Below are 72,089 nucleotides of genomic sequence, written 5' to 3' on the forward strand. Positions count from 1 at the left end.
ATATAGAAATCAGACGTTGTAGTACATTGAATCCTGCCACACTGTTACCAATAAACGGAACAGACCCACTAGCACATGATTGTATTGAAGTTATCACTATCACGACGAAACCCAGACAAGATTTAACAGACGTCCCATTGTCAGACCCAGACCTGACGTTGTATGTAGATGGTTCATGTATGAGAACAGGTACAGGAGAGCTAGTGGCCGCTTACGCAGTCACAACAGACACTGAAGTCATTGAAACAAATTGCATAAATACCTTGTCAGCTCAAGCCGCAGAGCTCATCGCTCTGACACAAGCCTGTATTCAAGCCACAAATAAAAAAGTCAATATATACACTGATTCACGTTATGCATTCGGAGTTGTACATGACTTCGGCGTGCTGTGGCGAGAGAGAGGTTATTGAACTTCTCACGGTGCCCACATTCAACACGGACCCCTCATTCATGCCTTATTAGATGCAATACATCTACCCACTGCAATATCAATTATGAAATGTAAAGCTCATACGAAAGTTACTGATATCATTTCTCAAGGCAATGATCTAGCTGACAGAACAGCTAAACAGACTGCTCAAACTCAAACATCCGACATGACAAAGACAATAGTCCCGACACCAACATATTGCCTGACGGTTAAGGATCCCGCTCTTGACGTAATTGACATACAGACACATGCTACACCAGACGAAATAAAGAAATGGACTGAATTAGGAGGGATCCAAGCGGATCAAGGATGGATGACGAAGGAAAAATCTGTGTGGTTCCTTCCTGATTCAATGGTCCAAGTTATAATTAATACTGTACATAGTCCAGCACATCTAGGAGAAAAAGCTATGCTAGACAGCATTCAACACATTTGGTTTAACAAACATTTACGAGCAGCAGCTAAACAAAAAGTTTGTACCTGTATGATCTGTTGTCAGTTTAACCCAGGTAAAAGCATTCCCGTAGAACAGGGTGGATTTCAGCCTCCTGATCACCCTTTTGAAGTCCTCCAGATGGATTATATCCAGATGGAACGATGTCGAGGATTCAAATATGTTCTCGTAGTTGTCTGTGCTCTTTCCCGTTGGACAGAGGCATACCCGGTTTCAGATTACACTGCCCCGACTACTGCCAAACAGTTGGTTCGAGAATTCTTCCCACGGTACGGTTTACCACGTGTTGTCTACTCAGATAACGGCCAGCCGTTCTCATCCGAACTAATGAAACACGTTTCACTTTTGTTAGGCTATCAGTGGAAATTTCACTGTGTCCGACACCCCGAGGCAGCAGGTCTCGTGGAACGACATAATCAAACTCTGAAAATTAGATTGGCAAAAATTTGTAGAGAGAAAGGTGTCGACTGGGTAGTAGCCTTACCAGTTGCACTCTTTTACATGAGAATGGTAGCGCACTCTCGAACAGGGCTATCCCCTTATGAAGTGATCTTCGGTAGACCACCAAATATGTGGGGGACGCCTATACCACGCAAAATAACTGATATTGACTGTAATATGCTGACAGATTACTTGGCTTCCTTGATGTCTGCACTACAATCTTGTCGTTCACAGGTAGCTGCAGCCTTTCCCGACAACACCGAGGTGAAACCCCATGACGTAATTCCAGGGGACTTGGTATTAGTGAGGAACTTTGACCGGAAGTCTCAGCTGGATCCTAGGTGGAAATCGCCTCAACTCGTATTGTTAACGACGAGGACAGCCGTGAAGATCGAAGGTCGAAAAGGCTGGATACATTCAAGTCATATCAAGAAATTTCATGGACTACCGTCCGACGTAAATGACACACCTCGCGTGTCTTCACCGATTGACTCAAAGCTTCCTTTGGTTGAACTGAATAACAATGAACAATATAAACTAAAACTTCGGTCTAACAAGTCAGGCAATTTGATTGTTTAAGTCCTCTCCAAGGTGAATCGGTCGAATTTGTCTCTGACATGTATCCCTTAGACCTGTATAGAGAAAGAAACAGAAGGATGAAGTTGAAACAACATGCGTACTGTAAATCACTGCGTAGTCATTGCACAGTGACGTTATTAATTTTGTTTTTCTTAAGTCTTTTAATAATCGCTGCAAGTATATTGTTGCACATATATTATCCTATTTCTAAACATGTTTACAATGTTACTGCTGAACATTCTTTTAGTGAATTACCCCCGCATGAGTTGTCCTATAGATTTGCGCTGCGCAATAACACTTTTATTAGTATGTTACATCATTCCCATCAGGTTAGCAATGCTACAAATTGTTGGATATGTGGCCGACTCCCTCCCTATCAGAACTATAAAGGAATTCTACCTCTCTTTCCATACCCATTCACACACAATGGCTCCTGTGGAGCATGGTTTAGTTTAATTAATTCCCTAGATTCAAATTCTGCAGTTTACCAGAATAACTGGGTATGGGGAAATCTGAACTTAGTTTTACTCAAAGTCTGTCACCCTAACAAGGAGGGACTTCCCAAAAGAACAGGAACTGATCTAGAAAATGAAGTATATGGATTAGGTAATTTTACGCTTAATCTCATGATCCTGAATGTCGAATCCGAAGCTACACCAATTTTGCCCGCCATGTCAGTATTTCCAGTTAAAGGTGAATTATGTGTAAGAAAGAATGGTTCCATACATATGGGCCATAGTAGATGCACCACTGTAATAGAATTTAGTGATCAAGGCAAGTCTACATTTAGAGCTTCCCGCCATTCCTACTTCATATGTGGTCAGACGGCATACATACGTTTGCCTCTAGATTGGGATGGTACCTGCTACATCGGATTCCTTTTGCCACCTGTTTTCCTAGCTCCTCCTGATTATCACAGAAATACTCATTTAGTACACAATAGAGAAAGGAGAGATCTCCCAATAGTCGACTACACTGAGACAGCATGGGAAAAATACACAGATTTCAATAAAGGTCTCTTTCCCTATATAGGCACAGTTACTAATAGTAAGCTGATACGTAGATTAACTAGAACCCTTGAAGCAGTAGTGAACGAAACTATTTCCGCCTTAGGCAATTCAACAGAAGAGCAGTCTGCTATGCGGATTGTTGTGCTTCAAAATCGTCTTGTCCTTGACGTCATCCTGGCCGATAGGGGCGGAGCTTGTAGGGTCATCGGATCGAGCTGTTGCATTTTCATACCAGAAAATTCGCCATCTGTATATAAAGCCATAACTCGCCTTCATAAGATTGTAAGCCAGATACACCAGAATCCAGGCACCTGGACTTGGTCCGGTTGGTTTTGGAGTGTATTATCTACCTTTGGATGGAGGGTCCTATCCTTCCTAGGTATTGGCTTTCTCATATTATTCAGTTGCTGTCTATGTCTACAATGTGGACCAGCGATCTGTGGTTTGTGTGCCACATCGTGTATTCCACCACCAAAATTTCATTCATCCCAGAAGAAAAAAGAAGAACAAATGATGCTATATGAACAGATCAACGGATTGATGAAGATTGATATCTCTTAACGGGCAAGTAGGGGACAAGGAGGGAATGTGGAAATATGGATTTTTCTGATCAGTTATGTCCCCTATCTTGGACCCCAACGGTTTCATGTATAAATCACAAGTACATGTATGTTCCCTCCAGTTCCAGTTATGAAGACGCAAACACATGTGCGTCCACCGTTAACATGTCCTCTTTCAGACCCGCCATGAATGGGCCGGATATTCCATTCCTAAGTATGAAAGGCCACCGGCTTTATATGGTTCACTTATGCCATTTTACAGTCCAGGCGAGTAGGCCCTGATTCTGCCATCAAGCCTTTTCCTGCCTTCTGCCTCTGAAAGCTCCAGTCTGAGCTCGCATCTGTATCCATGAACTTTGTCCTATTCCCTGCGCGGCTAACGGTGCCTGACTCCAGCCTGTTGCCTGCCAAAAACTGTATTTCACCTTCGAAATTATCTGCTCCGCTCCCTATCCAATGCATTCCTGTCTAGTAGTTTAAGTAAACATTCTTCCAGCTACCAAGCAAAGGGCCCGGCTTCTCTGTCTTTATGCAAGTAATTCATAGCCCTGTTACTATGGAAGATTTCTGCCCTCGCATCTAGTGTAGACACTTAGACGCTTGTACACGCACTCACAGTCAGTATAGAATAGATTTTGTTCGAAAGACCTTTCTTTTTGGATAACACAGTTCTTTAAACATAGGATGTTAGATATGATTTGGGATTAGGTTGACTTGACCCCCCAGACTTCTGTCGCCACATGTAGAGCTAAATGTCAAGTCCCCTTCACCCCCTAGTTGCACGTCAATCACACGTCATGCTGCTGCGCGCGCATTTCTGCCAAGTATTTCTGCTGACATTGCGAAATTCTTTCATGGAACCACCCTATTATGACATCATACCTGATGACGTTCTTTAGTTACGCCCAGTTACACCCACTCTAGCTACGCATGTATGTTTTATCTTTGCTATCAATTGTTACGCCTCCTCCATCTGTTTCACTGTAATACCTATTGTATAAAAATGATTACTTGTCAATAAAGTAGGTCCTTCACTTCCTGAACCTTCGTGGTGATGGAATATGAAGTCCTCAATTCGAATTGATTTTGGAATAAAGCCCGTTCCGAACCTCTAATACCACGGATTCTGCCTCTTATTTTACTGAGCTATTATTATAGATTTTCCGCATCAAATTAAGTTCCGGTAATTAAATTATTTACCACACATTGACTATGTAATGATTGAGGCTAAAAATTGGGACAAGCTGCAGGACTTTAGAATAGAGAAAAGACAGGACAGTGACCATAATGCACTGATCTTAACCTTGAAGCCAGGGTCTTTTGGCCTGAAAAACAGCGAGACCAAACTAACTTTGGCAATGCCCCCCCTCGTATTAACCAATAATAGAAGGAGGGTGAAATGGCCGCACCTGGCAAAGTCACCCCTGCAGCTTGCAAAAATTTATCAAATGGTGATACCATTTATAGCCCAGATGGCTGAAGGAAATGGGCATGCACAAATACTGGACACACACAAACAGCTAGTCACAGTACTGGCTGATGTTTTCCACCCTGTAACTCGTGCCAAGAGGCGTGTACCGAAAAACTACCCCTGGTATAATACCGTCTGTAGGAACTTAAAAAAGGACCTCCTAACAGCAATCAAGCAAAAAAACAAACAGAACACTAGAGTTCTTAGGAAGGCATATAAGGATGAACTATATAGGAGCAAGATGGAATGGGAAGAGGAGATATGGGAAAAACTGAGGGAAGCCCTAATGCTAAAGGACGCTAAACTTTTTTGGGCAATAGTGAATAGTACCACGAGAGACAGTGAGGAATCCTTTTTGCCAAACATTGCTCCCTCAGTGTGGGAAGTACACTTTGCCACACTGTATAGTTCTTCCCCGGGGGCAACTCTGGTGTATCCGGATGATGACAGGGTATCCCAACTAGATTGCTCTTTTTGTACCACACTGGACCTGGATCCCCTGTGTGAGTGCAAAATGTGGAGGCCCACAGATTGCGCGGACCACATAGACCACACAGGTATTGGGGCTCGGCTGGCTGCCGAAAGCGTTGACAGGATCTCAATCAAGGAAGTAGAGTACGCTATCGCCAGGCAGCCCCCTATTAAAGCACCTGGTTTGGATAAAGTGCCGGGCGATCTCTTTCGCTCCCAACCCAAAATCTGGGCACCCTACCTAGCTGTGCTGTTTAATGCAGTTTTACTGGGAACTAATATCCCAGACACCTGGGCCGGGGCCGAAACTGTTCCTATTTTTAAAAAAGGTTCCCCCTTAGTTCCTTCTAACTACAGGCCGATAAGCCTTCTGGATACCACACAGAAACTTATGGGGCGGATTATTCTGGACAGAATACTAGGGTGGGCAGAAGAGAACAAAATAATAACTACCCTGCAGGCTGGGGTTAGAGCTGGAATTTCGACCCTAGACCAGCTCTTTAGACTACAGGTTCTGTTCTGGAAGACTGTAAGTTTGGAGGGTGGTAGCTTATACCTGGTATTCGTAGATTTACGGGCTGCTTTTGATCTTGTGCCGAGGGAAAATCTATGGAGGGTACTGGAAGATCTAAAGCTCCCACCATACTTACTTGAAGTCTTGAAGCGTTTCCATAAAGGGAACTACGCCCAGGTACGCTGTGGGAAGAACGGCGATCTATCGGACCCCTTCCCCGTTACCAGAGGGGTACGCCAGGGTTGCGCCCTAGCTCCCACGCTTTTTAGCCTCTATTTAAATGGCTTGGTGGGCGATCTGGATGCTGTCAGAAATAGCGATGTCCCCCGGTTTTCATCTGGGCGGGTGCCTGCTCTGATGTTCGCGGATGACACCTTGCTGTTGTCGCGAACATCAACAGGCATCCAGAGGGTTCTGGACGGTTTTGTAACATTCTGCGCCTCGAGGGGACTTGAGATCAATCTAGAGAAGACGAAGTATATGATCTTCGGTCCACCAAAACGCACCCGTCCCTGCCCACTCTTGAATGGCACCCCGCTAGAAAGGGTTAGAACTTTTGTTTATCTGGGTGTTACCCTGACTGAAGATTTCAGCTGGGGCCCCCAGGTAGTCAAATCTGCCCTGAGGCTCACACAGATAGCGGGAGGCATTAACAAGTTCCATAGGAAAACACAATTCAAGCCAGTCTCCCCAGCTCTTGAAATGTACAGGGTTCAAGCTAGACCTGCCGCTTTATACGGCGCAGAACTTTGGGGTCATACCCGCGTATTGACCCTTTCTAAGGTTGAACATACATTCACTAGAAACCTGTTAGAGCACACCGCTTACACCCTTGAGATTAGACTTGGATCTAGAGCCCATCTCTGAACTTTTATCGAGTTGACCCCTTCTGTATTGGAGAAGGCTATGGACAGTGCCCGAGCTCGGTGATTACAGAGCTGAATTTTCAGCAATTTGGGACCAACTAAAGACTAAAAATATACCTTGGCTATCTCATATCAAAGCTGTAGCATATCAGATAGGCCTGCCACGATTATGGGAGACTCCTGGGGAAAGTTGCATAGCGGTCCAGAAATTGGAACTGCTAGCCCTACTTAGACAGCACAACTTAGCTCTGTTATACCGTTCACAGTCCATGGGCAGGTTGACTACAGACTTTCTACAAGTGAAATTGGCACCCAGCAGGGAGGAGTTCTTAGATTTGATCCAGCCCCCTAGTGCAAAAAAGCTATATATCCAGTTAAGGTATGGTTGCCTCCCAATTGGGGAACTGACCTGCAAATGGGCAGGGAGAGGTGAGGGGGTTTGCCCTGGTTGCAACGAATCTAAAGAAGACCTAGCCCATATCTTATTTTTTTGTCCCGCCTATAAGGAAATACGTAGATCTTGGATTGTGCCACTGTGTAGAAATTTGGGACTAAAACAATGTGCGCAAGCATGCAGGATATTACGTTATGATACTTCACCACCTATTGTGTTCACTGTTTCCCGTTTCTTATATGGTATGTGGCGTAGGAGGTCTGCCCTGATTAACTGATTGAAAATTTGATTGTTCTTAATATTGATGTACAAAAACTGTGTATCATCTCATCTTTGATAACTTTTGTTTAATAACTTTTTATCTTGTATGCATAATTATCTATGTTTTATCCTGTATGTATATATTTTATCTGTGCTTTTATGGTCATTTGACCGAAATAAAGCTATCAAAGGAAAGATTGTTGTAAATAGCATTTTCATTTAATTTATTTTAAATGTGGATAGTGTGTGAGAGTCGCCTACAGACATTTTTCTGACAAATATTGTGTTTATGTTTCATGCAACATCCATTAAGAAAGTTTCTTTAAGATCGAAACAGGACCTCAAATATGAGAGCTGGGAGGGGTGTCACATGATTATTAGCAGTAATTTTAGTGACCTGCTGCAGCTGTGTTACAGCACTGAAAACACACGTCACTGTCCCTGAATATTAGATGTAAACACATCTAGAGTTTGTACCAGGGTGTCTGTGCACTGTCAGTGACCTGGCCAAAGAGGGCAGGAACCAGCTGAAACCGGTTCACAAATTCAAAGCTGTTCTGAACAGGGCCCCCAAAATCCGTTTGGCCCTGGGCCCCCAGAATCCTTAAGACGCCCCTGTCCTGAAGCACCCACCGCTTTAAGGTCTGACCCCGTACCCTGCAGCACTCTCACTCCCCAGCAGGGGTTTTGAGACAGCTCTCCTGTAGTCTCTGGCAAGATGCTGTGAGACAGCAGAGTCCGGAAGGTTGTATTCCACCGCCCTTTCTGCACAGTCCGCCATGTTCACCAGGGCCCAGGGGGTGTCTGTAAAGCTGGGCAAGGGACGTGCTCTCTTATGTTTAGTGAGTACCCCCAGAGTTACTCCACCCTACCCCCTCCCAGATTCACACTGCGCGTCCGCCCCCTCTAACTCTCTCCCCCGCACCCCGCCCTTTGCTGCACTTCTAAACGGACTCATTTCCGCGGTGGCGCTGGTACTACTGTTAGCGCTGCATGAAAAGAGGAACTGTGGCTAACGAGGCGCTGTGTGCACGTGGGTAGTGCGGCAGGATATGTTTGTCTGCAGGCAGGGGCCAGCGGCCTGTACCCGGGACCCAGACCCTGGAGAGACACTCTGGACCCAGAAGGAGAGACACCCAGACCCAGGAGAGACACTCTGACTCAGGAGGAGAGACACCGAGACCCAGGAGAGACACTCTGACCGGAGAGACACTCTGACCCAGGAGGAGAGACACCCAGACCCAGTAGAGACAGTCTGACCCAGGAGGAGAGACACTCAGACCCAGGAGAGACACACTGACCCAGGAGGAGAGTCACCCGGGACCCAGGAGGAGAGACACCCAGACCCAAGAGAGACACTCTGACCCAGGAGGAGAGACACCCAGACCCAGTAGAGACAGTCTGACCCAGGAGGAGAGACACCCAGACCCAAGAGAGACACCCAGACCCAGGAGAGGCACCCTGGACCCAGGAGGAGAGACACCCAGACCCAGGAGAGGAACCGGAGTCCGGGCACAGAGTCAGGTGAGCGCTTCAAACAGCCATGAACATTACCGGAAGCCTCTGCTTTGCTCTTCAGAAATTTGAATATTATTCATAAACGGTTTTACTGTTTGATGTTCTATTAAATGCTATCTCTGGTAAGTCGCTTCCTATTGGGCTCCGGCCAGATGACGTGCATTATCTGTTTACTTCTCACATTACAATCACTTTGTTTAATTTCAAGTGCGCAGAAAAAACGTAGCGCTGCGGTGGGTGATTGTCAATGTCTAAGAAAAGGCCAAGTGTGAAAGGGGGTACAGGCAGCTGTGCTCAACTCTGAACCCCCAAACCAACTACTGCCCTGTTTCATATTCGAGGGACACCTTTGGGAATGTGACGTCACTCGTGACGTGTCCGGTTATTAGCACCTGGGAGAAAGCCGCACTTGTGAACTGCTCTCCAGGGCACAGGGTGCACAGCTGTTTATTAACACTCCGGATGCAGGGTTATTTTTTATTTAATATTTGGCTTCTCTGCTCCCATTGACGCTGTGAATAGTGATTTTGCTCTTTTAGTTTCACTCCTATTTTGACCGAGGAAGCTATTTTTTTCTGCTTATGCGCTCTTTTTACGTTTACATTTATATACAGTTTCAAAACAGGACGTGGTCTGCGGGGTTTGTGCTCTTCAAAAAGGATGGTAATGAAAAATAAAGTCCAAAGTACATCTGCTATTAGTCAGGGCTGGACAGGCCTTTCATCCCACTGGGCATTTCCCGGCAGTCCTGTTCATTTACGGCATCTGGGGTTAGATGGATGCATTTTACTGCAGATATCTGCATCGCTGCACTGAAATGCATTAGTCACGCATTAAAGCGCCGCGGTGGCCGTGAGGCGCTCAAGGCGGCCTGGCTGCATTTCACCCTAGTACCGCCAGGGGCACCCCTCTGTCCCCCCTCCCCCAGAATGCATACCCCAATAACACACACACAGACTGCTGAGTTGGGTAAAGTTTGCTGCAGGTTTATTACATATTACAATATGTAATGGGTGGGTTATCTTGCGGGCGATCCAAGGGCAGGCAACCAACTGGACCGCCTGCCCGCCTGATGAGCCGGGCAGCGCTGGAGCGAACCCCGCCTTTGCTGCCATCCAGGTGATTCTTTTCCAGGATCACGTGCCGTTGGTAACTTCTACTCACGCCCCCCCTCTCGGGACGGAGCGTCGCATAGCAAACCCCCCGGTTGTTCAGGCCCACAACCGCCCGCAGGACTAGTGGGGCGCCGACACGGCTTCCGGGACCCTCCCCTGAGGCTCCTCGGTTTTGGATCAGGCACCCCCCTATGGTGCCGCGCAGAGGTACCCTTGGTACCGGCCTGCTTCCAGATCGCCCTGTAACTCCGCCACAGCCCTGGAGGTGGCTCACCGTCGCCGCCAGGGCCCCCCACCACACCTTGCTCTACCTGCAACCTCTCATCTCTAACGCCTCGCTTAAGTCTAGGAGAAATAGATCCATGCCCACCTGGGACAGGTGCACCCCATCTATATCGAAATATTCCTTCACGCTCACCTTGATCATCTCATGTCGTATAAAACCTAAGCCTCTTTGCTCCGTGAACTTCCGCATTGCCCCATTAATACGTCTCCTAGAATGATCTACTGCCTCCGCTGATTTGGCCCCCAGACAAGTTCTGCGTAGGATAATCTCTGACCAGATGACTTCGCACTGCCCCAAGCGCTTGCATATCTCCCCCAGGTCTCTTTTCATGGCTAGCAGCAACAGCCTCCTTCCTAGGGTGATGAGGTAATTCCCCCCAAGGTGAATCACCAAAGTGTGGGGGAGGGTGGAGCCCTGCGAGACCAGCCTCTGCTCCAACTTGTTCCGGAGCTCAAACCATCTTATGCCGGGGAAACCCATCCACTCCACATGTGTCTGTGGAAAGTGCCGCATCCAATTTCGGTGCAATGCCCATCGGGCCGCCCTGGAGATAAATGGATGCCCGATCACCCAGACCAGTCGCCCTAGTAAACAAGAGACATGGTTCACACTCATGGTTATTTAATCAACAGTAGATTATCCACATAATAACAAAAACCACTACAAATCACGGCACACCAAAAAAGGGGGGAGGGGTTGTCCAATCCTTCAGTCCGACTCCCACCGCCCCACTTTTTTCACCTTGGCGGGCGCTAAACCAGCCAAGTGGGCCGCCGTGGCTGCTCCAATCCTAAAAGAGTGGCTGGAGTATCTCTTCTCTGGCTGGTCCAGACCCGCCCTGGACAAGCTGGCCCTGATCATTCGCTCTATCTGGTATCTGGTCACCGGGGCCTGGTCCCTGTGTACAAGCAAGTAACCCGGGGCGGGGGGGCGGCACCCGAGGAGCACCTTCACCCAGTGGACTGGGCACAACCTGGGGTCGCCAAGGGGCCAGAGAACCACGTCAATCCCCCGCCCCGCCTGATCGGTCTTTGACCTCCGGAGGCGGATGGTCAAGGAGTCGGTGACGGACATAGAGCATCCCCCGAGCTGTCGTACTTGGACCTGGCCACCAGCTCGCTGATGCGGAATGCGAAGAAAAATGCTAGGCAAAAGGCAGCAGAGAATAGCGTGGCCTCGTATGGTGAATAGGTGACCGCCTCAAGCACGCCCAGCATGCCCCTCAGTATGTCAAAGTCAATGGGGGCTCGGTTGTCCGGCACCCTGGGCTCGTCCCTTGCCCAACCCTTCATGGCGGCCCGTATGGCAAAAGAATTGGTGGGGTCAGCTCCCCCGCATATCCTGGTGTCGTGACTCACCGCCGCTAAATGGCTACCCACCCAAGAGTGGCTTTTCCCCTGCCCCCTTGCCCATACCACAAATGCTCTGACTTTGATCTCCATTGTTGCCCCTGAAGTGCCCAGCGCCAGGGACACCGCCCTAAAGGTTGCCAAGTGTGTACCATAACGTTTCCTGGTACCTGGGGCCAGTGCGCTCTCTCCCATCGCTTTCAGCTGCTGTCCCACTGCAGGATCCTCCAAAGGTGCTCCGGGAATGGGGTCATCTAAGCTCTCGCCCGCGGCCAGGCCTCCCTGACGCGGAGCCACTGAAAACGAGAAAGAGCATCAGCTGCCACATTTTTTACACCTTCAATGTGCCTGGCCCTGAACTCAACATTGGCGCGCAGGCAGACCCTAACCAATTCCCTCAACAGGCATAGTACCAACCGGCACCTGGCTGTCTGACCGTTGATGGCCTGGACGACCGCCATGTTGTCAGACCAGAATAGGACCTTTCTGTCCGACAACGTCTCGGGCCATAGGTGCAAAGCAACTACAATAGGGAAGAGCTCAAGTACCGTGATGTTTTTTGTGATCTTGCGCCTGCGCCAAACGTTGGGCCATTCCTGCGCACACCAGTCCTCGCCAAGGATCGCCCCAAAGCCCTCCCTGCCAGAGGCATCCGTAAATAAGCACAGCTCCTGACTGCCCACCCACGGTTGCCGCCATATCACTGCTCCATTGAACCGGGAAAGGAAGTCGTCCCACACGGCAAGGTCCTGCTTTAAACCTGAACCTAGCTTGACCCAGTGGTGCTTCTTTTTCACCCCCGCTGTGGCCCTTGCTAGTCTTCGAGCGAAACCCCTCCCTATGGGGATGACCCTGACTGCAAAGTTCAGTTTTCCTAACAAGCATTGGATTTCACCCAGGGTAGCCTTGTCCCTACAGAGCAAACTGTGAATATCCTGACGCAGGGCCTGTACCTTATCCGCAGGGAGTCTGGACTCACCCTTGACTGTGTCCAACTCGATTCCCAAGAATACCAAGACCTGCGCCGGACCCTCCGTCTTGCCCGGAGCTAAAGGCACACCCAAGTGTCTTGACAAATCCTGGAAACACTGCAGTGCTCTTGCGCACTCCTGCGTGTCAGCTCCCCCGATGAACAGGAAATCGTCCAGGTAGTGGGTCACTCCCTCTACCCCGTACCTGTTCGTTAGGGCCCACTGGAGGAAGGAGCTGAACGCCTCAAAGTACGAGCATGACACTGAGCAACCCATGGGCATACATCTGTCATAGAAAACTTTGTCCTCCCACTTGAAGCCCAAGAGGTGTTGGCTATCTGGGTGTACCGGCAGCAGTCTGAATGCCGACTCTATGTCTGACTTGGCCAACCACGCTCCCTTACCTGCCCTCCTGATCATGTCAACCGCTAGGTCTAGGGAGCAGTAGGACACCGAACACCTCCCCTCATCTAGCCAAAAGTTCACTGAGTCCCCTTCCGGGTACGACAAGTGCTGTATCAGCCGAAACGCCCCAGGTTCTTTCTTTGGCACCACCCCCAGGGGGGAGATTACAAAATGCTGCTTATGCGCTCTTTTTACGTTTACATTTATATACAGTTTCAAAACAGGACGTGGTCTGCGGGGTTTGTGCTCTTCAAAAAGGATGGTAATGAAAAATAAAGTACAAAGTACATCTGCTATTAGTCAGGGCTGGACAGGCCTTTCATCCCACTGGGCATTTCCCGGCAGTCCTGTTCATTTACGGCATCTGGGGTTAGATGGATGCATTTTACTGCAGATATCTGCATCGCTGCACTGAAATGCATTAGTCCAGCATTAAAGTGCCGCGGTGGCCGTGAGGCGCTCAAGGCGGTCTGCCTGCATTTCACCCAAGTACCCAGGGCGGTGCTTGACTTGTAGCGCTGAGCTGCTCTCAGGTGCACTTGCAGCGCTAGACTGCTGCGGAGCCTCTCTTTCAAACTCTGTCACCCTTGACCCTGCCTGGCTGGGAGGACAGTAGGTGAGTGACCTTTCATTTCAGGGGTTTGACGCATTTAAATGTCTTGTTAGAGCTTCTCGTTGCTCAAAAGGGGGGTCGTTTCTGATATTACTCTGTTTCCATTCACTTCATAGCTTGGTTTTACTTGGGAGAAAGTGTCACTCTAAGTGTCACTCATCGATTGTTGAATGTCACTCATAAGTGCACAGAAATCATGGCAGTGTCACACATGTGCAATCTAAAAGCTTGCCAGCTCTGTGTGACCTTCTTGGTTTGAGTCGTGAATATGACGTGGCTTCTGTATTGCTGACCCTGTTTTCTGTGACACAATGTCCGCTGCACGTGCATCTGTTGGACTGTCTCGTGAGAAGTGTTGGCATCAATGCCTTTGGGCAAACTGAAGGCAGCTTCCAGAGATGATACCCAATTAGGTTCTGGTATAATTGTATTGTTTATATGGTGAGGTCCCCTGTCAATCATGCTGACTGAGTGCCAAAGGGTCTTTGGGCTACGGTCTCAGCTTGCGTGGAATAGTTTTACCCCAAAGTTGTTCCTGTCTTGTCTTTTATTCCTCAGAGAGGATTTTTTATATATGGCCCTTTGGGTCCGATAGTTACCCGTCTCCCTCTTAATTTCTCATCACCTCTATGAAATCATGGGAATGTCACACAGGCAATGTGTGAACCTGCCAGGTATGAAGCACAATGGATTTGAAGTCGAAAAGTGCACATTGAAATGATTGTATTCTGCCCGCGCGGGGCTTCGGAGCTCTGATGCATCTGGAACAGCGTCATTTGACTCGTCCCCCACACGTCACAGAAGTACATTGTCTACGTGTACTTGACACTATATACTCTGTGTGCCTTAACTTTATTAATGTGAAATGTAGTCTTTAGAACCTACTAAACCCCCCTCACCATTAAATTGTATTCCCTGTAGTGTTGTATCTTGGTTTAAGTGCAATGCGTCTTCCAGTTTGTCTGTCCTGCTGCTCAGCCAGTGTGGGTGGACAGTGGGATGCCTGGTGTGTGTGATGAGATGATAGTGTCGGGGATGCTGGTGTGTGTGATGAGATGGTAGAGTGTCGGAGATGCTGGTGTGTGTGATGAGATGATAGAGTGTCGGTGTGTGTGATGAGATGATAGAGTGTCGGGGATGCTGGTGTGTAATGAGATGGTAGAGTGTCGGGGATGCTGGTGTGTGTGATGAGATGATAGAGTGTCGGGGAGGCTGGTGTGTGTGATGAGATGATAGAGTGTCGGAGATGCTGGTGTGTGTGATGAGATGATAGAGTGTCGGGGATGCTGGTGTGTGTGATGAGGTGATAGAGTGTCGGGGAGGCTGGTGTGTGTGATGAGATGATAGAGTGTCGGGGATGCTGGTGTGTAATGAGATGGTAGAGTGTCGGGGAGGCTGGTGTGTGTGATGAGATGATAGAGTGTCGGGGATGCTGGTGTGTAATGAGATGGTAGAGTGTCGGGGAGGCTGGTGTGTGTGATGAGATGGTAGAGTGTCGGGGATGCTGGTGTGTGTGATGAGATGGTAGAGTGTCGGGGATGCTGGTGTGTGTGATGAGGTGATAGAATGTTGGGGATGCTGGTGTGTGTGATGAGATGATAGAGTGTCGGGGATGCCTGGTGGGTGAGTGTCAGTTGAGAGAAGGGGCTGAGCAGCAAGGGAGCTGCTCCTGGTGGGGCTTCTATGATTCTGTACTTAGGACCTGAACTTCATCAATAAACCTACTTAATTACTATACCTCGGCTACACCATCCACTCATTTCAAGTAGAGAAGAGAGATTCATATGTGTGCGCTCCAATGTTCACATTTACATTAAAAATCGTCATTCTCGCTTATATTTACAGTTATGTATTTCAAAGCTATATTGCATTTACTGAAAGTGCAACACACATTCAATCCTAAATTCATTATTAACGTTTTCATTTATTTGTAGTTGTGCATGCACATATAGACACATGTTAAAGATTCACATTGAAATGCACTATTTAAGTTAGCATAACAAGGCCTGCATTTCTTCTCACATGAAACTATACTGTTCTTTTTTTCTTGTGTGTTCTTTTTCTTGCAGGTGCATTCACAAGGCTTCATTGGTTAAAGAAAAGAGTATCAATCAATCAATCATGGGATTTTATAGCGCGCTACTCACCCGTGAGAGTCTCAAGGCGCTGCAGCTCCGGTCATTTCAAGAGCCAGATCTGAGGGTCTTCCTGTAGATGTGCAGGGTGGGGGCGCGTCTGATGTCGATTGGGAGTTCATTTCCGGGTTTGGCTGCGATGTTCTTCTGCCCGTTCTTGCACTGCAGATGCGCGGGGGTTCGGCGAGGGCAGGGTCGGTGGATTAGAGGTTTCTCTTGGGTACGTGGAAGGAGATTCTATCGTTGAGATATTGGGGTCCGGTGTTGTGGAGGCATTTGTAGGCGTGGGTACTCTATCTTGACACTTACTCTCCTCTCGACGGGGAGAAAGTGGAGGTTTCGCAGGTGTTGGGGGGTGTGTTCGTGTCGAGGGATGTTGAGGACGGGTCTGGCTGTGGTGTTCTGTATTGTCTGGGGCTTGCGGAGTAGAGACTTCTTGATCCCGGCGCAGAGGGCTTTTCTGTAGTCCAGTCTGCTAGTTATGAGTGCGTGGGTGACAGTCTTCCTTGGTTCGGGGGGGGGGATCCATTTGAAGTTCTTCCAGAGGATGTGGAGGGTGTTGAAGCAGCTGGAGGAGACGGCGTTGACCTGACGGGTCATGGAGAGGGAGGATTTGACTACCATGCCGAGGCTCCAGGCCTGAATACAGTATCAATGTATTAGTGATAGAGAGCCTGAGAAGAAAGACCTTGGCAAGAACATGGAGAGACAGAACAATATCAGAAGAATTGTATTCATTTTGTATCCGGCGTCGCACGGTACCCGAGGTCGATACCGCTGCCCAGACTCATGAGATGGGAGAATTTAGTAATGTTGCAGCTGCCGACGGTGAGAATGGAAAGCACAAAGGAGTCGTTGATGACGTGGATATGTGATGATACTCTGAAGGATTCTTGGGCATTAACTGGTGTTCACACCGTTTGACTTTAGGACAGTGCCCTTTGGACTTTGAGAGGTACAGACCTCTCTGCGTCCTTTTATTCTTGACTGAATGTGGCTTTAGGCTAACACTTATCACCTTATCATTGGAAGACTCTATCCAAGCTGCCACTATACTGACCCCTTCCTGCATTTGCTGCATTTCCCAAATCCTTTGACACCCTTAAGTGCTAAACATCCTCATTTTAAATTGGAGTTCTGATTAGATTACTTTTGACCTTCTTCGTGATCTTTTACAGAACATCAAATATTTTTTTTTTTTGATAAGCAAATTTTTATTTTGTGAAAGAACACACTTAAATACACATACAACAATCCAATTGAACTGGCATCAAAGTGACATATCACGGAATCAGTGACAATCAATAGCGAAACCCCCCGCCCCCTCCCCGGACCCCACGCTCCCCCCACCTGCACCGTCTCCCCTAAATTAGACCCCCTAGCCATTTCCCCCATATTCTGCTAAACTTTTTGGGGTAACCCCGAGCCGTATACACCATTCGCTCCTGCGTTGCGCACCAGTCCACCCCCCTTCTCCATGCAGCGCATTTAGGTGGGTCGGTCTGCCTCCAGGCAGCTGCGATATCCCTTTTAGCCACTACCAGAGTAGTAGTTAGGAAACATGTCTCAATGCGGGATCCGTCCAGTCCATCCGTTATCCCCAGCAAAGCCAATTTGGGGTCATGGGGGACCTCCCACCCCAGGGTCTCAGTTAACTCAAGCTCAATCTCGCCCCAGTAGTTCCCCAGGCGCGGGCAAGTCCATACCATGTGGAAGAAGTCCGCCGGGTCTGCCCCACAACGTGCACAAGAAGCATCTGTAGAAAGGCCCGCACGGTAGAGGCGTTCCGGGGTCAGGTAGGCGTTATGCAGGTAATAAAGCTGGATGAGCCGCAGCCTGGCTGATGAGGTAATCGTCCTGGGTGCCATAAGGGCGTCCCTCCAATCAGCTTCGTCCAATGGTCCCACCCAAGCCTCCCATTGCTGCCTCATTCTGTCCCAGTCCACCGGGGTGTTATTGACCAGGGTCCGATAAATACAGGAGAGTCCCCCCTTCCCAAGACACCCCAACATCACCTGAGCTTCGGGCGGGTTATGGTAAGGGATCCTTGAATCCAGAGGGACATGAGACTGGATTGCGTGGCGCAGCTGGAGATATTTATAGAATTGCGAGGGGTGCAGCGAGAACCGGTTCTGAAGCTCCTGGAAGGAACACATGTGGCTTCCCCGCCACACGTCGCCCAAATGAGAGATCCCGAGGAGATCCCACGCTCGGAACCCTTCTAACCCCGCTACCTCTCGCATACAGAACATCAAATATTGCTACTCATTTCCTGTATTGGTGTCACTGAACCACTCATATGCCTTATGATAGTGAGACTAAATTTCATTAGATAATTGGGTTTTCCCATGATAATTCTGTATCTTTATTGTATGTTCCTAAGAATCATATACATTAATTTGGCTTTTCATTTGTAATAAACCTTCCTAACCCTATTTACTGAATTCTGGTCATCATTGTGTAGCCAAATGGGGTACATGAATAATTAAACTCCCTGATTAATGTTAACCCCCTTTTACCTCCCGGCCAACTAGAACAATTCATAGGATAAGAAATGGTTAGAGTGGCTCAGCGGTCTTTCACATCTCTTCCTGTCCCCCTGGTCATAAAACTGTGTCTGCCCATTGTGCATGTGCAGTGAGGGGTGCAACAAGCACCCCAGCAGCAGCCTCTGAGGTGCAGGAGAACGAGGCCGAGGCCCGAGGGAGGCGGTGCTGCTGGATATCGAAGGTGAGCTCTGAGCAGGCAGCAGAGAGACAGATGCCGCGCTGTGTTTGCTTTCCTGCAGGGCTCATCATCTTTCAATGTAAGGGTGACCTGTCCCATTCCAAGATGGCGGCAGAGAAGTTTTCAACTGCAGCATCTGCTTCCTGGAGGTCTGTGTGGCGACCATCCTTAAACAGGATAATTTGCGCAGTAACTCATTCAGTCCGCTCTCTGTCTTGCTCACTTCTTTTCTCGGTTGAGGAGTGGCATTTCCAGGTATTCAGTGATGTAATGTAAGAGTATTTATAGAGTGCGGACTAATCTCCCGTGAGGGTCTCTAGGTGCTGAGTAGGTGCGGAAAGTTCAGGTGCATCAGTTGAAAAGCCAGGTCTTCACTTTCTTTCCAAATGTTGTGAGCATGGTGGCTGTCCTACTGTCCTGGGGAGGGCGTTCCAGGTCTTTGCTGCTAGATAGGAGAATCATCGGCCTCCTGACCTACTTCTGCGAATGCGTGGGATGTGTGTGAGTCACAGCGAGGTAGATCTGAGGTTCCGGGGTAGCTGGTGGAAGTGCAGATGGTGGTTGAGGTAGGCGGGTGCTTCCTGATGCAGCACCTCGTAGGCAAGAGTAGGTACCATGAACTGGCAGCGCTTCTGGACGGGGAGCCAGTGGGGTTCTCAGAGGTGAGGTGTGATGTGGGTGCTGCAAGGTAGGTTGAGAGTACAGTTTTGTGTGATGTTTCAATGTGTTATGTGTGACACGTTGATTGACACACTGTTTTGCACCACCTAATAATTATGTTTTGCTCTTACAAATTCCCCACCCCTCCCCCGCTGCTCACACTTAATAATGCTGGACAGAATCACAAAGCCACATTTTTCAAAAAAAGATATGGTTCTTTTAAGTTCTGGTGGGAATGGAAACAAAAAATTACAACATGGTTTGGGCTTGCAATCTTGAGCTTATCTGAGTTATTCTGGTCACTGCTTCCTTTTAAACTTCACCTCCCTTTCTCTTTAAAAAATGCATTCCTCACTTAAGGTTTACAGGCTACACGTGTTGTCCATCCTATCTTCCTGTAAACCGATATCGGTAGGAGGAAAGACTGATGAAAACAAGCTTAATGTCTCCAGAATGTTTAACATTTATATGTGCTTATAAAGAATCACTATTGTGGTATAGGAGCATGTCTATTTCCATATGATGTTCCCGCGCCTTATCAACAATCTCTCAGTATTATAAGCGTCTATCATTAAACCTCTTTGTTTAATCCTTTGTTTTATAATCACATTGACTCCTCGAGTGAGAGCAGGCGTCTTACCTGTCTTGTATGTGTTGATTATTTCCGTGGGGTGGGGGTGGGGAGTCTTGAAGCTCAAAACCACCAGAAAACAGTATTCCTCTGGTGCCTGCTAGGAAAGCAGTTCTCTTTTGTGCATCGGCCCAGGACAGGGACACGTTTCTGGTATTGAAGCCAGGGGTCGGACAGGATCATTTTGCTTTTGAGGCCGGAAGCAGTTGGGCGGGACCATGGAGGAGGTTCCTTGCTCTTCTCACCGCCATCTTGCATCAAGAGAATCCGAGCCACCGTGGGGGGTAGGTAACAAGGAGTCTGAGCAGCACACATGGTGCCATTAAATAACAAATCAAATGCATAAAAAGGGAGGGTTGCTCGCCCAATTTTCAGAGCATCCGTGCTCTCTAATGGGACAGAGAGCCTTTCTGATTCATTGGTGTATAACCAGAAGACGTAAAGCTGTCACTTGTAAGCAGCTGTGGACGAAACTACTTTACAGGGAGAGCATTATTTGCTCAGTTTAGCGCTACCAAGTGTGCTACGAGTATGTGCGCCAGTGTCTAATGCTTGTTGGGATGCGTTTATATTACTAATATGTGTTACATTTACACGAGATGCGTGGCTCTTAGCAGGGCTGCCTGTGTCTGTCATCCTGCAGGACTCATCATCTTTCAATGTAAGGGTGACCTGTTCATCTGCTTAATATACAACTTCGAGGCACCTGTACAGCTCAGTGCACCTCTGATCAGTCTCTGCCGTTACCTCAGAACCCCCTGCCCTCCTGTATCCCATAAAGCCCCCTGCAGCCTCTTATTCACCTTCAGCCGCAATGCTCCTCTAACCCCCTGCAGCCTCAGTGCACCCCTGAGCTCCCTGCAGCCTCAGTGCACCCCTGAGCTCCCTGCAGCCTCAGTGCACCCCTGAGCTCCCTGCAGCCTTAGTGCTCCTCCGAGCTCCCTGCTGCCTCAGTGCTCCTCCGAGCTCCCTACTGCCTCAGTGCACCTCTAAGCTCCCTGCAGCCTCGGTGCTCCTCCGAGCTCCCTGCAGCCTCTGTGCACCCCTGAGCTCCCTGCTGCCTCAGTGCACCTCTGAACTCCCTGCAGCCTCAGTGCTCCTCTGAACTCCCTGCAGCCTCAGTGCTCCTCTGAACTCCCTGCAGCCTCAGTGCTCCTCTGAGCCCCCTGCAGCCTCAGTGCTCCTCTGAGCCCCCTGCAGCCTCTGTGCTCCTCTGAGCCCCCTGCAGCCTCTGTGCTCCTCTGAGCCCCCTGCAGCCTCTGTGCTCCTCCGAGCTCCCTGCAGCCTCAGTACACCCCTGAGCTCCCTGCAGCCTCTGTGCTCCTCCGAGCTCCCTGCAGCCTCTGTGCACCCCTGAGCTCCCTGCTGCCTCAGTGCTCCTCTGAGCCCCCTGCAGCCTCAGTGCTCCTCTGAGCCCCATGCAGCCTCAGTGCTCCTCTGAGCCCCCTCCAGCCTCAGTGCACCCCTGAGCTCCCTGCAGCCTCAGTACACCCCTGAGCTCCCTGCAGCCTCTGTGCTCCTCCGAGCTCCCTGCAGCCTCTGTGCACCCCTGAGCTCCCTGCTGCCTCAGTGCACCTCTGAACTCCCTGCAGCCTCAGTGCTCCTCTGAACTCCCTGCAGCCTCAGTGCTCCTCTGAGCCCCCTGCAGCCTCAGTGCTCCTCTGAGCCCCTGCAGCCTCAGTGCTCCTCTGAGCCCCCTGCAGCCTCAGTGCTCCTCTGAGCCCCTGCAGCCTCAGTGCTCCTCTGAGCCCCCTGCAGCCTCAGTGATTCTCTGAGCCCCCTGCAGCCTCTGTGCTCCTCTGAGCCCCTCCAGCCTCAGTGCTCCTCTGAGCTCCATGCAGCCTCAGTGCTCCTCTGAGCTCCATGCAGCCTCAGTGCCCCTCTGAGTCCCCTGCAGCCTCAGTGCTCCTCTGAGCTCCATGCAGCCTCAGTGCCCCTCTGAGTCCCCTGCAGCCTCAGTGCTCCTCTGAGCCCCCTGCAGTCTCTGTGCTCCTTTGAGCTCCCCGAAGCCTCAGTGCTCCTCTGAGCCCCCTGCATCCTCTGTGCTCCTCTGAGCCCCCTGCAGCCTCAGTGCTCCTCTGAGCCCCTGCAGCGTCAGTGCTCCGCTGAACCTCTGCAGCCTCTGTGCTCCTCTGAGCCCCCTGCAGCCCTGGTGTTCCTCTGAGCTCCCTGCCGCCTCAGTGCTCCTCTGAGCTCTATGTCAAGGCATTGGCACCAAGCAATACGGTGTCAAAGGTGCGTCGAGGGTCAAGATGCATCGAAGTTGTGCTGCTGTGTTGAAAGCTTATAAGTTGGAGCTGAGTCGTGCAACGTCGAAGATGCGCGCGAAGCCCAAAGAGAAAATCACGGTTCTTACAGCAACAGCGTAGTGTCGGCGTCGAGGGAGATTTTCACAGATCCAGTACTTTAAACTCACTTCCAAGGGCCTAAGACTGGATTGACATCACTTGACAGAGCAGGATGTTGCAGGCATTCTGCTCTAGATCAGAACTGTTAAGCTCGCCACTCACCTGTACTCCACTTTGTTCCTCTGCTGATGATGACTGTTCCTCAATCCCTCTGAACGCTACAAGAACGGCAAGAAAAGTCTAGCTTGCCGATCCTATAACATTCCGGGAGAAGGGGGATGGGAGATAGAGAGACAAGATAAATAAATAGTGGATGCTGTTCTCACTTCTTGGATGTCGGGAATCATATCTCTCTAGAAGGAGGGTGCATAATGCCATGGTCCTGGTCTGCAGGGCTTTATATTCATGCTTTTTCTAAAAAAGAACTGTATTCTTATTAATTATTACATCCACTCCCTCTATCCTCTTCTATATAGTACTACGTATATGAATTGTATCCTACCAGGTGCACAAACAATAAACCTTCTCCTTCTGATGGCCAACCTTCTATTTAAATGCTTAACTTAATGTTCATCAGTTGAGAGCATCTACAACTCAATGTAACAATATTAACATTGTGCCCTTAGTCTTTAGTAACAAAGATATTTTCTTTAAACATTGAATGACATCATACCTGGTATCTTGTAAACTAAGATACAAACACATATAAGCAACATACAGCTTTTGCTCATACGGTCTTTCTGTATTATTAACTCCACAAAGGTTTAGCTGTGTTTATATATAATAGTTCTATGCTTCTGGACTTTCACAGTTCGCTTTTCCTGCTTTTCCAGTCTTTTAATTAACAAAATAAAGCTTTCTAGTTCAAGTGAAAGTCATTGTTTCAAGGCGTGCTCTTGACCTTGGAACACCTTTCAAATGAAGTCTTATTCCCTTTATTTCTGTGCAATTCAAAGAAAAAAAGAGCAAATGACTACACAAATGCAGAAGAGCGATAATATCAAATGACCGCAACCTTCTAGGAATAAACATGTTACCGAATGTCTTGTCAGATTGTAACAGGAATTGTTCTTTAAATTCTTTCTTTCTTTGCAGGGATCCGGAAACCGGAAGACGCGTCGGGGGGAAGGAATCTGAAGGACACCTGAAATCAGCTGGGAACCTGAAAAGGACAACCGGAACTCGAGTCCGGACAAGGGCAGGCTGGAAACAGGTAAGCGCCAGGATCTCAAACGAGATGAAGCAATTTTCAGGTAGCGGGTGCGGTTTATATACCTTATTTCTTAAACACGTGTACACATGTGTACTTGTTGTAGGAGAGTAGCATCTGCTTCACAGGTTTACCCCCACTTTTTGCTGGTGTGTCACTGTTTTTCGACTTTAGTCTAGCTGGGGCCCTGCTATTCAGGGCCCCAGCCTAGCTGCTTCCTCTCTAAATTGATTGCATGTACTTTAGATACACAACAGATTGGATCCTGAGGTACCCTTGTGAGTCCCTAGTATATGGTACACTATGTACCCAGGGCATAGGTACCCCAGAGGCCTCCCAGTGGCTGCAGCATGTATTATGCCACCCCTGGGAAGCCACCCAAAATGACACCACCGGTCTGCTACTGCAGCCTGGGTAAGATGGTGCTTGCACCCCTGACTGTGGTATAGGTTACTTGTATCACTATATATATACACACATATAAACCTATAAGTCACTCCTATGGCAGACCTTATCAATCCTGATGGCAGAGTGCTTGGTTCTTATGTTAGATGGTGCCCCTGCATGAGCAGAGCCCCTCTGCAGCGTTCGGAGACCCTTCTCTGATGCCGTATGTAGTGCAGCCTGACCATATACTGACTGAAACTCCGACAGGGGAGGCCTGGACAATAGGTTTCCTATCACAGGGAGGTGTAATCACCTGCCAGACAGGCTTATGTGTATTGGGGCTGGGTGGGAGCACTCTCTGAGTGCTTTGAAGTCCTGCACTGGGGGCACATTTGGTGTCCCTGTGCATAGTCCAGCTCACACCGGTTCACACGCTTCCAGCCCTTGCACAGGCACAAAACTGGACAAAGGAGATGGGTGTAGCCACCCCTCTTTCCAAACCCTCCCATAGGTGGGTCCCCAGAGCTAGTCCAGCCCCTTCCTTAGGTATAAGTAAGGAACCTCTGTAACCAGAACTTTAGATATCCCTAGACGGAACTCCTGTTCACCGTGCACTTTTGAAAGTGCATTGACTTCTCAACGAATTCTGAAGTCATACTTGGGCTGACTTGTAGCCCCCACCTCAAGCACTGAATCCACCGAAGATTGTCGGCCTGGTCACTCCGAGTGACCCATGGGCTGCCATTTTGTGTTTCATCTTGAGGTCCCTTCGCGATCCTTGGTCCGTTGACTGGTGGGTCCCTGAGGGGGTAACTTTGAATTTCCTTGGGCTTTTCTGGTTGCTCCAGAAATGCCCCAACTCCCTACCAAGTGGTGAGTCCCACAGACCTTGCTGGTCTGCACCGAAGCATCTTTCTCGTTTCTGCGTGGGTTGCTGTTGCCAAGGCTTGGTGAGTACAATCCGGATCCCGACGTTGCGGCACTCGACATCCTTCGTGGGACAGCTCGAATCCAGCTCCTGGTCATCCTCGATGCTTCCTGGTCCTCGTGGCTGAAGAGTCAAGCTTCACCTTCTTCACCTGAAATCACCCGACATCGGTGGGCATCTGCTTATCGCCTTCCTGTATGGACTGGTACAGGGTGGCCACTATAACTAGTGGACAGCATATACCAGGCCAACTTCTCACATTGCTGTGCGGCGTGTGGGATTCCAGCTTGCTATTATTTTACCAGATAATCTCAATTGAGTGACTAACTGAAAACCACTAAAGGTACCCTAGGTACATATAATACAAGCTTTAGAATAACAGTAAGTTCTACTGAACTTAGAGTTGTGTGTTAAGGGCTTAGCACACCCTTTCTACAACTCATCCGGCTACGAAGATTGGGCCCATTGTCCCGACCTCCCCGGGCCTAAATAGCTTGCTATCATTTCCAGCGCTATCTCTAACAAGTGTGGAGGCCCGGTTCAAAAAAATTAAATCAGGTTCACCTATTGATCCCCTGGCCCCAAAAAATCTTTCCCAAGTCATGCCATCCATTCTACCAGTGTATCTTGAATTGATGAATCTCTCTCTAGAGTCAGCTATAGTACCTGCAACATGGAAACACGCAAAAGTTATCCCTCTGCTGAAAAAACCGTCGCTGGACCCAGTCCACCCGGGTAACTATCGTCCAATTTCGCAACTTCCTTTTTTAGCGAAAATGGTAGAACTACATGTCCAGACTATTCTGACGGAGTTCATTGAACTAAATGCTATCCTTGACCCGTCGCAGAACGGTTTTAGAGCTCGGCATGGCACTGAGTCTGCCTTGTTGACAGTGACGGAGGAAATCCGAGGGATACTGGATGTAGGGGACTCGGCGGCCTTAGTTCTTCTCGACCTAAGTGCCGCTTTTGACACGGTCTCCCATGAAATCCTACTAAGGCGGCTATCTGATATTGGAGTGAAGGATCTGGCTCTTGACTGGTGCCGAGCCTTTCTAACTGAAAGATCTTTTCAGATATGGATGCCACCATTTCAATCCCGGAGGTATGCCTTACAATGAGGAGTGCCTCAGGGGTCTATCCTGAGCCCCCTCTTGTTTAATATCTACATGCAACCGCTGGCCCAGGTGGCTCGGAAGAGGGGTCTGTCAATAGTGTCATACGCTGACGACACCCAACTAGTGATTGCCTACTCCAAAAAGAACACCGCAAATCTAAGTAGATTCAGGGAAGATCTTGCTGAGGTGGCAAACTGGATGGCCAGCAATTATCTCCAACTTCACGCCAGTAAATCTGAGGTGTTAGTATTTGGAAAAGATCGGGACCTATCGTCTGATCATTGCTGGCCTGACAACCTTAAGCCAGCCCCGGTGCCCAAAGAAGCGGTCAAAAACTTGGGTTTCTGGATCGATAGCGGTCTGACTTTTGACTTACAAGCCAAGGCCGTGGCTGGGTCGTGTTTTGGCCTACTGCGTGGTTTGAAGCCAGTACTGGGCTTTTTTCCCCCTAGAGATCGTCAGACCATAATCCAGGCGACTATACTATCGAGACTGGACTATGGGAATGGATTGTATCTTGGGGCGAATAAATCCTGTATCATGCGTTTACAGAGAGCTCAGAATGCCGCAGCACGTATGCTAGTGGCACTCCCGAGATCTGCATCGGTTGCACACATCCTTCCCAAGCTGCATTGGTTGCCTGTGGAAATAAAAAATTCAATTTAAAACCTGATTTGTTGCTCATAGAATTCTCTCTCTACAGGCTCCATTGGGTCTATCTAAGCTACTTCAACCGTATACACCTCAACGATCTCTTAGATCATCCAACCAGCTGCTAGCTATCGTACCCCGGACGGTGAGAGCAAAAGCTGGGGGGCGGTCTTTCCGCTGTCTTGCAGCGTTACTGTGGAATCGACTCCCTCTTTCCATCATACAGATACAGACTCATATCTCCTTCCGCAAGGCGATCAAGACCTGGCTCTTCCCTGCCGTTGTATAATCTCCTTCTTGTCCCGCCACTCTCTCGTTTCTCTGATCGCGCTGGGACGCCCCATTGCTGGGGCAGCTATGCGCGCTATAAATCTGAAAAATAGATAAATAAATAAATAAGAGAGTTTAGTAGTCCACACTAGAGTAGGTAGTGCAATACACTACACCTCACTAGTAATGTCTTCAAGGCCAGGAACCAGTGGGTCCCTGCTAGAAGTCAATGGGCTTCTAGTTTCCAAGTATGATAACCTCCCATTCATGGAACTGAGAGCATTATGCACAGCTAGAAAACTGAGGACAGGCAAAAGTCCAACCACCCAGCATCTCATAGAAGTACTCAGGCTGGATGATCTCCGAAGACCTTTAGGGTCTGAAGGGGCAGGCAGAGTGGGTGGAGCAGCACCAGAGGAAGGGCCTAGGGGTGTAACTCACCATGACTTAACCTCTGAGGCTGGCCAGGCAGATGACAATGATCTGATCCTGGAAAATCCAATTCCCCTAGAAGGTGATGGAGATGACCACAATGGACCCCTCTTTGTCCCTCCTGGAAGAGTTGGTGGAGGGCCTAGAAGGTCAAGATCTCCCCCACTGGAGTCTAACCATTCTTACTCATCAGTAGGGACATCTGTTTCCTCTCATAGGAGGGAAACCTCTCAGGAGAGGAGGGAGAGACTGCTTAGGTATGAGGAAGCTCAGCTGGAAATCAGGCAGAGGCAGGTAGCCCTAGATAAGGAGGCCCTAGAGATCTAAAGAGCTAGAAAAAAGGTGGGACTAGAGTCCCATGGTGGCAGCAACATTTCTAGAGATAGGGAGAGGTTTTATGACCATAGAAACGTGAATAAGATTGTCCCTCCCTACCAGAGTGCGGATAACATCCACAAATGGATAACTGCACTGGAAAGGGCCTGTAAAGTTCAAAGGGTCCCCCAGGGGCAGTGGGCAGCAATCTTATGGCTCTCCTTTGAAGACAAAGGTAGAGATAAGCTCCTCACTGTTAGAGAGGAGGAGGCAGATGATTACATAAATCTGAAGAGTGCCTTGATTGATGGGTTTGGCCTAACCACTGAGCAATACAGGTTAAAGTTCAGGGATACCCAAAAGGCACAGAATCAAGACTGGGTAGACTTTGTAGATTGTGCTACTAAGGCTCTGGAAGGTTGGTTACTTGGCAGCAAAGTGCATGACTTTAAAGGATTTACAATTTAATTATGAGTTAGCAGATCCTTAATAATTGTTAGAATCAGCAGTTGCACCAGTACCTGGTACTCAGATCTGACCTCTCATCAAGAATTGGGAAAGAAGGCAGACAAGTGGGTCAGAACCAAGGTAAGGCAGAAGGTACAGAACCAAGGTGGTAAACCCAAGAAGCAAGATCCTAAAAACTCTGACAAGGGTAGGGAGAAGGGTAAAGATCAGACGTCTTCACAAGGCTCCCAAACATCTTCTTCAGGTGGGGATTCACAGTCTACCAAGGGAAAAGGCCAAAAGAAACCATGGTGCAAAATCTGTAAGGGGAAAACTCACTGGACCAGTGACTGCACCAAGTCCAAAGAATCTACTCCAGCCACCATTGCCCCTAAGGCAACTGTTCCCTTAGTACAGCTACAATTGGTGGTGGTAATGTTCAGAATAAGAGTGTAGTAGAGTTGACCCTGGGTTCTGAGATGGACTCTGGCCTAGTCAGAGTTCCACCTCAGGCTGTGCTTGTCTGTGATGGAGGCATGGATATGTCCTCCTTTGTGAGTCCCAGTAATCTGGACAAATACAGACAACAGCTTTTAATAAATTGAAAAGAGGCTTTGGCATTCAGGGACACCGTAGCAAGTGTCACAATGGTGACAAAAGATCTTGTGGATCCTGGGCAGATTATACTTGGTGAAATGTACCAAGTGACCAATGCTAGCAATGTCAGAACTGACCATTCTCTGACAGTTGTTAACTTATCCTGGGGAGGGGTAACTGGTGTTAAGAAGGTTGTGGTAAGTGCAGACCTACCAGTACAGTGCTTGCTTGGCAATGATCTAGAAACTTCAGCATGGGCTGATGTGGAGCTCAGGACACATGCAGAAATGTGAGGGATCCCTGCTCATGTCTTTGCTGTGACTAGGTCACAGGCAAAAATGTCTAACACTGGACAGGCCCTGGATTCTGGAATAATGGACCAGGTGCCTCCCAAGAGGAGGAGCAGTAGGGTTAAGGCAGCGCCTTCCCACCTGACTCAGAATGCAGATCAGTCTCCTCAGGGAGAGGATCTTGAGCCTGAAGAAGGAACTGTCCCAGAGGAGCTTGAACCTGACCAGGTTGAGTTATTTGGGACAGGGGGCCCTTCCAGGTCTGATCCGAGCCAGGAGCAGGAAACCTGCCCCTCTCTTAAACTCCTCATAAAGCAAGCTGCTGATGAGGTTTCTGGGAATGCTAGTGGCACCCATAAGATATATTGGGATGATGGACTCCTTTACTCAGGGTAGAGACCCCAAGCCTGGTGCATCCAGGAGGTTGGTTATACCTCTGAAGTTTAGGGGCTTCCTATTGACACTAGCCCATGATATTCCCCTAGCAGGACACCTGGGCCAGAACAAGACTTGGGACAGAATTGTCCCTCACTTTTACTGGCCCCACATGTCTGAAGACACTTAGGAGTTTTGTCGCTCCTGTGTGACCTGCGAAGCCAGTGGCAAGGCAGGTGGAACCACAAAGGCCCCTCTGATACCACTACCTGTGGTAGGGGTTCCCTTTGAGAGTTTGGGATTGACATTGTTGGTCCCATGGATCCTCAGACCGCCTCTGGGCACAGGTTTATACTGGTGGTGGTGGACCATGCCACCAGGTACCGGCAAGCAATTCCCCTAAGGACCACTACAGCACCTGTGGTGGCAAGAGATCTCTTGGGTGTATTCTCAAGAGTAGGCCTTCCAAGGAGGTAGTATCTGACAGGAGTGCAAACTTCATGTCTAGTTACTTGACTGCTATGTGGAAGGAGTGTGGAGTGAACTACAAGTTCACCACACGCTATCACCCACAATGCAATGGTTTAGTTGAGAGATCCAACAAAACCTTAAAGGGCATGATTAAAGGTCTCCCAGAGAAGCTCAGGCGCAGAAGGGACATCCATTTGCCCTGCCTTTCGTTTGCCCACAGGGAGGTGCCACAAAAGGGGTTGGTTACAGCCCTTTTGAACTTTTGTTTGGCCATCCTGTCAGGGGTCCTTTGTGTCTGGTGAAGGAGGGATGGGAGTTACCGCTCAAACCCCCTAAACAGGACATAGTGGACTATGTACTTGGTCTCCACTCCTGGATGGCTGAGTACATGAAAATGGCAACCAAAAAACTTGAGGCAAGCCAGGAATTACAAAAAGCCTGGCATGGCCAAAAAGGCTGTACTGACTGTTTACCAGCCAGAACAGAAAGTGTGGGTGTTGGAGCCTGTGGCCCCAGCAGCCCTCCAGGAGAAATGGAGTGGCCCCCATACAATTGTTGAACAGAAAGGGGCGGTCACCTACTTGGTAGACCTTGGAAACCCTAGGAGTCCCCACAGGGTACTTCATTTCAACAGACTAAAACCATGTGTTGACAGGGCAGACATGGGCTTGCTCATGGCTACTGATGAAGGACAGGAGGAAGAGAGTGACCCACTCCCTGACCTGCTTATGGATTAATCTTCCTATTTGTTATTCATATCAGTCAGTGATCCAATTTGGCAAAAAAAGAACGGGCAGCAGTCCTCCAGGTAAGACGAACATTGACTGATATGAATAACAAATAGGAAGATTAATCCATAAGTTATATGAAAATTATGATATTCTTCTGTCAACCGATTTAACAGAGTGAGGAAAGGTGCACCAGTGAGTGTTCTCATATTTCGCTTCATTATTACTAAAGTTTGCGAAGATTGGCTTGTTTATCAAAAGGGTCATTTGTATATGCAGTTTTCTTTTGTCCTGAAGATGGTCTGAGGGATTTACACCATAGAAGACCGAAACGTCGACTTTACTGTCCATTTCCTCAAAAAATTTATGTTGTCCAAGTGACTGTCTTATCTATCAAGATATCTCTCACTTCTCTGAGTGAACAAGGAATGGATGTTTTAACCCATGAAGTATAGGTTAAATTGATTTATACCTTTCTCATGTGGATGCATTGAATTAATCTCATTTCTGATTGTACCCTGCTTAATTGGATTTACAATTGAAAATATATTCATAAACTGATTATAAGATATACCTGTGTCTCTGCTTTCTTGTTTTAATCTCTTTCTTGCATTTATTGTATGATTCAATCTATACATTGGATTGTTGATTCAAAATTCCAATAATAGTTAACTTTTAAACAACTGCCTTTCAAAAAAAACTATAGGTGGGAAATCAAATCTTCTCAAGTAAATTCCCTTGTTGGCACATCTTACCTGATACCTGCATGAGCAGAGCCCCTCTGCAGCATTCGGAGACCCTTCTCTGATGCGGTTTGTAGTGCAGCCTGACCATATACTCTTAGGTGCTTTATAACCTTGAGGTAAATGCTAACTTTGGGATGGCTGCACAGAAACATGTCGTGTTTGGTGTCAAACGCTTTGGAATCCTACCCTCCGCCAGTTCTGGTGGCGGGGTAGAATTCCACCCTTCTAGAGGGAGAGACATGTCCCCACTGGTATACCCGATAGAAACTTAATAGAGCCCTGGCATCACAAAATGGAAGCTGCAGCCACAGACACGGGTCTGGCCTCCTGCTGCTGACCGAAACTCCGGCAGGGGAGGCCTGGACAATAGGTTTCCAGTCACAGGGAGGTGTAACCACCTCTCAGACAGGCTTATGTGTATTGGGGCTGGGTGGGAGCACTCTCTGAGTGCTTTGAAGTCCTGCACTGGGGGCACATTTGGTGTCCCTGTGCATACTCCAGCTCAAACCGGTTCAGGGGCTTTCAGCTCCTGCTCTGGCACGAAACTGGACAAAGGAGATGGGTGTAGCCACCCCTCTTTCCAAACCCACCCATAGGTGGGTCCCCAGAGCTAGTCCAACCCCCTCCTTAGGTATATGTAAGGAACCTCTGTAACCAGAACTTTAGATATCCCTGGACGAAACTCTGAAGCTGAATCCTGGAACTTTGACGCTCTCCTCAAGACTATAGGACTGAAGAAATCTCACTTGGGGTCAAGGAGTGACTCCCCTGCTTGGCAGGCACCAACAAGGCAATTTGCCAGTCTGCATTTCCGAAGCTCCCGCCGGACTCCGAAGTATTTGCAGCCCAGGAAGAGGATTGCCAGACATCTCACAGGCCGACCCAAGTTTCCGGCAAAGCTGAGACCCGTAGCCCTCGTGAGTAGCGTGGAACCGGAACTCCTGGTCACCGTGCACTTTTGCAAGTGCATTGACTTCCCTACGTCTCCTGAAGTCGTGCTTGGGCTGACTTGTAGCCCCCACCTCGAGCACTGAATCCACCGAAGATTGTCTGCCTGGTCTCTCTGAGTGACCCGTGGGCTGCCATTTTGTGTTTCGTCTCGAGGTCCCTTCGTGATCCCTGGTCCGTTGACTGGTGGGTCCATGAGGGGGTAACTTTGAATTTCCTTGGGCTTCCCTGGTTGCTTCAGACTTGCCCCGATTCCCAACCAAGTGGTGAGTCCCACAGACCTTGCTGGTCTGCACTAAAGCATCTTTCTCGTTTCTGCGTGGGTTGCTGTTGCCAAGGCTTGGTGAGTCCAATCCGGACCCCGACGCTGCAGCACTCGACATCCTTTGTGGTACAGCTTGAATCCAGCTCCTGGTTGTCCTCGACGCCTCCTGGTACTCGTGGCTGAAGAGTCAAGGTTCACCTTCTTCACCTGAAATCACCTGACATCGGTGGGCATCTGCCTATCGCCTTCCTGGTCACTGGCTAGTGACCCAGACTCTGTCCCCTCTGCTTTCAGGTTCTTCTCATCTTCGATCCAGGCTTGGATCTCTTCGGACACGGCAGCAGCACTTCTTCGTCACCTCCCATTGAAATCGACGACACGACCCGACACCAAAAGACACCTATGCACCCGGCTTCCCTGGGTGAGGTAACAAGAGTACTCCAGTGCTCCCGTGGGTGTTGACCCTAGAACTTCCTAAGTCCAAGAGGGTTTGGTCCTGACTCAGTTCTAAGTGTCCCTAATCTTTAAAAATCTAACCACGACTTTCCCCATAGAAGCTAACGGGAGCTTGCGGCTGTGTTCACACACTGCACACTGCCCCCGTGGGTCCCCTATGTCACTACCTTGGGTGGTTCCTTGGGGTCCCAGTGATTTTATAGGCTCTAGGCCTTGTTTCTAGTCAAGTCGTGGTTCTTATACCACTATTTTAGTATATGGTGTGGCTCGGCCCTAGGGCCTGCCGTGTATTTGTGCTTATTACTGTGATATTTGAAGTGTAACTTATGTGTTTTGACCTCTAGTCTCATAAAGAGTCTAGGAGGGTGTGTTTACAAATAAATACATATATTTTATATATATACCTGGTGTGGTTATCTTTCATTTAGGAACTCAAGAGATTATAGACTGGTAAAACAAGCTGCTTTACATTCCTTCAAGACTTAGCCTGAAGGCTGCTCTCCATAGCTACCACTGGGATAGCTTTCAATAAAGGTTGTCTTTAACCTATAACCAATAAGGGGTTGTTTGGACTGGTACAGGGTGCCCACTATAATTAGTGGACAGCATATACCAGGCCAACTTCTCACACTTGTTTCCAACAGTTGTCACGCGTTTAGAGTTAACTGCTTGATTTCTTCCTGCATGTGCGCACGAGGCAAACTGTAGGCACATTTTTGTCTGTTAACACGTGTATGACTTATTTAGCTTTGCTTCCTTGATTAATTATGCATAAATAATGTGTGCGGAGTCATTTTACCAATGTTTGGAGATTTACAATAATGGTTGATCGTGTTTACAATAATGTTCCCAATATTCTTTATGAAAAATACAGGCATCTCAAGAAGACTATGATGCCATATGTAATCATCAGTACTCCAATAATTCTAATGCTAGTACACAATATTAAACATGAATAATATAGGAAGTCAAGAAAGCAATGCCAAGTTCTTGCCACTCCTGTCACCTATAACAAGAACTATGCTTGGGACCATACAACATCAGCATGTAGGGATTGAGTCACCATACCTCATCAGTATCTATGGCCTCCAATCAGACTAGCTTATAGTGCCTCACTTGGCCTCCTAACCTTTCCAGAGAGATTTGGCACACCTGAATACAACACTCCCAACCCTTTCAGGGATCGGGGTAGCAGGTCACCCCCTTTTGTTCTCTCACTCGTACTTGTCCACAATAAATAGGCATTGAAAATGCAATAGGTCTCGCCCTCGCTTAAGTTAAAGAAATTCTGTTTGTAATTAGGTGGCTTTTTAGCTTTGCTTTTATTAGTGTTTTTCAAACGTTCATGTACATAACATGCATATGCATGCATATATGTATATGTTAGCATGCATTTATATTTGTATTTATATAGATATGCAGATGTATACATGTTTATATATGTATATATACACATACATATATATAAATGCTATCAATGGCGGAACGACCGGCAGTATTCCTGTGGGTTTCCTGGTGTGAGAACTTTGTTGGAGCAGGCATCTGATGAAGGTACAGACCGAAACGCGTCATGCCATTGCTCTGGTGAATAAAAGACCCTTCCTGTATTCCCCGCTGTGTCTCTCCGATTCTTAGTACTGAAGAATCTTTTGTGGATATTTTCGCGTGCAAGTCCTGGGCGCGCTGGAGTAGACCCGCCTTGCTAAGAGGTCAGTTCATCAAGGACAGCTTCGGCATTCTCTTTTTTTCCAAGGTATTGGATTCGCACTGACCCACCGCACCCACTTTTGGCAATCGGGCTGTTGCGAACAGCATTCCGTGACTGCACGGAAGAGACGGGATGACTTCATCGGCGTTTCTAAGTCCGGCTGACAGTGGATTCTTGTGGTGGAGGCGTCTGGGGACCCGGGAGGAACACTTGCTTCACCAGCTCAGTTCTTACCAAGAGCACAGACCACGTTCTTCATTAAATTCAGGTCCCCAGCAAGGATACTTGGACCGGAGTAGAGAAACATACCTGCAAGCCGTGAGAGGTGCATACTGGTAATTGCAGTCCACCAATGCGCCTGCATTACCGTTTGGGACTCTTAACTCCGCCCACCTGAACAGCTATTAATGGCGGAATGACCGGCAGTATTCCTGTGGGTTTCCTGGTGTGAGAACTTTGTTGGAGCAGGCATATGACGAAGGTACAGACCGAAACGCGTCATGCCATTGCTCTGGTGAATAAAAGACCCTTCCTGTATTCCCCGCTGTGTCTCTCCGATTCTTAGTACTGAAGAATCTTTTGTGGATATTTTCGCGTGCAAGTCCTGGGCGCGCTGGAGTAGACCCGCCTTGCTAAGAGGTCACTGCATCAAGGACAGCTTCGGCATTCTCTTTTTTCCAAGGTATTGGATTCGCACTGACCCACCGCACCCACTTTTGGCAATCGGGCTGTTGCTAACAGCATTCCGTGACTGCACGGAAGAGACGGGATGACTTCATCGGCGTTTCTAAGTCCGGCTGACAGTGGATTCTTGTGGTGGAGGCGTCTGGGGACCCGGGAGGAACACTTGCTTCACCAGCTCAGTTCTAACCAAGAGCACAGACCACGTTCTTCATTAAATTCAGGTCCCCAGCAAGGATACTTGGACCGGAGTAGAGAAACTTACCTGCAAGCCGTGAGAGGTGCATGCTGGTAATTGCAGTCCGCCAATGCGCCTGCATTACCGTTTGGGACTCTAACTCCGCCCACCTGAACAGCTATTAATGGCGGAACGACCGGCAGTATTCCTGTGGGTTTCCTGGTGTGAGAACTTTGTTGGAGCAGGCATCTGATGAAGGTACAGACCGAAACGCGTCATGCCATTGCTCTGGTGAATAAAAGACCCTTCCTGTATTCCCCGCTGTGTCTCTCCGATTCTTAGTACTGAAGAATCTTTTGTGGATATATAAATGCATATGCATATATATACATATATATGTGCATATATGTGTGCGCGTAGAGAGAGGTAGAGAGTAGTAGAGAGAGAGGTAGAGAGTAGAGAGCGAGTAGTAGAGAGCGAGTAGTAGAGAGTGAGTAGTAGAGAGTAGGAGAGGGTGAGTAGTAGAGTAGTAGGGTAGTAGAGTATTAGAGAGTGAGTAGAGAGAGTAGTAGAGAGACAGTAGTAGAGAGTAGTAGTGTATTAGAGTGAGTAGTAGAGAGTGAGTAGTAGAGAGTGACTAGAGAGTGAGTAGTAGAGAGTGAGTAGTAGAGAGAGTAGTAGAGAGTGAGCACTAGAGAGAGTAGTAGAGAGTGAGTATTAGAGAGTGAGTAGTAGATAGTAGAGAGTGAGTAGTAGAGAGTGAGTAGTAGAGTGAGTAGTAGAGTGAGTAGTAGAGAGTGAATAGAAGAGAGTAGTAGAGTAGGAGAGAGTGGTAGAGAGAGAGTAGTAGAGAGAGAGTAGAGTAGTGGAGAGTGAGTAGTAGAGAGTAGTCGAGTAGTAGAGAGGGTGAAGTAGAGTGAGTAGTAGACAGTAAGTAGTAGACAGTGAGTAGATAGTGAGTAGTAGTAGAGAGTAGTAGAGTGAGTAGTAGAGAGTGAGTAGTAGAGAGTGAGTAGTAGAGAGTAGTAGAGAGTAGTAGAGAGAGTAGTAGAGTGAGTAGTAGAGAGTAGTAGAGTGAGTAGCAGAGAGTGAGTAGCAGAGAGTGAGTAGTAGAGAGTGAGTAGTAGAGAGTGAGTAGTAGAGAGTGAGTAGTAGAGAGCGAGTAGTAGAGAGCGAGTATTTGGTTCCTGTCTGAGTGTTTGACTTGAAATTCTGTTGATTGGATTAGGGATAAGTGGATGGTAAAGGGACATTCTGGGATTTGTGGCAGCCTAATTTTATGGTGCATCCATCTTTTTAGCTTGTTGATTTTCTTTTGTAAATCATGAGCCGTTGAAGTAACATTTTGGGAATAGACATAGCACCTCATCCCATGCAGAGGTGATCTCAACACCAATTTATTGTGTACTGGAAGAGACGAGCCAAAAATCACCCCATGCTTTACAGCCTGGAAAAAACGCGATCCCCCAGTCCATAGGAATCAAAAAAGCGAAATATGGAAAACGTAGACGACCTGCGTACAAAAAATCATCAAAACTGCTAAATAGCTTTACCAATGGCAACATTCCGTCGCAAGACTAATGTCAGACCTGTTTAAGGAGCTTCAATATTTGTAAAAGGAGAAGACAGGCAATTTTGTCTACGTTGCAATTAGCGCGCGTGCCTCGCGCTAAAAGTAAAAAAGCCATTTGCTTTGCTATACAATACCATTAGCAAAGCAAATGGCTTTAACTTAATCAAAGGCGAGACCTATTGCATTTTCAATGCTTGTTTTAGGATGGAACGGAAGGAGACAACCCCTCAGACGTCACTGCAGCAAAATGCCAGGCGCAGTGGAAGTGACAATACAACCTCTTGTCTTGATACCATTACATGGATGACCCCCTTTTGCAACCTTTAGCCCCAAAGCTGCCTCATATTTGCAGCTGAGGTGCCACAGAAATGGAGTGTACACTACAAAAAGTAGCCTGGACTACCAGAGCTCTGCTTAATATTTGTTCCTGTCGCAGCTTCATGACCCTCAAGAGCAAGGTTAGAAAAGCCAGTGTCAGGGCCACCACGGGCCACGCCCTGGGTGGCACGTCTGCCCATAACTGATGTCTGTGAACAACCACAAATGTGATGGGTGCACAGACCCAGTTCAACCACAGGAAGATGTACACAAGCTCTTTCCCGTTTCTGAGAGAGGGAATGCACATTTGCACAGGCTTTGTACCTAATCGGATATCCTCGGCAAACCCTCTTGGTAATCTAAGACAGTTGTAGTTTCCCAGGAGTATTCCTGAAATTCTTTGAAAATGGCGGAATTTTTTTTTTTTTGTAAGAAATATTATTGTGGTCTATTTTTGACTATAACAAGAAATAAAAGGTTACGGACTTTAGAAATTACTTTAAATCTATGTTTTAAGCGTATGTGAAGACATTTCTGTATTTTTTTACAGTTGCGGGATATTTGTTTTGAGTGTTTTACCGTGGATCTTAATGTATTAGTTCTTGGCCTGCAAGGCATTATGGGTTTTGCCGCATAATTGATGAGTGGCTCTCCCGCTACTCCGGGGAGAGCCGCGATGTAGGCCTCCGGCCGCTTCTTGGGCCCCGGTGGGGGGACCGGTCCCACCCGGACCCCCAGGTAAGCATCAGCGGCTCGGGGAGCCCACCCCCGGCCACTGCTACTGCTTGTCGAGGGCCCAGACCCACCCTGGCTCCTCCTTGCCCTTGGGGAACCCCGGTCCCACCCGGAGTCCCCACACAGCTCCATCGTTGTAGGGCAGCCCGGGGAGCCCACAACCGGCTGCACCCGCCGGCTCCCCGGCCAGCCACCACCCTCGCGTGCTGCCACGGCAGCCGGCACGACTCTTCTCATCTCCCTGCTCCTGCAGGCAGACACGCAGCTTCGGCAGGGGAGTGCGGCTGCACTCCCCCGGCCTCCTTCTCCTCTGCGGGGCCCGGGGATGGGGTCCCGGGGCCACCTTCACAGTAGGGGGCGTGGTGGCGTCCCCCTGACTTGGACCGCCTTCCTTCGGCGGGAGATAGGGTGGGCTCCTGGCACCCCGCGGCTGCCACCTCCTCTTCTTCGGGGCCTGGGGATGGGGTCCCAGGCCCCTGAGCACATCGGCATGGGGGCGCGATGGCGCTCCCCGATTTTACCTCTGCGGGGCCCGGGGATGGGGTCTCAGGCCCCTAGGCCCATTTTCGCAAGTGGGGTGCGACGGCGCTCCCCGACTTCCATCTTCGCGGGGAGGGTGACGGTGCTCCTCCGCCTCCATCTTCAGTGGGGGCCAGGGTGTGCTCCTGGACCCCCTGCAGGGGGCACGCACCTTCACAGGGAGCACGACGGCGCTCCCAGTCTTCCCTTCTTCTGGGGTAAGCCCCCGGGGACCTGACCCACCCCGGGGGGCATCTCTGAGACCGGCGGCAGAGTCCCACACGCTTCGTCGTCTGTCTTCTTAGGGTTCAAAAGTCGCCTACCTTCCGGGGTCCATATCTCAGCCCCTGGGGGTCTGATCTGCCCCATTTTCGCGTCTTCTTGCTCCTGGTGGCGCCCCCCCCCCCGCTCCCCCACGCCACTGGGAGCACTCTCCTTTGCCATCCGGGTCTCCGAGAGGGTGCGTTCTGCAGGGGAGGGTGCGTTCTGCAGGGAGCGGTCTTCACTGGCTCCCTGCGCCAGCCATTCGCCTGGCTCTCCTCCTGGGCCTCTCTTCTCCCTGCGCAGAGGCCCCTACTTTTGCGCACTGGTCCTGGGCTCTTCTTCTGGAGCTATTAGGGCCCTGGGGGGCAGTCAGGGTGTCTCTCCTTCCAACTGCCCATTGCCAGGCTCCAGCACCTTCCGCCTCAGCAGACCACACCTCAGAGAGAGCTTCTCTTCCTGTACAAGCACTTTTTAAAAATTGAGTAGGGGGCTGGCAGGAAGTCTCTGTTGGTCCTATCAAACAGCGACACATCACTTCCCTGCCTCTGCTTCCTCCTTCTTGTCCAGCCTCTGGGTTTGTTCAAAATGGAGTCGTCCAGGGTCTCTGGCCACATGATCTCTGAAACCCCTTTCCCCCACACTGCCTTTCCTCCTCGGTGCAGCCTGGTGCCTGGCACCCAGTGATGGATGAGCCTGTAGCCCCACCCATCTTCTCTTCCTGGAGAGGAGGCCTTAGCTTGTGGAAGGAAGGTTATCAATCCATCCTGCAGAGGTCAGCCCCCAGCCAGGGTCTGGTCATGGCTGGCTCAGAGAAATATGACAGTTCTGTATGACCCAAAAGCAGTACAAATATGACTTTGGACTCTGCAGAATACTGATTTTCACATCCGCTACAGTGGACTTTAATGCGTCTGGAATCTGTAGGCCTTATGAAAGTTAATCTAGCACATGGGCTCTACATCCCCATAGGGGAATAATGAAGTGAAAAACAGTAAAGCGCACTAACTTTCCCTGGCATGTTCCTTCCCAGTGTATAAAGCCTATTCCATGTCACCACCCAATTCTGCATAAGTCCTGCCACACCATTCACTCTGAAACTGCTCCTGGACTGCGCACGCTAGGAATCTCCCCTGCGCAGCCCCTACACGTGTGCACACGCATGTACACATGTGTCTGCATGTAACCAGCCCGGTGTTCCTTACTCCAGCTGCTGCGCAGTGGCCTGGACAAGCCAGGGGGACACCAGTAAAATCCCCATGCAGTCTCTTACATCCTGAGTTCACTGTGGGTGAGTCCCAACTTATGAGGCTCCCCCACAGTAAAAGCTCAACAATTAGGTGCTCAAAAAGCAAACAATCTGGGCGGCCCATAGTGTCAGAACCACCTTCTAACAGTGGCGGACCCCCATACCTTAACATGCATAGATAGTTACTCTACATCCCAGCTTACGCAACCCTGTCATTTCAGGACCTTTGCTATGTCTGCAAATCTCCGCTCTCCGTGTTTTTAGAATGACACGTCCCTGGTTATATGACAAAATATGTGTGTACAAAAACAGCAGCTGCGTTTCACTATTATGTCTAGGTACTACTGTCTGATCATGGAGAATAACAAGGAGCAATGTTGTTTGACCTCACCTAGGATGTTACAACAAAATCAAATACATGTGGAAATGCAATGTGGCACAGCAAAAAGTGTGATATTTAGTAACGTGTACAATGCAAAAGCGGACTGCAACGTGCAGAATTAGGCTAACACAGGGAAACCGACAATGGCTATATAGGAAACACACCACAAGGGCTCACAGCAGACAGATTTTAGGTGTTGGTTGCAGGGTGAGGTCTCTCATATCTCGGAAACTACAGAAGCAATAAGGCAAGCCAACTAGCCTTTGGAGTTATTCTGGTACTGGGATGTAGATATGTAGGTCCAGTCCTTACTCCCGGGCAACAAGCAGCAGGCAAACACAGCAAAGCAGTCCCTCAAAGTGACAGTCCCGCCTGGCAGCACAGCAGGCCTTCTTCCTGGTAGAATGTCCTTAGTTCCAGAAGAGTTCTGATTTGGTGGTGTCAGAGGCCCAGTTGTGCCTTTGAAGTATGGAGACGTCAAAGAGATGTTTTGAAGTGCACAATACCTTGTCTTTCCTGCCCTGGCTCCAGACTCTCCCCAGGAGGGTATGCAATCCTTTGTGGGGGTACAGGGTCCTTCCAGGTGTTAAATATCAGCTCCTTCCTCAGGATGATATATCAATATATAGATGGCTAGTCAGTCACACCTACCCTTCCTTTGGTTGTAGCTGTCTTGAGGGAATGCAGGAAGTCAGCTGTTACCCACCCCAACCATGTATTCCAGTGACAGACAGAAGACACCAAATGGTTTATGTAAGAAAACGCCAACTTTCTAAAAGTGGCATTTTCAGAACTTCAATTTAAAAACTAACTTGACCATCAGTTGTGTTTTTAAAATTGTGAGTCCAGGGACATCAAATTTGGGTTTCCCATATCTGCCCCATTGGAAATTACACTTCTAAAATGTAATAAGACAATCCAAATGTTAATCTATGGGAGCAATAGGCCTTGAAGTAATGAAAAACAAATTTAAGGGTATTTCACTACCAGGACATGCAAAACTTAAATGTATATGTCCTATTTTTTAAATACAATACACCCCGCCCATGGGCTGTCCAATGTCTATCTTAAGGGTGACCGATGTAGAATAAAAAGAAAGGTTCGGGCCTGGTAAGTAGGGTAACTTGACAGGTCGAAATGGCAGTTTAAAACTGCACACACTTGCTCTGCAGTGGCAGGCCTGAGACGTGTAAATGGCTCCTTAAGTGGGTGGCTGGATCATTGCTGCAAACCCCAAAAGTAGCATTTGATTTACATGCCCTGGACACATGTAGTGCACTTTACTGGGGACTTATAAGTAAATCAATCATGTCAATTGTGGATGAAACCAATATTACCATGTTTTAAGTAAAGATCACATACACTTTAGCACTGGTTAGCAGTGGTAAACTACCATGATTCCTAAAGCCAGCAAGAACCTAGTCAGAAAAAACAGGTCAGAAGGCAAAAAATCGGGGGAACCACACCAAGGATGTCAGGTCTAACAATCTTGAAAAAGCTACTTTTCTTATGGATAAGGATAAGCATCTACAATCTAAACAGGGAAAGCTTTGCTGTCAGGATTACCTTAAGGTTTTTACAGTTATTGTTGAGAAATTGATATGTGCTTTTACCTTTAAGGTTAGGAACATGAATGTAAGTATCCATTTCCATGTCAGTTTTAGCACTCACAGCACATAAATTCCATTGTGAGTGATAAGTGTAAAGGAGTGACACAGGCTCATGAGATTCCTCAGGTCGCGGTTGTGTGATAGCGGCACAGGCTCATGAGATTCCTCAGGTCAGCGGTTGTGTGATATCGGCACAGGCTCATGAGATTCCTCAGGTCAGCTGCTGTGTGATAGCGGCACAGGCTCATGAGATTCCTCAGGTCAGCAGCTGTGTGATAGCGGCACAGGCTCATGAGATTCCTTAGGTCAGCGGTTGTGTGATAGTGGCACAGGCTCATGAGATTGCGCAGGTCAGTGGTTGTGTGATAGCGGCACAGGCTCATGAGATTCCTTAGGTCAGCGGTTGTGTGATAGTGGCACAGGCTCATGAGATTGCGCAGGTCAGTGGTTGTGATAGCGGCACAGGCTCATGAGATTCCTCAGGTCAGCGGTTGTGTGTTAGCAGCACAGGCTCATGAGATTGCTTAGGTCAGTGGTTGTGTGATAGCGGCACAGGCTCATGAGATTGCTTAGGTCAGTGGTTGTGTGATAGCGGCACAGGCTCATGAGATTCCTCAGGTCAGCGGTTTTGTGTTAGCGGCATAGGCTCATGAGATTGCTTAAGTCAGTGGTTGTGTGATAGCGGCTCAGGAGATTGCGCAGGTCAGTAGTTGTGTGATAGCGGCACAGGCTCAGGAGATTGCTCAAGTCAGCGGTTGTTTAATCGTGGCACAGGCGCATGAGATTGCTTAGGTCAGCGGTTGTGTGACAGCGGCACAGCCCCAATGACGAAGTGGACTGTATTGGGATGGAACAAGAATGATGTCATATGTCAGCGGTGTTGAGGTAGCGTCAATTTTCAGATGTTGGGGAGAAAGTTTTGCCATACATTCTTAGAAAATAGGTTTTTTAAAAGCAAACACATATATTGATTTCATGCCAAGCCTGCGAGATTTAGCCTAGGTTGTGCTGCAGCACGAAGGCAACAACACCTACGCCGTATAACTTTAGTGTCAGTGTACGTGGTCATGATGAAGGACTTCGAAGTAGAGGGCAGGAAAAGACATACTGAGGCTGTATCTCGAAACCGGGCTGTTGTGATTAGGATTTATGATTGGCGGAGGCGCACTGGACAAACTAGTTCACTAATTATAAGCAAGAAACTGTACTGTACATTTATTCTCTAACTGTGACTCCAGAGGTTAATATCTCCAGGGCAGCCACCAATGCCTACCTTCTTCTGTGCCTCTCCACTCCAAAATCGCTCTTTCTCATCCAGCTTCTCCGTTTTATAGCCACTTGGCTGAAAACAGCTACTTTCTTTCATTTGTAAAGGTGTAAAAATGTGTTTCTCATTCACAGAATCAAAAGGACCTGCAGCGCCCCAGCACCAGAAAAGTCCTGCGCTGCATCACAAGAAGAAGAATTGTATCTGTGTGCAGAGTCTGAGCAAACGCTCACTGGAAGCTGGGCCCTGAATGCACATTATGCAGTTTATTCCAAGGAGAAACATTGACCTAGTGTGAGATAAAGCTTCATACAGAGCTCATCATTAGTGCCACTTTGAAGATCCGACCCAGGGATAACCAGTATCATTACATAAAGTGAAAAAGTTGTAAAAAATGTTTTCTATATGTATTATCTATGTTCAGTTCTGTTGAGAAACCATATTAGTGTACAACGCCTGAGAAAAGCCTCACTCAGAGCTCACATCTGTACTTGCATCAGATGATCCATTATGAGACAGACCCGCACAATTGTACAAAGTGTCATTTTTTTCATTCTAGAGCAAAATCAGTTCAAACATCAGTATATCCTCAAGAGACACAATACTAGTGTAAGACGTGTGAGTAAAGCTTGACTTGCAGAACTTCCTGTTGAATTATCAGACAATGCTTTCAGGGGAGAAGCTCTACCAGTGTACAGAATATCGTAAAAGCTGCACTGAGGGTTCTTCTCTGAACAGGACTGACATATTTAAATCTGAGGATAGGTCACACCAGTGTGAAGAGTGTTGGAAAAGCTTCACTGAGCCAAAGAAGCTGTGGAGACACCAGAGAGTCCATACTGGTGAAAAACCTTATCATTGTACAGAATGTATGAAAAGCTTCTCTCAGAAAATAAACCTTTTGGTACATCAGAGAGTCCATACAGGTGAAAAACCTTATCAATGTACTGAATGTGTGAAAAGCTTCTCTCAGAAAATAAACCTTTTGGTACATCAGAGATTACATACTGGTGAGAAACCTTATCAATGTACAGAATGTGTGAAAAGCTTCTCTCGGAAAATACACCTTTTGGAACATCAGGGAAACCATACAGGTGAGAAACCTTATCATTGTACAGAATGTGAGAAAAGCTTCTGTTCAAAAATAAAGCTTTTGGTACATCATAGAGTCCATACTGGTGAGAAACCTTTTCATTGTACGGAATGTGTGAAAAGCTTCTCTCTGAAAAGAAACCTTTTGGAACATCAGAGAGTCCATACTGGTGAGAAACCATATCAGTGTACAGAATGTTGGAAGAGTTTCTGTTCAAACACAAACCTTTTAAAACATCAAAGAGTTCATACTGATGAGAAACCTTTTCATTGTACAGAATGTGTGAAAAGCTTCTCTCAGAAAACAACCCTTTTAGTACACCAGAGAGTCCATACAGGTGAGAAACCTTATCATTGTATGCACTGTGGAAAAGACTTCAGTTGGAAGAGAACACTGTTGAGACATCAGTTAACTTGTACAAGCGAGAAACCATACCACTGTACAAAAGGTGAAAAAAGCTTCACTGATAGGTCCATGCTGGTGAAGCATTAGATAATCAATCCGGGTATGAAACCCTATCAATGTACAGAATGTGAGAAAAGTTTTACTCTTAAGAACTGTATGTTAAAGCTCCAAAGAATCCACACTGCTGTTAAACCCTACCTCTTAGAAGTGTGGCCTGGTGGAGCATCAGAAAATCCATACTGGTGAAAAGTCATATCAATATACAGAATGTGGGGAAAGTTTCACTCTTAAAAAATTTATGTTAGGCAAAAAAAGATCCACACTGCTGGGTAACACAACAACTGCCAGAACGTAGAAAAACCTACAGTGAGAATCACCACCTAGTGAATCATCAGAGAATCCATACTGGCTAGAAACGTTTTCAGTGTATAGAATGTGGAAAAAGCTTCACTCTAAACACCACACTGTTTATTCTATTCTATTCTGTTCACCGTTTTTATAAAGCGCATGGCTACCCATAAATCAGGCTTCCTAGCACTTGCAGAAGGGGTTGGAGAGAAGGCATAAAGAAATCAAATAAAGGAAAAAGATACGTTTTAAGTTTTTTCCTAAAAATCATCAAAATGTGCTCCATTCTGGGACTGATGCGCAGAGCATTCCAAAGCATGGATGCCAAATAGGTTACAGACCGACCTCCACTCCTGGCTCTCTTGATCCTTGGGACATGGAGCAGCTCATGATTGTTTGCCCTCAAATCTCTTTTGGTCTGATAAATATTGGCCAGTTGCCGAAGGATGGGAGGCCCTGTATTGTGCTTTGCATGGTGAATAATGCATAGCTCCTTAAATTGTATCCTTCAACTCAGCCAGTGAAGAGTTTTAAGGGTTGCATCTGCTGACCGTATTTTTGGGATATCTAATAGCATCCGAGCAGCAGCATTCTGAATGATATGAAGATGTTTGATCACTGATTTTGGACTTCCTAAATACAGCGAGTTGCTGTAGTCAAGGGGTGACAAAATCAGGCTCTAAACTATAGTTCTAAGGGCCTTTATCAGCCATTTCAGCACCTTTCTCAATGCTTTCCGAAGGCCAAAACAGCTCCCAAACACTTGTTTTGCTTGGGAGGCCATGGTTAACTGATTATCAAGAATCATCCGTAAGCTTTTTACTTCTGATTTGGGGACTGGGCGTTCTCCTAAAGAGGATGGCCAAATAATATGATCCCAGAGCATGGATTTGTTCCCTAGTATCAGGACCTCAGATTTTTCACCATTCATTTGTAAGCAGCTGGCTGTCATGCATTTAGACACCTTTTCTAAACAGTTGTTAAGCCGAGCTGCAATGGTGTCCACGTCTTGTACGTTAGACATCAGAGACTCCATAGTGTCAAGAAACCCTTTCAATGTACTGAATGTGGAAAAAGCTTCACTCTAAAGTGCAACCTGTTAGGACATCAGAGAATTCATACCAATGAGAACATTTAGCAGTGAACAGAATGTGGGAAATGCTTCAATCTGAACAGCACACTGTTAAGACATCACATAATCCATTCATGTACGAAACCATAAAAATGGACAGAATGTGGGAAAGCTCCACTTGAAGCACAGGTGTGTTCCAGCATCGGAGGATTCATCCTCCGTAAAGGCCGATTTAGTGTAGCAAGTGTATGTACACCCTGATATGTTAAAATGTTAGCAAAGGTAAGGTATGCTACTTCCATATAATTTCCTACAGTGTTTAACTTCCAACTCTTCTTTTTTTCCGTGATACACAATGCTTAAAAAGAAAATTACTGCACCACTGCTTATTTGCATAACAACGTACATGTAAGGTAAAAAACATGCCCACACTATTTATAGTGGACTTTTGGAGTCTCCAATCTGGCATACCCTTTTTATACAACTAAAAATAGTCCTATCTACTGGCCATCTTGGAGAACTAAAGGGCTATTTTGGGTCAAACAATTGTATAACAATTATTCTTTTATTTCTTTCTCAGAAGCTTCCACAATATTTGGTCTATAAACTTACTTCTCGTCATAAATTTATGATCCTCCAAAATATCTCAAACATGTACTTATTTTCAGTCAGTTGCTCTCACTAATCCACCATCTTTCATTATTCTAGCCAATCTTTTATATACAAACCCAAAAGTCTCTTCTAGCTATATATTCCTCCGGAATACGATTAGTGATCGTCCTAAATCACCAACAGAACTTGCTTGGGAAAATGGTCTTCAAGTAGGCTTGCCTATCTCTACATGGAAACAGATTTGGATGAAAATTAGGAAATCCTCTTGTGTAGCAAACACTACTCACATAATTTGTTTGTTTATAATTGACTTTTTACAACACCCGTTATCCTTCATAAGATTCATCCGGACACCTGTTGGACATCCAATGCACAACATGCTGACCTCAAACATTTAATCTTTACTTGTACCTATGTCTCCACTTTCTGACAACAAGTTTGGCATCAAAGTAATTCCATATTTTTTTTTTAAATACTCCTTACTCTATTTTAAATGCTTTCTTAGGAAGTGTCTCTAGATTGGGGGCTAATGTTTCAATTAATGTGCAAATAGTAGACCTTCTGTTGGAAAATCACTAAGCATTGGAAGGACTTTAGGCAGTTGTCGTCTAAAGCATGGTGGGACGCAGTCTGTTATAATCATAGATTAGACACTGCCTATATGCAACCTATGTCTCTTGTTTTAAAGCGGCAAGAACTCTGGACACCAATTGCTCAGTTTTTAGATGAATCTTCCAAAAGATCTTTGCACTCTCACCTGCAACTCAAAAAGTACTTAAACCTCCTGATTCCATTTTTGTTTGCAATGTTTCTTTATCTAACTATTGCTGTTTGATTCATATTTGAATGCTTTTCTGTTATTTACAATCAGACATTTATGCAATTTTATTTCATTTGTACTTCAGTCCTCTCATTCCCTTATTTCTATTTTTATTGATTTCACTCCTTTTTGTTCTTTTTCTAATGTTGTATTCATATGTATTTCAATGACTGCATCCCCTTCATGAATTCAATAAATTTCTCTTAAACAATAAAAAAAAGATATATGTTTGGCTTGCTAAACCTGTTAAAACCATTGAGGATCTTTCTACCGTCCTTGGTGGCAGAAATAATTTGAATCCTAATCTAGACATATTACATTATCATTCTGGATTCAAACCAATAAGATACCAGCGTTGTTTAAATGAATTGGATCTATATCCACTGAGAATTCTTTTGCAAATGAACACAGTCAAATCAAATGTGAAGCTGATAAATAGGTTTTGAAAGAAGAGTACCTTTTATTGGTACTTGTGAAGATACCTTTGGAGCAGGTGATTGACTGCATATATTTGGGTATGTATAGCTGCCAAGTGTACAGATTGCTTATGTGTGACATCTCCATCGTTTCAAGGTATCTGTGAGGGACATTCTGTTGACCTACGTGTGACACTTAAAGTGACACTTTTGCATGTGTTAAACCAAACAATAAAGTCAAGAAAGTCGCAAAAAATATTGTTAAAGATTGTAATGTAAGTGCATTTTGCAGCTTTTCCTTTCCCACTCACTGTACCCAGCACGATCACTGCACAGTTCACGTTATCTCACCAAACATCTCAAAAGTGCTCCATGGGAGACCTTTGAGTCCTGATTTTTAGGCACCAGGATACAACCCCATGATGAAGCATGCCACTACCAGAGTGGGTGAGGCTCACCCAGGAACAGGATGTGACCCAATGATGAAGCATGCCACTACCAGAGTGGGTGAGGCTCACCAATAAAAACAACTAGGATTGCTAGTTTATTGTTACAAGGAGGATGTAGCATTTACAGTCTTGAACCCTACCAACTGGGTCTGATTATGGTACGTGATTGATCCAACTAGGGAGGCCATGTACTACAAACCTTGTTTGCAGTAAACAGTTTTCCCTGAACTGAACCATCTGGTTCTTTGGGGCATTTGTAAGAGTATGACTCAGAATGCTCCTGTAACATCTCGTGTTAATCAATGGATAGCCCAGGCAATCTCTCATGGTGGGGATGAATTTTTTAATAAAGTGATGGGAAGGTGACACCTGCAGTCACTAATATAAAGTGTATGTTGCAAGGGTGCCTGCTACTCTATCGTCTGGTGCTGATTGCATCCTGTAGGGGGAAAAATACCTTCTTGGTTTGAGGAGACATTCCCCAAGCTAAGCAAAGCATGTGCAGGTTTGACTTATAAATCTATTGAGTAAGAAATATGGGGCATATGTCAAAGTCCTGCAGCAACTATTGATGTTGATTTACTGTACACAACATGGATCTTTCGCAAGGAGCCATTGGAAGGTCGTGAATCAAATTATACTCCCGAGGAAAATCTAAAGTTTGCATTTCGGATCTTGGGTTTTTGTGGACACAACTTCAGAATGCAAGCACTTTATGAATGAGAGGTGTAAGGTAAAGAAGGCAGTGGACAATAACACTATTACAAGAGATATTACTCACTGTCAAAAAAAATATTTTGAGTGTGTCCCGTTTGCACCAATTTCATATCATACACAATCCTACTTGGAGTTTTTAACTGATGATGAAATGCACCTATTTATTTTTAATATATGAGATGGGCTTCTGCTTCAATTAAATACTGGAAGCTTGAACACATTTCCTCTTTTGGAGAGACAATGTCCTTTTTTAACTTTTCTCAAAATTTAAAAGGTGTTCTTTTTGGTTGTCTCATATTGTTTGTGTTGAGAAGAATAGATTCACCCAAGTCCTTGCTGGTGTAAATGCCCAGCCAATGATGTTGATTTATGAACCACCAGCAGAGACCTTTTGCCTCAGACTATTCCTTAATTTCTAATGTTTTCGTCATATTGAATATGAATATAGGCCCAACTCGAAACTTAATTTAAAGGTTGATTTTGATTTGACAGCTGGAGAATACAATCCATTGCTGTTGGCAGGGACACACATTTCTCCAAAATATAATTTAAATAAATAGAAAAGGTTTCTCTATTCTGAGAATGGGCAATACCTTCCATTTGGAGTGTAATGTGTCTTTGAGTAGTGCAGTCACAACAGAAGCTTCATGTGCAAACTCCACAGCTGTTGTACGGATGGTTAAAAAAGAAAAGTAAAGTTGCTTTAGTAGCCTTGAACCCTGACCAGTGTGTTTCAAACATGCAGTGCACAGTGACAAAGCTACACTGTGTTCATGTAAATCCCATTCTAAGATGGCCAGCATGCATCCGTATTACTACAGCAAGCTCACATTTTCATGGTGTGCAGAGGACAGAGCGAGATGTGGCCGGTCACTGGGACAGGCAGAGAGGTGACCTGTCATTGGGGCAGTGAGAGGTGGCCTGTCACTTGTGGAGAGTGAGAGGTATTTTGTCATTGGGACAGAGATGGGATGTCACTGATGAAGAGAGGTGGTCTGGCCCTATGGCAGAGAGATAAGTGGCCTTTCACTGGTGCAGAGGCGGCTCACTCCAGTGGTACACTCCAGTGCCTTGAAGCACAAAGCGTCACCTCATTTAGCCAGAGAGGAGTGCCCCCCTGTATGGCTCATGCTCCTTGGAAGAGTTATTTTCCCCTCCAATGAACATGCGCTTTAGACGGCCATGACAAAGATGGCAGCATTATGGGGTGTCACATTTCTGGTGTGCCGGGAGCCGGTGGGTACTGGGACATGATAAACAGTGACCTGGTACAGCCTGGTGAGAACCCACATCTGGAAGAGCCAGAGGTGGAGAACTTCAGTGTGCCAGCACTCACTGCTGTTGCACTGCACTGCACCACTGCCTGCCAGTCCACTGCACTGCACCATTGACTGACAGTCCACTGCACTGCACCGCACCGCTTCCTGCCGTGGCACTACACTGCATCTGTCCTTGCCTAGGCACTGCACAGTACCTTGAGTCACTGGAGGTCAGTGTAGTGCACGCTACTGCACAGCACTGTGATTATTAACTGACCAATACAGTGCACAGCTGGCAACTAGTCCTTTATACCTGTAGCACACGGCACGCTGAAACTGCTAAGGCCATACTTATTTATTAAAAATTAAACCATGTTCCAGAAAGCTAAATTATTTTTGCTAAAAAGATGCGACAGTCTGAGGGTGTGCCCTGGGACAGCAGACCACATGGCAGTGAGTCTATGCATAGGTAGCACAGCCACTGCACAGTGCGATGAATATGCTGTGTCTGTGCAGTGTTATGAGAATCAACACAGCATAGCTACCTGAGGTAAGACAAAACAAAGGACCCCTAACACGTATCTCTCAACGTGCCCCACGTCATAATGGTGATTGTCAGACACTAATGTTGTAGTTTATTAAACCAGTAGTGCAGCCGCTGCTGAGGGTTGTAGTTTTACCAGTAGTGCAATGCTTCCTATGGGTTGTAGTTTCAAGAGTAGTGCAGTAGCTGATGGGGATGCAGCTTCACTGGTAAAGCAACGGCTGCTGGGGGTTGTACTTCCATAAGTAGTGCAACAGCTGCTGGAGGTTGTAGTTTCACCAGTAGTGCAACGGCTGCTGGAGGTTGTAGTTTCACCAGTAGTGCGACGGCTGCTGGAGGTTGTAGTTTCACCAGTAGTGCGACGGCTGCTGGAGGTTGTAGTTTCACCAGGAGTGCGATGGCTACTGGAGGTTATAGTTTCACCAGTAGTGCAACAGCTGCTGGAGGTTGTAGTTTCACCAGTAGTGCAACGGCTGCTGGAGGTTGTAGTTTCACCAGGAGTGCGATGGCTGCTGGGGTTGTAGTTTCACCAGTAGTGCAACGGCTGCTGGAGGTTGTAGTTTCACCAGTAGTGCAACGGCTGCTGGAGGTTGTAGTTTCACCAGTAGTGTGATGGCTGCTGGAGGTTGTAGTTTCACCAGGAGTGCGTTGGCTACTGGAGGTTGTAGTTTCACCAGTCGTGCAACAGCTGCTGGAGGTTGTAGTTTCACCAGTAGTGCGACGGCTGCTGGAGGTTGTAGTTTCACCAGTAGTGCGATGGCTGCTGGAGGTTGTAGTTTCACCAGGAGTGCGATGGCTACTGGAGGTTGTAGTTTCACCAGTCGTGCAACAGCTGCTGGAGGTTGTAGTTTCACCAGTAGTGCAGTAGAATTGGAAGCCCAGTATTGTGGTCAGGTAGCAGGCTATAGCCTCAAAAAAACAAAAACACAGATTGTAATGACTTCATATGTATTATGTGATGATAATAGGGTAGTTAGTTGGGCAGTATATCTGGGAATAGAATTATCGGCAGATCTGGAGAAAGTAGTCAAGCAGAATATAACTCCCCTAATGACGAAAGTAAAATTAGATCTAGATAGAATGAATAACCTACATCTTTCTTTATTGGGGTGTACGAATGTTATTGAAATGATTATACTGCCCAAATTTCTTTACTTATTTCGCGCAATACCACTGTTTTTTGGGGCAAAATGGTTTCAGACTTTAGAACTGCTGCTAAATAGATTTATTTGGGCCCATGGAAAGACTAGGAAGGCGTATAGATTTATGACTCTTCCAAGGGAAAGAGGAGGGTGGGGGGCTCCTGATTTTAGGTTATATTATATGGCTACAGCATTGCAATATATGCAGGGTTTGATTGGTGGCGGGTTACATCCTAGAATTTCTAGAACGTCAACCGAGGTGTATGCAGCAGTTTTGGGGGCGGAGGCCGAGAATTGTTTTTTAAACTGCACGGATTACTCTTATTTTAAAAGAACGAGGTTTAAGACAGTGATTGCTGCCGTGAATATCTGGACAGCTTTCCTGAAAAAATCTGGGATGGGTAGATATAATAGATCGTATGTTTAAGAATAAGTCCTGGCCAGGGGACATATTCGCAGACTCGGTCTTTGCAACTTGGGAACACAAAGGGATTAGAAGGATAGGGGATATTGTCGGCTCAGAGGGAATTGTGCAGTTTGCTGATTTAGTAACTAAATATCAAATAGATAGTAGGAGTTTTTGAAAAATATTTACAGGTGAGAAGTTTTCTAAATACTAAGCGAGGAGGGATTATAGGGTTTAAGAATAATGAAATATTGGATAAGATTGAGAAGGGGGAGACTGCAAGATACGCAGTTTCTATGCATGCCTCGCAGCTGGTAAAAAAGATGATCTTGATAGATATGGTAACAAATGGGCTACGAAGTTGGGTATTGAGATTGCTTGTTTTCAGGAATCATTAGATTTGGGACATACAGTGCTCTGCTCGGCACCATTACAATCACAGCATTATAAAACCCTATACTGTCTGTATTATACACCAGCTAGAATAGCACAATGGGGTGGTACTTCAGGGACACAATGCCCACGGTGCAACCAATCTCAGGCGGATTTAATCCACATTTTTGCTACCTGCCCTCAACTTTCTACATTGATTAGGGAGGAGGAGGGATTTCTGGTAAGGCACGTAGGAATTCAAATTACAATTACACCTACTGTGGTTCTATTGGGAATAATAGCAGAGAGCGAGGCTACTAGTCGAGAGTTTATCTTTGTCGCTATGGCAGTATTTCGGCTTGTGATAGCAAGAGCGTGGCTTGATAAATTACCTATTACCAGGAGGACAAAGTTCCTGCGGGCAGGTGCAAAAAGTCACCTGAGCCCTTAAAAATAAATGAGGAGTGAAAGAGTTCCTAGTTTGAAGAACCACACAGGTAAGTGGAGGCCCACTCTATGTCCTCTGTTGCCCTCACACACCCCGAAAGGTGTCATGCTTCATCATCGGGCGGTTGCTCCTCGTAGGGCCGGCGCTGCAATTCCCTACGGGCCCCCGAAGGGTCACTTTTTCGGAGATCTTTTTTGGAACCGCCGGATGGTGCATGTGGGTATGTGGAAAGTGGGTTCTGTATGGAGGGTAAAAAAGGTGCCTTCGGGGGCCCGTAGGGAATTGCAGCGCCGGCCCTACGAGGAGCAACCGCCCGATGATGAAGCATGACACCTTTCGGGGTGTGTGAGGGCAACAGAGGACATAGAGTGGTCCTCCACTTACCTGTGTGGTTTTTCAAACTAGGAACTCTTTCACTCCTCATTTATTTTTAAGGGCTCAGGTGACTTTTTGCACCTGCCCGCAGGAACTTTGTCCTCCTGGTAATATGTACCTAGTCTTGGGAGCATGGACACTGGACCTTTTTGTAGCTCCTAGATCCCCCCCTCTTTTTGTGTTTGATATATTGAGTACGGCGGTGTAGCCGTGGGATCATTTATCTTTAGTTCCTTTTCTAGGGGTACACAATCCTTCACAACCACAACCTTGATTTGGGTAATGCACGAGTTGTCCCTTGACAAGGGTTTGGCACTACTTGTTCTACTCACACCCTACTGTGTTTCATATGGCAGCAATCTTGTTGGGGTTGGTCCTTTAGGGGCATTCACAATGTAAATAAATCTCATTCCTTATTACTCGCCCCCCTTTCCATTGGTTAGAAGCTATAGTGCATTCCAACCTTTCATGTGGTGTGCTGGCTGTTAATCACCAATATACATTGTTAATATAAGGTACATGCACGGGGGTAATTTTGCAACATACCATCTTCACCTATGGTTGCACATGATATCTTCATTACGCTAATTTCTGATATTGCGTTTGAGTGACATATTTTAAATAACCATGGTATGCCCGTACCGGGGCACAGGGGATTAGTTTCCCTTTCACACGCACGCGCACTATCAAGAATGCTATACGCATGCGCAACTGTGCTTTGTTGCAAGCCCAGGACCCGGAAATAGAATTGACCCGGTGAAAGGAATCACCTTTTGACGAGTTCCCGTGACCTATTTAAGAGGCAAGTGCTGCCGTTGGCAGATCATTACTGGCAGCCGCATGGATGGGGGCGGTACAGCGGTGTAATGACCCGAGCTGAATTCCCAATAATCTGCAGGAATTCTACACGCCTAGCTGTTGGTTTTTGTATAATGAACCGGTTAGGTAAGGTCTTAACCCTGTCAATATAGCTTCTATTTCTGTCACGAGGGGCGAGCTTTCCCCCTTTTGGGATAAGGAATGTGTCATATTTGGTGAGATTATGTTTCCTTGGCCCTACATATGGATGACCGGTTTACATTTTTGACATGCCATGATACGACCACTGTTGGGTGGGTAATTCTGTTAGATGCCGTGCTTGGTGTTGGTGCCCCTCTATATATCCAGGCCGTGTGTCCTGGCGTTGGCTTGGGGTTGATGTGCACACGACTGTGGCACACTTATGTTGTATTAAGTTTTTCTGATACACATCCCTGTGGCCTTTTTCTTCTCTTCTCCTTTCCTAGATATTGACCTGGAGCGATTCCTTCATCGCTGACCTGTTACCGCACTGAGGGTGTACAGGCGTTTGCCCAGACCGATATTGAGGGTATTTTAACTTGATTTACTTATTTTTCACGTGCACTTATTGTTAAGAATTTGGTCCTGACGAAGCGCCACCGACCTCTCAGGCGATAGAGGCGTGAAACATGTTGGCCTTTGATCCCTGATCCATGGGCAGATTGTGCCTTCAGGGTCACAATTTTTTAGCAGTTTAATTCTGCTCAGGGTACATCTATACAAGTTGCTGCATGATGACCCACCATGTTTTTCACTCACTTGCACGCACCTTTTTTACCCTCCATACAGAACCCACTTTCCACATACCCACATGCACCATCCGGCGGTTCCAAAAAAGATCTCCGAAAAAGTGACCCTTCGGGGGCCCGTAGGGAATTGCAGCGCCGGCCCTACGAGGAGCAACCGCCCGATGATGAAGCATGACACCTTTCGGGGTGTGTGAGGGCAAACGAGGACATAGAGTGGTCCTCCACTTACCTGTGTGGTTCTTCAAACTAGGAACTCTTTCACTCCTCATTTATTTTTAAGGGCTCAGGTGACTTTTTGCACCTGCCCGCAGGAACTTTGTCCTCCTGGTAATATGTACCTAGTCTTGGGAGCATGGACACTGGACCTTTTTGTAGCTCCTAGATCCCCCCCTCTTTTTGTGTTTGATATATTGATAAATTACCTCCCACAAGGAATCAATTGTTGTCTAATCTTCTGTCAGCCTATAACTTAGAAAAAGGGATTTATGAGCGCAAAGGTCGAAAGGGGAGGCAGCTGGGTTTGAGAATCTGGGATCCAATACGGAGATGGAAGGACCAAATGGTGTAAATTGAATTTTTTTTTTTTTTTTTGCTACGTTGTCTCGATTACCCTACCTGAAAGAAAGATTGAGGTATCATTTAAGCTATTTTCTATAATAATCGCATCTTTCTTTTCTTTTTTTCTGTACTTTTGTTTTTTCTTTTTTATGTGGGTATTAATTGATGGATTTTATGCTATGCTGTGCTGTATTGTAATATCCGGTTTGGAGTTTTTTAATAAAAATATATTTTTTTTTTTAAAAGTAGTGCAACAGCTGCTGGAGGTTGTAGTTTCACCAGTAGTGCAACAGCTGCTGGAGGTTGTAGTTTCACCAGGAGTGCGATGGCTGCTGGAGATGGCGTTTCACCAGGAGTGCAACAGCTGCTGGGGGTTGTAGTTTTCTCAGTAGTGCAGCGCTGGTGGTGGTTTCAGTTTCACTTTTCACATTAACGTGATATAGCAGACAGCAATGCAAAATCAATGGAAGAATTGGCTGATGCGGCGAACGTGACCCACGCACGTTGCCGTAGTGTCCCCTGGTTTGCTGGTGCTCCGCCCATGGAGAGAACCGCTGATTGACGGCCGCTGTCGTCTCCACAGCTGAACGTGTACTCGAGGGAGAAAATGCAGCGTCTGCCCTTCGTTTTTCACCCGTCTGCCCGCCCGTCTGCCTGCCGATTCACCCGCCCATTTAATCCACTGATTTGCTCCGCCGCGGTGTGTCGGCGGTTTTCTGCATGAAGGGGTCGGTGTAGATGGCAGAAAACGGTTGGAAATGGGCAGCTGTGACACGTTGAAACCCTTGGTATTCGACTGGGAAACTGTCTGGACCAGCATGGATGCCTTGTGCTGCAGAGTGCCGATATGTGGTATGGTGAGGTAAAGAGCATTACTACACTACTACAAATGGTATTAAGCCCCCCCATAGGAAATCTTGAAATGGTCTTTGTTGGACTCTGAGCAGTGGGATATTATAAAAACGCACGTAGAGGCTTCTAAAGGTTTTCCATTTAGCTTTCAGTTACTGATCAAGTGCTTTACGTTTGTGCTCTCTACTTGGAGAGAGGGGGGACTAAGGAAGACTAAAGAAGACTAAAAGAAGGGGGGGAATATGTCGGTGGCAGCGGGAAAATTGCGTAATAAACAGCCTAAGGCTGGGACAGGAAAGGATTTTTTAAAATCTGGTCAATTATCACCATCAACACCAGACTTAGCGTCTAAAAGTACAAGGAGAGGGAAAAGAAATGCCCAGCAAAGAATGGACTTAAAAGCTAAAGTGTTGGCACTAACTGAGAAAAATAAGCAGCGTGGTCAGAACGATTTTGATAAGACCCTGGAGGAAGAGGATGAGGAAGAAGAGACTCTATCTGAACTTTCGGCTGATCTAAGTATGTTGGCTGTGGGGGAAGAAGGAGGAGGGGAGGGAGATGGAGAGGGAGTAAGGGGTGTACTCAGCAGAGAGAATGACAGCTTGGTAAATGCGAAACAGTATCCTCTATTCGGCAAGCCCCTTGTGTCACGGGGAAAACCTACCAGTACACCACAACAGAATCAGGAGGAGCAACGGGCGGAGGGTGAAAAAGGTCTACAGACTCTGCATGGACAGAAAATACTATCCACCCCTGCTCATGTCAACGCCCATGTCCGAGCCCCCAACCCACAGCCCATACTGAAAATGCACCCAGAGACAGAGCCCGACCTTGTAGAAGTAAGTAAGGCTACATATGGGAAATCATCTATGACCAGTCACCCATCGATCAAGGTAGCTCAAACACACCCGCAGACATTGCTAGAGATATTCCAGAAGGAAGTCGGGAAAGTGACACTTTCGGACGATCTGGATGCTACGTCTGAATTAGAGTTAAAGTCAGAAAAGGAAAAAGAAAAGGAAAAGGAGACACTCCTCACCTCAAGAGTCAGTGAAGCCCTGGGTAATAAAAGATCTGAGCAAGGCACCTCAATACAAGAAATGCTTGTGACGATTTTGCAGGAAATACGAGACTTGAGGACCTCGCAAGCATTTGAAATATCACAGCTGCATAATAGGTTAACAAAGATGGAGGAAAGTCTAGGCAATCTACCAGGAAGGGTCACTGAGGTGGAGGCTCGTGTCTCAGTCTTGGAAGATAATATTACCATCATGCAAAAAGATCTCCAGGTGTTGAATAAGAACAAGAGTCAGATGGAATCGAAGTTGCAAGAGTTAGAGAATTATAACAGGAGATCCAACCTGCGCCTCGTGGGAATATCGGAGGATTTGGAAAATACGGAAATGGTGAAATGGACTGAATCTCTGCTGAAAAAAGTAATACCTGAATTACAAGGAGATGTCACAATTACGAGAGCCCATAGGGTACCTGCACACAAACCCGCGAATGCGAAATACCCACGGACCATCCTAATAAACTTTTCTGATTACAGAATTAAAGAGCAAATCTTAAATATGGCAATCTCAAGGAGATCATTTACCACCGAGGAAATTAAAAACTTTAAAATCTTTTCTGATATGTCAGCAGCCTCTGCGCATAGACGCAAGGATTTTGTCAAAATTATTGATTTTTTTAAAGCTAAGGGAGCACAGGCAATGATTGTGCAGCAGTCTAAATTAAAAGTAATAGCCAAAGGATTTTTTTTTATTTTCACAGAGGTACTGGAAGCTCAAAATCTTTTGGATGCTCTCACTGTTGTATAAGGAAAAGAGACTCGGTGGCTATAAGGCTTTAAGACTGAGCTTATAGCGAGCGGATGTGAGGTAAATCAGGGGACGCAACAGGATGCATCAAAATGGCATCCAACAAGAAACGAGAGGAAGAGGAAGGGACAGAGGGACAAGTAGGGGTCCTTCTTCTTTAAGGGAGGGTAGGGTGGGGGGGTGGTGGGGTGAAGCAGATAAAAAAAAGAGAGTTCATAGACAGAAATATTTCTTTTTGTTTGAATAAGTTAAGGAAAAGGATACATAATGCTGCTAAGGAAAGATACTGTCTTATATAGCCATATTGCACATACTGCATATATTGTACATCAAATATTGCACTTTAATATTTAAATGCTCATCTAGCATAATTGACACAATCTGTACTGTAGTATATTGCTTTGATAGCATTGATTGATCTAATGGTTTCTGATTGCACTTTAATAGCTTTTTGCACAATGGATACAAACTATCGTACTGTAATATGCTGTTCCAAATGCGCGATTTGCACTCTATTGCATGATTTGCACAATTGTCAGATTAGGTATGGCAGGCTTTCGAGGTTTACACAACTTAATGGCCTGTAGCTTAGTGTATAACCTAGTCCGCTATTGTTTATTGGGAGAGGATATTTAACAATTCAAGCGGTCATCTGTTTATTTTTGCACATTTGCACAAGTTGCACTTTAGGAACATATTTTACATTCTGCATATATAGCACAATTTGCACGTTAGGCGAGATCACTTGGATGGAAAAATAGGTTATATTTTTTTGTTTCTAATTGCAATATGAATAGGAATAAACTTTCAATTTTGTCTCTGAATGTTAACGCAGGTTAACAACAGGCGTAAAACCTGCGCAATAGAAAGCTGGCTAAAAGGTCACCATCCGGATGTGATCTTTTTACAAGAGACACATTTCCGCACTTTAAAAGATGCTAGCAAAATTTTTTAAAACTGGGCGGGTTTTTATTGCTCGGCAGTAACGGGAACAGCTCAGAGGGGTGTGGGTATTTATATAGGCAAACATGTCCAATTTCATGTTGAAGCATCTCACTCAGATACGAGGGGGAGATGGACATTTTTGCATGGGAAAATAAATTACACAAGAGTGATACTTGCTACAATTTACGCACCAGTTATGGATGACCCGCTCCCCATTTTGCAGTTAAACAAGCACTGTCAGGTATACCTGGTCAGATTATATGGGGAGGGGATTTTAATTTTCTGCAAAATCCAGCAGTTGATTCTACAAAAAAAGATCGAAGGCAAAATAAACCACAAGTATGCACAGCACTTCTGAATTGTAGGGCGGATTTAGATATTTTAGATAACTGGCGGCTTAACAACCCGACCAAACGTGAGTATTCTTGCTATTCGGCGAAATATGATTCATCATCAAGGCTGGATTTCTTTCTAACCTCCCACAATTTAGAAGTTGGTAAATACGAACATATAATGAACGCCTTTTCAGATCATGCCCTCATTAAGATGGAAACCCTTCTGGGGAAGAAAGATGAACAACCAACAAGAAGGTGGTATTTTAACAAACTGAATTTAGCAGATAAGCAGTGTTGTGCAGATTTAGGGAAAGAGATTGGTTCATTTGTTTTAATAAATAAGGATTCTGCCCCAATTAATATTATATAGGATGCTTTTAAGGCTGCACTTAGAGGCATAATCACCTCAAGAGAGATACCAAAACAAAAATCTAAGAAGGAGGAGAGAATGGCAATAGAAAATAGATTGGCCCAAGCAAGTCAAGAATATCTTAGAAATAGGACTCCGAATAATAGACAAGAAGTACTCAACGCAAAAACAAGAATGAGGGAATTTTATTATGATCTAGGGGATAGGGCAAGTAGATTATATCTTCAGACAAGCTATGAAGATAGCGAGTACACAGGAAGATTGCTAGCTTGGCAAGAAAAGGAAAAGCAAGTCTGAAACAGAGTTGAATGCATTGAGGACAAAGTAACCAAAACTAGAGTAAAAACGACGCCACTAATAGGTGAGGTATTTTTTAAACACTATAAAGATATCTATCAGACATCTCACCAGATCTCCTCAGAAAAAATTAACGAATTCCTGCGGGAATTGCCAATTCCAACTTCGGAAAATAAATTTAAAGAGCTGTTGCTAGCCGAATTTACGAAGGAAGAATTAGATGCGGTTATCAGCTCTTTGCCTAATTGTAAAGCTACCGGAGAGGATGGCATTCCCGCAGAATTTTTTAAAACATTTTCTACTATACTCTGCCCCGAATTTTTAAGACTTGCAAATCATATTACAAGGGGGTGACCCACCTGCATCCTTCCGTTTGGCAGTAGTGGTCAGTATATTAAAAAAAGGTAAAGACAGTGGAAACGTGAATTCTTATAGGCCAATAAGCCTTTTAAATACTGACTACAAGATGTTCACTAAACTCTTGGCCAATAAGTTAAATAAGATGGTGGGACCTCTTATTGGGACAGATCAGTGTGGTGTCGTAGCGGGGAGACAGCTTTATACTAATACATTTTTTTTATTAGAGGCACTTGATTTTTTTTAATATTAATAAGATTAAGGCACAGGTTTGGTTTTTAGACGCCGAAAAGGCATTTGATCTTGTCTCATGGAACTGTCTTTTTACAATTTTAGAAAACTTCGGCTTTCCAAATGAGTTTATCTTTTTATTGAAACAACTTTATATAAATTCACAGGCCCACATCTTAATTAACTTGGTTAATATAGGGACATGCCAAATAAATAGAGGCACCAGGCAAGGCTGTCCCCTTTCCCCGATCTTATTCGCTCTATTTATAGAACCATTAGCAATCGCAATTTGGGAAAAAAGATCTCACATGGCTCTGGTCCAAGGAATGACCAACATAAAATTATATGCTGATGACATTGCTCTCTTCCTGAACCCAAAGATAGATACTCAGACAGAAATTATGAGAGTCTTTGCAGATTTTGAAAAAATAGGAGGGTATAAAATCAATAAGTCTAAAACAGAAATTATATTATGCAATTGTGGAGTGAATTCCCTTTTATTAGAATTTAGACAGACATATAACACCCGTCCGAAAAGGTATTTAGGGATTCACGTAACTGATAGAGTAGAGGATCTTTTTTCCCTAAATTATATCCCTTTGTCGAAAAAAGTTCACTCTCAGTTAAAACAATGGAATCAGTTGCCGTTATCAATAATAGGACGAGTTGCGTTAATTAGAATGTCAATTCTTCCGCTTTTCAATTTTCTCTTCAGTGCAGCTCCTTGTGCAATACAGGCCTCTTATTTGAAAGAAATAGACAGTATGTTTTCCTCTTTTCTATGGACAAATAAAGTACCAAGATTAGCACTTAGCACTTTAAACTACCCTATTGCCGACGGAGGACTATCTCTTCTAAATATTAGAAATTACTATTACGCGACATTTGCATATCATAGTTTTAGATTTTTCTTTTTAGATCCTCAAGAGGTAGATAACTTTTTTATGAAAAGGATCCTAAGGGAGTGTAATATAATTGACCCCACAAGAGTGACTAAGTACCCTAAAAAAGTACGATATAAGACCTTACAATGGCTATTTAAACAAAAAACTCAGCTGTTAGCACACAACGATATTCCTAGAATCAATATCTCAACTAGGCTTTCAAATATACATATGGGGGAAATAGGGTTGTTAGAGACCAATATATTAAGGTTATGGGAAGGAAATGGGTATGCCCAAATCCAGGATTTCATTAAGGGGAACTGTTGGAAAACCTGGGAGGAGATTGAAATGGGGCTCCAACATTCAACGACAATCTTAAAATGGTCTTTTATCAGATTGAAACTCATATTTGAAAAACTAGATATAGAAAATATGCGTCATAAAATTACTATTAGTGAAGCCCTTAATTCTCCTACACAACGGAAAATTAGTAATTGGATTAAGATCTTCGACGATAAAAAAGCTCACTCCCTATATGAAAAAATTAGGGATAGATGGAAGAAAAGGGAAGATATACAGATTCTTAAACCTACTTGGAATAGGCTTAACAAATTTAATGCGGTTATATTTAGAGGGGCAAACTTTAAACAAATGCAATATTACACGAAATGGTTGCTAAATAGAACACCCTCTTTCCTTCATAAAATATACCCACAAATAGAAGACAAATGTTTTTGTTGTCCAGAGAAAGGAACCTGGACGCATATCATATGGGAGTGCCCAAAAATTCAGGATTTTTGAGAAGAGATCGAGAAATATCTGAAATTTATAATTGATCCCCTCATTTCACTTGATAAACCCACGGCAGTTTTGGGCTGCTCTCCTATTACCTCTGTACACGAGGAGGGTTTGTTTATCGCAGCGTTAATAGCTAGATCTCTGATTTTGCAATTATGGAGAACAGAGAAGGTACCTACCTTTAATACATGGAGGGCAAAACTGTCCAGAATACAAGAATTGGAAAAGAGATATGCAATAAGATCAGGGGCAGTAAGAAAGTATGAGAAATATTGGAGTGTGTTTGAAACACAGGATAATATCCTGTAGAGGGTATAAAAGGAGAGAACATACATATAGGTATAAGAAGTTAGGGCAAATATTTAGGTATGTATCCTGATTTAGCACTCTGCACTTTAACATTTAGTTTTTTTTAATTTATTTTATTTTTTAGAAGTATTGTGATTGCATTATCGAGTATCCTGAAATGTATATTTATAATCCTGTAATACTTTGTACTGTAGATTTAAATTAATTCATTTTTCTGTATTAATATCTTGAAATATGTATTTACACATGATATGATTGTATCTCTTCAAGTCTATGAACTCTCAATAAACAAAAAATTATAAAAAAAAAAATGCACAATCACCACAGCGGGTTGCTGTTACCATAGTGTACAGCTCACTGCCAGACAAGCACACACCTCACCACCTGCAGGTCACTTGGTGCCGCACCACTGGTTCTCACAACATCATTGCACAATCAGAACACAGCTCTTATCACAGAACTTGACTCAGTGCATCTTCTACAAGCCTTGTCAGTCACTTTCAGTCATGGCACTATTCTCATCAGCAACCGTGCACCAGTGCTGCTCTCCAGTGATTTACTCCACCAACACATGTCACTAAACCACATAATTTCCCCCTGCACCTGCTACCAGTGCATAGTTACTGCAGCCTGCACTCCATTGCTCTGCAGCCCTCTCCTCATGTCTGTACTTAGCTCATCACTTGGTGCATGTGTAGATTGTACCTATCACCCTAATCCTACAATAGGTCCAGGTTTGCACAGAGAAAATAACAGTGATGAAAATCAAGGCTGTGGCAGCAGGAGACAGCCTCTGGGAGTCAGCATGCATGACATACATTCAAGGTAAGTGACTATGATTCAGGGAATGGTGTGCATTGGTGGTGGATGGGACTGCAGTGAGTGATGTTCACTGCTACAGTCGGGGCCAGCAGGTAGCAACTGTAATGGTCCAAACCAGGGCCATAAATTAGCTCCTGTGATGGTGCACGCTGGAGAGAGTTAGGGATGTGTAATGATAAGTGCTGGGGTCAGAAGGGAGCGATATAACCTGGGCCAGCAGTGAGTGATATACAATGGTACGTGCTGGAGCCAAAAGTGAGTGATATACACTGGTACATGCCTGAGCCATCAGTGAGTGATATACAATGGTACGTGCTGGAGCCAGCTGTGAGCAATATACACTGGTACGTGCTGGAGCCAGCAGTGAGCACTATACAATGGTACATGCTAGAGCCAGGAGTGAGTGATATACAATGGTACATGCCGGAGACAGCAGTGAGTGATATACACTGGTACATGCCGGAGCCAGCAGTGAGCGATATACAATGGTACGTGCCGGAGTCAGCAGTGAGCGATATACAATGGTACATTTTGGAGCCAGCAGTGAGTGATATATAATTATGGCCCAAATGATGTGCACTGGTGACAATCACAAGAGGAAGTTCCTATTAAGACAAATCTGCAGTTTCACTAATGATTAATGAGTGATGGTGCACGTTTAGACACTAGTGAAGATTTCGGAGTAGTGGTGCAAATCTGTACTGGCCATTAAGGTGAGTGTACATTAAACATGCATTGAAGGTTAATGGGTAAACACATCTGAACATGCAGTGAGGATTACTGGTGATGGATTAAATGTAAACGTGCACACTAATACAACACCACCATCGAAGGAATGTATTTCTAATGGTATCAAGAACTGATCTGGTTTAGGATAAGGTGAAAGTATTTGGTTTCAGCAAGGGATTATGTCAGTGAAGGACATTGTCCTGAAGAACAGGAACCCTCCATCTAGACCCGCACTGGGTGCACGGTAATGGCTGTGTGTAACGTACCACAAACAGAAAAGGTAACTTGTGGATTCGTGGACCAAGATGGTATGTTCAATCTGATGTGGAAAAAACTGAATATGTAAGAAATATGAACACCGTTGTTTCAACAACTGGTGACTATCTCACCAGGACTTTAACCTCCTCATTCTACAATTTATTCTTCTTATGTGTCCTATCTCCCTGTTATCCTGTATGTTCTCTCTGTGGTAATCTGATACTGCTATCTTATTCATCTGTTCTTGTCATGTGTCTTGTTTCCTCTGTTATCCTGTATGTGCCATCTGTGGTAACCTGACTCCACTATATTTATTCATCTGTTCTTGTCAAGGTTTTATTCCAAACTCCCAGGATCGGCTCAATGCTCAAGTGGGTCCACCTCTCAATCGCCCCACCCTCTGAAGCTGTAATAGCACAGACGGTTGGGGGGATTAAGTGAGGGAAGGAAAGGATGGAGACAGCGGGGAGGGAGACCTATAAAACCAAAGACATCATAAGAATACATAAACAATTCCTTCCTACACACCTTATTATTGTTTATAGGTATCTAAATACCTGTAAAGAAAATAAAGGCTGATCTGAACTTCACTCGGATAGAAGAGTGCCTTCCTTCTGTTGGAAGCACCTCTCATTTAATATGCGTTTTCACAGAAATCAGACGACTGTGCGTCACAGGGGGGTTATCTCAATTCACACACCAAATTCCCCTGCTAAGAAAAAGGAAATGATTATTCGGCATGCATCAATAGATCAACAAATCTCTGTTTTATTGCACTCATGCCCTTTCCATGGAAATATACCACGTGACTGAGGTTAACCTTCACTTCAGTAATATCGAACAATGAAACTAAAATCCACTGCGCCAGCTCATTTAGAAAGGCAATGTTATTCGCATTCAAATGAGGCTTAATACGAGTCCTGGCATGTAAGTTTGTTCCGCCATATCGGGACTTCTCTCCTTGTTACCTTCGTTTCGTGGTAACTTTAAGAAACTGTTCCGCTATCGATCAGGGAGTCTTTGGGCAAACCCCCCCACCTCCAGCGTCACCAAATGTTTTTGATCCAGGCACTTGCTGCTCTGTTTGAGGCTCCAGATAAGCAGAGCGAAGAGTGAACCTTCACTGAGAGTATTTATAATGGTAACCGCGTCACCCTTACCGCTCTACTGCTGACTTTCTCGAAAACGAATGCTCGGCAAAAGGACAGGTCCGTCTCAGCACAAGATACGCAGCAAGTGACGGACGCCCAACGGTTCTCTTATTGTCAGGGTCACGTGTTGTCACTCTTGCGTCAGCGACGGCTGCACAGGGGCTGCTGGGTGTTGTAGTTATTTTCTCTTGGCGGCTCCCATCCTGCGCATATCGTAAGCAATTCCAACAGCATATACCACTATGTCGTAGCGGAATTCATTCAGGTGTAACAGTTCTTCTCTTGTCCTCTCTCCCAGCTATCCTGTATGTGCTATCTGTGGTAACCCGATCCCACTATATTTATTCATCTGTTTTTCTCATGTGTCCTATCTCCCAGCTATCCTGTATGTGCTATCTGTGGTAACCTGATCCCACTGTATTTATTCATATGCTCTTCTCATGTGCACCCAACACAGCCCAATACACTAAGTCCTGTCTGGCAGGTGGTCACACCTCTCTGTGACAGGAAACCTATTGTTCTGCCTTCCCCTGCTCGAGCTCAGCTGTGCAGCAGAAGAGCAGAATCGTGTCTGTGGTCGGCAGCACCACTAGCTTGCTAGCAGACCCTGAAAGGCTGTAACAGAGAGTACTGAGGGCTTCTTTAAGGAGCCCCCCAGTGCATGGAATCATACCTCCAACACCAAATCGGTGTTGGGTTATAATTCCAACATGTTTGATACCAAACGTGCCCAGGTTCGGCACAGCCACTACATAGTTAGACATTGCGTAATGACGGATGCCAACTATCTGTATCAAAATGGCTGGCCGCACTTACAAAGCCTGGAGAACCGACTCCAGGGTTTGCAGGCGTGTCCCGCCCATGCAGGGGCACCCTCACACTCGTAACCAAGCACCCTGCCGTCAGGACTGAGGAGCCTGCCATAGGGGTGACTTATAGGTTTTAAGTGCAGTGATCTCAGATATGAGGACGTTTATATCTATTGTGAGTGGTACAAGCACCATCTCACACAGGCTGAAGTGGCAGGCCTGTAGTCACAGTTTAAATAGTCTCTCCTGCGTGGCACAATACATGCTGCAGCCCATGGGAGACCGCTGGTGTACCTATGCCCTGGGTACCGTAGTAACATACATAGGGACTTACAAGGGTGCACCAGTAGCCAATTGTAGAAGTACAGAAGTACTTACTATGGTCAATTTAGTGAGGGAGCACAGTGACTGGGGTCCTGATTAGCAGAATCAGACTACACAGTCAAAAACACACTGACACCAGGCACAAAGTGGGGGTAACCATGCTAGAAGGATCCTAGCTTCCTACAGTTGGTATGACCAGAATTCCACTTTGGTTGAGTTTTAACTTGGCCAGAGAGTGTGGGTCATTGCCCTTGTTAAGCCCGACGCTCTCCAGAACACGTTGACTGGGCCTTTTGAGGTGGTGGAGCGCAAGAGTGGCATCACCTACCCAGTGAACTTGCACACTCCGAAGAACGCTTTGAGGGTCCTCCATGTGAACCGCCTCAAGCCTCACTTTGAGAGGTCCGAAGCGAGCATGCTCTTGGTGATAGTTGATGGGCTGGAAGAGGAGACCTCCTGACTACCAAGGACAACGATGGGTCAGTTGAAGGTGTGACCCTCTCCCATACACTGACCCCGGGCAGCAGACTGACTGTCATCAGCGGTTGGGGCAGTTTGCCACGCTGTTCTTACTGACCACAGGTGTCACCCACTGGTGTACCCATGATGTGGACTCGAGGACCATCCTCCTGTAAAACAAGATTTACCAGTTGACTGACAGGGTCAGAGCCAGCATCAAAGAGGAGGTCTCTAAACTGTTGGTATTAGGGGTGATGGAGCCCTCCAACAGTCCTTGGACCAGCCCAGTGGTCTTGGTCCCAAAGACTGCTGCACCAGATGCTACTCCTGAACTTCGGTTCTGTGTGGACTACTGTGGGCTCAATGCCGTCACCAGGAATGACGCGCACCCCATCCCCCGCGCTGATGAGCTCATAGATCGGTTGGGAGCTGCCAAGTTCCTCAGTACGTTTAATTTAACACCTTAGTACTGGCAGATTGCCTTTATTGATGAGGCCAAGAAGAGGTCTGCATTCTCCACACCAGAGGGGTACTACCAGTTCCAGGTGATGCCCTTTGTGTTGAAGAATGCCTCTGCCACCTTTCAGAGGTTGGTCAACCAGGTGTTGACTGGAATAGAGGACTTCAGTGTCGCCTACCTGGATGACATCGCAGTGTTCCATTTCAGGTGGGAAGATCACTTGCACCATCCCTGGGAAGTGTTGACAACTCTGCAGAAGGCAGGCCTCCTGATCAAGGCCAGTAAGTGCCAGAGCAGACAGGGGTCCATGGTGTACTTAGGGCACCAGGTAGGAAGCGGCCTGGTGCCCAAGATTGACACAATTCAGGCTTGGGAGCTCCCCAAAACCCAAACAGAGGTAAGAGCCTTTTTAGGTCTCACCGGTTACTATAGGAGATTTGTCAAGGTCTATGACACCATTGTTGCCCCTTGACTGAGCTGAGTCCCAGTAAGCGGCCAAGAAAAGTGATATGGACTGATGCTTGCCTATCAGCGTTTGATGCCCTGAAGGCAGCCATGCGCAGACCTGGCATTTGTTGGCGTGTTACCCCTCTGCTTTCTTACCTCCTGTTTTTGATGGTATGCTGGACTTCGTTTTTGCGGGTTTAGTGTCTCTGCTCACTTTTTCACTGCTATTCAGCACTAAAGTGCAAGTGCTTCTACTGTAAATTGTGTTATTATTGGTTTTCTATGATTGGGACTGTGAGAAGTTGGCCTGATATATGCCGTCCACTAATTATAGTGGGCACCTTATATCAGTCCAAACAACCCCTTATGGTGAATAGGTTAAAGACAACCTTTATTGAAAGCTATCCTAGTGGTAGCTATGGAGAGCAGCCTTCAGGCTAAGTCTTGAAGGAATCTAAAGCAGCTTGTTTTACCAGTCTATAATCTCTTGAATGACCAAACGAAAGGACAACCACACCAGGTATATATTTAAAATATATGTATTTAAGATAAAACACACCCCTCTAGTCTCTTTATGAGACTGGAGTTCGAAGTACTTCATTTACAAGTTAGCAATCAACAGTAATAGCACAAATATACGTTTGGGCCCTAGGGGCGTACCAAACCATACACCAATAAAGTGGTATAAGGACCACGACTGAACTAGACACAAGGCCTAGAGCCTGTAGAATCGCTGGGACCCCAAGGAACCACCCAAGGTAGTGACACAGGGGACCCACGGAGGCCATGTGCAGTGTGAAAACACAACCGCGGGTTCCCTGTCAGATACTACCTCCTTAGGAAAGCCTACTCTTGAGAACACACTCAAGAGAGCTCTTGCCACCACAGGTGCTGTACTGGTCCTTAGGGGAATTGCTTCTGGGTACCTGGTGGCATGATCCACTACCACCAGTATAAATCTGTGCCCAGATGCTCTTTGGGGAGCCATGGGACCAACAATGTCAATCCCTACCCTTTCAAAGGGCACCCCCACCACAGGTAGTGGTATCAGGGGGGCCTTTGCAGTGCCACCTGCTTTGCCACTGGCTTGGCAAGTCACACAGGAGCGACAAAACTCCTTAGTGTCTTCAGACATGTGGGGTCAGTGAAAGTGAGGGACAATTCTGTCCCAAGTCCTGTTCTGGCCCAGGTGTCCTGCTGGGGGAATATCATGGGCTAGTGTCAATAGGAAGCCCCTAAACTTCAGAAGTATAACCAACCTCCTGGATGCACCAGGCTTGGGGTCTCTACTCTGAGTAAAGGAGTCCATCATCCCAATAAACGTTATGGGTGCCACAAGCATTCCTAGCAGCCTCATAAGCAGCTTGCTTTCTGAGGGTTTCAAGAGAGGGGCAGGTTTTCTGCTCCTGGCTCAGATCAGACCTGGAAGGGCCCCCTGTCCCAAATAACTCAACCTGGCCAGGTTCAAGCTCCTCTGGGACAGTTCCTTCTTCAGGCTCAAGATCATCTCCCTGAGGAGACTGATCAGCATTCTGAGTCAGGTGGGAAGGCTCTGCCTTAACCCTACTGCTCCTCCTCTTGTGAGGCACATGGTCCTTTTTTCCAGAATCCAGGGCCTGTCCAGCTTTAGACATTTTGGCCTGTGACCTAGTCACAGCAAAGACATGAACAGGGATCCCTAACATTTCTGCATGTGTCCTGAGCTCCACCTCAGCCCAAGCTGAAGTCTCTAGATCATTGCCAAGCAGGCACTGCACTGGTAGGTCTGCACTTACCACAACCTTCTTAAGGCCAGTTACCCCTCCCCAGGAGAAGTTAAAAACTGCCAGAGAATGGTCTGTTCTGACATTGCTAGCATTGGTCACTTGGTACATTTCACCAAGTATAATCTGCCCATGATCCCCAAGATCTTTTGTCACTATTGTGAAACTTGCTCCTGTTTCCCTGAATGTCCAAGCCTCTACTCCATTTATCAACAGCTGCTGTCTGTATTTGCCCAGGTTACTGGGACTCACAAAGGGGGACATATCCATTCCCCCATCATAGACAAGCACAGCCTGAGGTGGAACTCTGACTAGGCCAGAGTCCATCTCAGAACCCAGGGTCAACCCTACTACACCCTTATTCTGAACATTGCCACCACCTATTGTAGCTGTACTAGGGGGGAACAGTTGCCTTAGGGGCAATGGTGGCTGGAGTAGATTCTTTGGACTTGGTGCAGTCACTGGTCCAGTGAGTTTTCTGTTTACAGATTTAGCACCAAGGTTTCTTTTGGCCTTTTTCCTTGTTTGACTGTGACTCCCCATTTGAAGAAGAGTTTTGGGGCCCATGAAGACTTCTGGTCTTTACCCTTGTCCCCACCCTTGTCAGAGTGCTTAGAATCCTGTTTCTTTGGGTCACCACCTTGGTTCTGTACCATCTGCCTCACCCTGGCTCTGACCCATTTGTCTGCCTTCTTTTTCAATTCTTGGGGACAGGTCTGATCAGAGTCTACCAGGTACTTGTGCAACAGCTGATTTTGACAGTTATTAAGAATCGTATCCCTCATTATCAGATTGTACAATCCTATAAAGTAACACACTTTACTGTCCAATAACCAACCTTCCAGAGCCTTAGCAGCACAGTCAACAAAGTCAACCCAGTCTTGATTTTGTGCTTTGTGGGTATCTCTGAACCTTAACCATTATTGTTCAGTGGTTAGGCCAACCCCATCTATTAGGGCAGTTTTCAAGACCTGTTAATCATCAGCATCCTTTTCTCTTACAGTGAGGAGCTTATCTCTACCTTTGTCTGAAAAGGAGAGCCAAAAGATTGCTGCCCACTGACCTTGAGGGACCTTCTGTACTTTACAGGCCCTCTCCAAGGCAGTTATCCATTTGTGGATGTCATCCCCACTCTGGTAGGGAGGGACAATCTTACTTAGGTTTCTATGGTCATAAGACCTCTCCCTATCTCTAGGGAAATTGCTGCCACCAAGGGACTCTAGTCCCTCGTTTTTACTAGCTCTGTAGAGCTCTAGGGCTTCCCTATCTAGGGTCATCTGCTGCTTTCTGAGGTTGAACTTATCTTGCTCATACTTCAGCAATCTCTCTCTCCTCTCCTGGGAGGTTTCCCTCTCTCTGTGAGAATCGACAGAGGTCCCTATAGAGGAGTTAGACTGGACAGATCCCCTTGAGAGAGATCTATCCCTTCTAGCTCTACTTTCAACTCTTCCTGGAGGAATAAAGTAGGGAGCATTGTTGTCATCCTCCTCATCCTCATCCAGGGGAGTTGGGTTCACCAGATCCTGATCATTGTCATCAGTCTGGTCAGCATTAGAGGTAGGGTCAGGGGAGTTTCGACCCCTAGGCCCACCGTCAGCTACTACCCCATCCACTCTGCCTACCCCACCAGAACCACTAGGTCCTGGGAGATCATCCAGCTTGAGTACCTTTATAAGATGCTGGGTGGCTGGGCTTTTGCCTGTCTTCAGCTTCCTAA

General features: G+C 46.4%; 1 protein-coding gene across 1 annotated transcript; it reads left to right on the forward strand.

The window, feature by feature from the left end:
- The first annotated feature begins 8,238 nt into the window (after nt 1-8,238).
- Nucleotides 8,239-47,894, forward strand: LOC146830090 (uncharacterized). The gene is made up of 3 exons (XM_085604325.1): nt 8,239-8,975; nt 23,305-23,422; nt 43,459-47,894. The coding sequence occupies exon 3, from the start codon at nt 43,989-43,991 to the stop codon at nt 44,907-44,909; it is 921 nt and encodes a 306-aa protein (XP_085460451.1). The 5' UTR covers nt 8,239-8,975; nt 23,305-23,422; nt 43,459-43,988; the 3' UTR covers nt 44,910-47,894.
- The last annotated feature ends 24,195 nt before the right edge of the window (nt 47,895-72,089 follow it).

The sequence above is a fragment of the Triturus cristatus genome, chromosome 5_1 (genome assembly GCF_964204655.1).
Source record: "Triturus cristatus chromosome 5_1, aTriCri1.1, whole genome shotgun sequence".
NCBI lineage: Eukaryota > Metazoa > Chordata > Amphibia > Caudata > Salamandridae > Triturus > Triturus cristatus.

Excerpts from the sequence above, each read along its gene's own strand:
- LOC146830090 (XM_085604325.1), top strand. The coding sequence starts at position 43,989 with ATGCTTTCAGGGGAGAAGCTCTACCAGTGTACAGAATATCGTAAAAGC.